At 31.9% G+C, this 60,948-nt stretch overlaps 10 protein-coding genes and 1 pseudogene across 12 annotated transcripts; 3 read left to right on the plus strand and 8 right to left on the minus strand.

The window, feature by feature from the left end:
- The first annotated feature begins 6,133 nt into the window (after positions 1-6,133).
- LOC146941801 (calcium-dependent protein kinase SK5-like) lies at positions 6,134-8,183 on the plus strand. Its single transcript, XM_085755641.1, has 4 exons — positions 6,134-6,692; positions 7,426-7,569; positions 7,676-7,828; positions 7,936-8,183. Exons 1-4 carry the CDS (start codon positions 6,149-6,151, stop codon positions 8,010-8,012), a joined length of 918 nt encoding a protein of 305 aa, XP_085611767.1. The 5' UTR covers positions 6,134-6,148; the 3' UTR covers positions 8,013-8,183.
- Positions 8,184-16,090: 7,907 nt separating this feature from the next.
- Positions 16,091-20,978, plus strand: LOC146941802 (calcium-dependent protein kinase SK5-like). Its single transcript, XM_085755639.1, has 7 exons — positions 16,091-16,749; positions 17,682-17,825; positions 17,957-18,109; positions 18,218-18,333; positions 19,854-20,021; positions 20,140-20,364; positions 20,718-20,978. Exons 1-7 carry the CDS (start codon positions 16,200-16,202, stop codon positions 20,847-20,849), a joined length of 1,488 nt encoding a protein of 495 aa, XP_085611765.1. The 5' UTR covers positions 16,091-16,199; the 3' UTR covers positions 20,850-20,978.
- A 3,610-nt stretch (positions 20,979-24,588) lies between these two features.
- LOC146941803 (calcium-dependent protein kinase SK5-like) lies at positions 24,589-28,693 on the plus strand. Of its 2 annotated transcripts, XM_085755643.1 has the most exons (8): positions 24,589-25,147; positions 25,365-25,511; positions 26,111-26,254; positions 26,386-26,538; positions 26,648-26,763; positions 27,685-27,852; positions 27,970-28,194; positions 28,361-28,693. In XM_085755643.1, exons 1-8 carry the CDS (start codon positions 24,589-24,591, stop codon positions 28,490-28,492), a joined length of 1,644 nt encoding a protein of 547 aa, XP_085611769.1. In that variant the 3' UTR covers positions 28,493-28,693. The 2 variants fall into 2 exon arrangements, with proteins under 2 accessions (XP_085611769.1, XP_085611768.1); XM_085755642.1 differs by lacking the exon at positions 25,365-25,511.
- A 432-nt stretch (positions 28,694-29,125) lies between these two features.
- Positions 29,126-31,393, minus strand: LOC146941804 (uncharacterized). Its single transcript, XM_085755644.1, has 2 exons — positions 30,688-31,393; positions 29,126-29,464 (listed from the first exon to the last, which is right to left on the minus strand). Exons 1-2 carry the CDS (start codon positions 31,006-31,008, stop codon positions 29,321-29,323), a joined length of 465 nt encoding a protein of 154 aa, XP_085611770.1. The 5' UTR covers positions 31,009-31,393; the 3' UTR covers positions 29,126-29,320.
- Positions 31,394-32,258: 865 nt separating this feature from the next.
- On the minus strand, positions 32,259-33,389 carry LOC146941805 (uncharacterized). The gene is made up of 3 exons (XM_085758023.1): positions 33,078-33,389; positions 32,841-32,969; positions 32,259-32,601 (listed from the first exon to the last, which is right to left on the minus strand). Exons 1-3 carry the CDS (start codon positions 33,363-33,365, stop codon positions 32,458-32,460), a joined length of 561 nt encoding a protein of 186 aa, XP_085614149.1. The 5' UTR covers positions 33,366-33,389; the 3' UTR covers positions 32,259-32,457.
- A 2,019-nt stretch (positions 33,390-35,408) lies between these two features.
- LOC146941806 (uncharacterized) lies at positions 35,409-39,249 on the minus strand. Its single transcript, XM_085755645.1, has 3 exons — positions 36,260-39,249; positions 36,031-36,177; positions 35,409-35,757 (listed from the first exon to the last, which is right to left on the minus strand). Exons 1-3 carry the CDS (start codon positions 36,458-36,460, stop codon positions 35,614-35,616), a joined length of 492 nt encoding a protein of 163 aa, XP_085611771.1. The 5' UTR covers positions 36,461-39,249; the 3' UTR covers positions 35,409-35,613.
- A 137-nt stretch (positions 39,250-39,386) lies between these two features.
- LOC146941807 (uncharacterized) lies at positions 39,387-41,029 on the minus strand. The gene is made up of 3 exons (XM_085755646.1): positions 40,698-41,029; positions 40,450-40,596; positions 39,387-39,748 (listed from the first exon to the last, which is right to left on the minus strand). The coding sequence occupies exons 1-3, from the start codon at positions 40,902-40,904 to the stop codon at positions 39,605-39,607; spliced, it is 498 nt and encodes a 165-aa protein (XP_085611772.1). The 5' UTR covers positions 40,905-41,029; the 3' UTR covers positions 39,387-39,604.
- Positions 41,030-43,753: 2,724 nt separating this feature from the next.
- On the minus strand, positions 43,754-44,751 carry LOC146941808 (uncharacterized; annotated as a pseudogene). The gene is made up of 2 exons (XR_015032493.1): positions 44,216-44,751; positions 43,754-44,142 (listed from the first exon to the last, which is right to left on the minus strand). The product of XR_015032493.1 is annotated as an uncharacterized LOC146941808 (transcript).
- Positions 44,752-46,274: 1,523 nt separating this feature from the next.
- LOC146941809 (uncharacterized) lies at positions 46,275-49,833 on the minus strand. Its single transcript, XM_085749986.1, has 4 exons — positions 49,126-49,833; positions 48,896-49,032; positions 46,911-46,917; positions 46,275-46,508 (listed from the first exon to the last, which is right to left on the minus strand). Exons 1-4 carry the CDS (start codon positions 49,315-49,317, stop codon positions 46,347-46,349), a joined length of 498 nt encoding a protein of 165 aa, XP_085606112.1. The 5' UTR covers positions 49,318-49,833; the 3' UTR covers positions 46,275-46,346.
- Positions 49,834-50,237: 404 nt separating this feature from the next.
- Positions 50,238-52,075, minus strand: LOC146941810 (uncharacterized). The gene is made up of 3 exons (XM_085755647.1): positions 51,694-52,075; positions 51,460-51,606; positions 50,238-50,619 (listed from the first exon to the last, which is right to left on the minus strand). Exons 1-3 carry the CDS (start codon positions 51,883-51,885, stop codon positions 50,476-50,478), a joined length of 483 nt encoding a protein of 160 aa, XP_085611773.1. The 5' UTR covers positions 51,886-52,075; the 3' UTR covers positions 50,238-50,475.
- A 2,759-nt stretch (positions 52,076-54,834) lies between these two features.
- LOC146941811 (uncharacterized) lies at positions 54,835-59,024 on the minus strand. Its single transcript, XM_085755648.1, has 3 exons — positions 58,755-59,024; positions 58,487-58,633; positions 54,835-55,238 (listed from the first exon to the last, which is right to left on the minus strand). The coding sequence occupies exons 1-3, from the start codon at positions 58,938-58,940 to the stop codon at positions 55,101-55,103; spliced, it is 471 nt and encodes a 156-aa protein (XP_085611774.1). The 5' UTR covers positions 58,941-59,024; the 3' UTR covers positions 54,835-55,100.
- Positions 59,025-60,948: the final 1,924 nt, after the last annotated feature.

Raw genomic sequence — 60,948 nt, forward strand, 5'->3', positions numbered from 1 at the left:
GAAGGTTCCAACCTCCAAATCCATCTATCCTCCCTCAGAACCTGTAAATTAACGCTTTGGAGTAAAAGCATAAGCTCCCCGATTTCTTCCTCCTCCCAAGCAAACAACCTACGCCTCCAAGCCCAAGCCCCCCCTTCAGCTCCCCACCCTAAAGTTAATTAATTCCACCATTGTTTAACGGTACATAATCTTTGTCGGAGAACCACTAGGACACACAAGAAATTTCCTTTATCACCATTACTAATACAATAATATTTCTTTTTCTAACTTCTGTCATTTTTGTGTGCCTAAATCTAAAATATTTGCGGTTATGACCATACAAGTCTTTCTCCTAACCACATGTGTATTTTTGTAATGAAACTTCTTAAAGAGGGTAAGGATACACATGTAAAAGAACATATGGGCTCAACGACATTGATTGGTGGATGAATATATGAGATCAATGTGGGGTGAGAAACCAGCGAAAGATGGCAGGAGACGACCATCCGAAAATATGCATCAAGTTTGATTTAAAATTTTAGATTATATAATCTGAATTGTGTCAAACGTCCCATCAGACCAATTTCAAAGAGTGATTGTAGTCCATACGTCGACACAGTTCAAATTATATAATCTAAACATGTAAAATGCATGTTTAATTTATGTAATTTGGAATGTGTTAACATATAGACTGGACTGTTTGTGACCGTGAATGCACATTTTTGATAAGTTTAGGCCGATTTTGCAACACAAATGAAACATAACATATTATTGGCACTTCTGTAAAAAAACATATTATTGGCGCACATCAAATGATGATGATGATAATAATAATAATAATAATAATATTTTTTACAAGAAATAATATATATATATATATATATATATATATATATATATGTGTGTGCGTGTGTTATACTTTTTTTTTTGAACAAGCCAAAATGGAATATATTATATTACCAAAGGTGATTCATCTCGCACAAGATGTGCAAAAGAGAACACCCAACATAAACAGAGTTTAGTTACAGTCTTACTTCAAAAGATAAAACAAATAACAGAAGAACATAAACAAAAAGCTACACCAGCACACCCATGCATAATAAAGGATGTTGTCCCCAGTCATTATAACTGAAGGCAAAGCTGGGCATATTTGCCTTAAGCCAATTAAAAGACATAATCTTGACCATTTCTGCTAAACGATCCGAAGTCAATAACTTTTGCTGAAAAATCCTGTTATTTCTTTCCTTCCATATAACCCAAACACAAGCATGCCAGATTAATGTCATAAAAGAATGAGTAGACCTCGACAAACCTGCCAACTGACCAAATTGCTGAAAGTGGTCGCCTATTGTAGCTGGAGCAACAAAAGAAATGCCTACCCATCGATAAACATAGTGCCACACTGAACCGAAGACTTCACATTGAAGAATGAGATGAGCTGCAGTCTCAGCACAGCCGCACCCCCCAATGCAAAAAGTGCCATCCTGATGAATAATTCCCCGACGAAGAAGGTTATCTCGAGTTGGAAGTCGTTGACGAAGGAGCCTCCAAGTAAACACAGAGACCTTAAGAGGGACTTGCCTTTGCCACACAGCGTCGAACCTACCCCGTTCTATGGAGTTAACATATGTTGTAATATACTGATATGTCCCCTTGACGGAGTAACCGGCAACGGTATCAAGTAGCCACCGCCATCTGTCTGGAGCACTGTCCTGCAAAACAATATCATGCAGCAAGAAAGAACAATTTGTAACAGACTCCTCCTCCCAAGCCAAAAGGCGCCTCCTCCACTCCCAGGCACCGCCCCCGTCCATCCAACCCCTACTCTCCATCTCCTTCACCGTCACCCACTTGTCAACGGCTAAATCAAATAATCGAGGGAATTGCACCCTTAAGGGCACTCCTCCCACCCAGTTATCAGTCCAAAAAAAAGTCCTATCACCACCGCCTACCACCCTACGCACATTATCACCAAACCAGTCCCCTACACCTAAACCGACACCCTGACGAATGTCAGTCATCATCCGCCACCACACCGAACTCTCCCTACCCCCATCCTTCAACCGCCCACCCTCCTCCCCGTACCTAGCTTTTAAGACCTGGTACCATAAACCCTCCTTATCAACCAACATACGCCAACACCATTTACCAAGCAAAGCAATATTAAATTCTCTTAGTCTTCTGACACCTAAACCTCCCACCTCCTTCGGTAAACAAACAGAATCCCAGTCAACCCACGCAATTTTTCTATAATCCTCACTCCCCCCCAAAAAAATTTTTTAAATAAAGATTCGATAGAAGAAATTATACCTGTGGGGGCCTTGAAGAAGGAAAGAAAGTAAACCGGAAGAGATGATAGGACAGATTTTAGGAGAATCAGGCGACCACCAAACGAGAGAAATTTGCTTTTCCAGTTCGACAATCTGGAGATAATATTGTTCACAATCGGTTTCCAAAAATCCAACCTACGAGGATCCCCTCCGATAGGAAGGCCCAAATACACAAAGGGAAAAGTCCCAACTCGACAATTCAACAAAAGAGATGCCTCATTCAACCAGGTATCAGATACATTCACTCCAGTCAGTAAACTTTTTTGGAAATTCACCTTAAGACCAGACAAGTGTTCGAAAATCACTAGCACAGCCCGTATAGATCGCACATTCGCCCAACATTTTTTGCCAATAATCAAAGTGTCGTCAGCAAATTGTAAATGAGAAAGACTTAGTTCAGTACCTTGACCCACGGTGCGTGTGTTATACTTATTTAGCTTATCTAACCCTAGCGGAAAGATGGGCAACCGTATCTGTCTGTTCACTCTTTTTACTATGCTAACGTGTGTGTATATTTTATTATGTTTGTTGTATGATTTTGATTACAATTTTTAAATTTTTAAATATTATGTGTATGTGCGTGTGTTATACTTATTTAGCTTATCTAACCCTAGCGGAAAGACGGGCACTACCGTATCTGTCTGTTCACTCTTTTTAATATGCTAACGTGTGTGTATATTTTATTATGTTTGTTTGTATGATTTTGATTACAATTTTTAAATTTTTAAATATTAATGGAAATTATTTGTACATCGATTTATCTACAGATTAGTCAAAGCATATAACGAAATTATTTATCAACTCGACTTATTTTGGTTTACCTGTATATAAAAAAACAATAATTTATTGTTTATTCTAATAATAATTAGTAAAATGATAACATAAATGTATAAATGACTTGCTATGTAGAGGAAAAATCTTATGATTGCGATAAAAGAATATCTTTAAAAATTACATTTTTTTTTTGTAAAGTCTTCATCTTCTTGTATTCTTTGATGAGAACTTCTGTTGAATTTTGAGAAACTTCTCTTGATAAAGCTACATATAATTGACCATGGCTGAAATCATATCGTGGAGGATAGATTCTAACATTGAGAACGGTATGCCCTTGTGACTTATTTATGGTAATAGCAAAACTTAGTCTAACAGACAACTGTTGTCTAAGAACAAAAAGAAATCCTAAACTCACATTTGTTTTTAATTTAAGTCTAGATAATAATGCACTTTTTCCAGCGTTGTTTCCTAATAGGATTTCCACATTCAAGATATTCATAAACAATCCACAATATAATAATCGTGTCCCATTACACCGACCATATTTTGGGTCTATGTTTCGCGACAACATTAAAATTCATGTATTCTTTGGTTAAGAAATTTAAATCCTATGAGTTTTTATTTTTTTAATTGATGAATGCATAATTTTTTTTTATCAATGCATGAATGTGAGCTTTTTTTTAGGCGAAAGTCAAAATTTTGGTTATTCATCATCAAATTGTAGAACAACAACATATATGGGAAAAAAAATCTGGGAAAGGATCCATATATGAAATTGAAATCATCAACCTTTGTTCGAAAAAATGGACAAATCTCAATGACCCAAATAGTATGGACCAAAGATTTTTTTAATAATTTTTTGTGTAAAATAAACTAAATAAAAAAATATTAATGATTTCATAATAATTCCAAAATAAACTATTTTTTTGTTTTTTGGGATTATATGATTACAGTGATCGAGAGAACATGAATTCGGGAAAAGAGAAACAAAATTTGTTTTGGCAACTTGATTCAATAATCAAGGTTTTTTCTTTCTTTATAGATTACCCTCTCGTGGGGGCAATTTACCCCTTATGATATCAACCAATCAAATTGTGGTATATGTAGTCAACATTCAAAGTCAAATATATGAGATAATTTTAGTCCTAAGATAATTTTTAGTACTTTTAATTTTTCATTAATTATATTTAGGTGTTCAATCTTAACGAATTTACAATATAGAGCAAATAAGATTAAAAGAAATTCTTTTTATGTTGTCCAATATAGTTTATATTAGAGCGGACTACCTATTTTTAGATTTAACTATTTTCTAATTAATAATTTAAATAATATTATAAAAGGATAAATTAGTATGTACCAAAAAAAAAAGGATAAATTAGTAAATAAAAGAATTTAAATGAAAACCCACTTAGGTTTGTTTGGTGGGATTATATACTAGCGGAAAGATGAACATTCACGTGCATGTCTTTCCGCTCTTTTTAATGTGCTAACACTTGTAAACTATGAGAGATATTATTTTTTTATGAAATTTTGATTTTGATTTAAAATATAGATATACATGTTTATGGGTGTGTTTGTTTTAGCTTTAAAAAAATAGATTTTGTGTTAGAAAAATCTAGAGATTTTTTTGAGATATTTAAGAAAAAAATCTGAAGCTATTTGTGTTTGTTTACTATCTACAAAAAATCACTTTTTAAACAAAAAAGATTTTTAACTAGTTCATGTCTTACCTCCTTATGTTTGAAAAATTTTTTTTTTTTTGAGAAAAGTTAATCCTAATAGCTTTTCATTTTAGAGTCAGTATATATTTTTTTGATAAAATGATTTTTCTAAAAATCCAAAACAAACACTTTTTTTTGAAGGAGGAAGAAATCCTAAACAAACACTTAAAAATGACAAAGTGAATTTTTTTTTAACTAAAAAAATCTAAAACAAACGGGACCTTTAACAAATTCAACAAACCATATTTATCTTTTCTAATGACACCAACAATATATAAAATATAATATAAATTCTTATCTTATCTTTATATATATATATATAGGGTTAATAGGTATTTACCCCTGTAATATAGGTCATTTCCGATTTTCCCCCCTGTAATTTTTTTTTGATTTACCCCCTGTAAAAAAAATTGTTTTGATTTACGCCCCTAATAGGCCAAACAAAAACCGATTTTATTTTTTTTTCAAGAAATTTTCGTTTTTGTTTAGCCTATTAGGGGGTAAATAAAAAAAATTACAGGGGGAAAACCGGAAATGACCTATATTACAGGGGGTACAGACCTATTAACCCATATATATATATATATATATATATATATATAAATATATTAGCAGAACGCTCTTTAAATTGCACAAGCGTTATTTGTCAAAAAAAAAAGTTTTTAAATTACTAACAATATATAGAGATTAGATGTTGGTGAATTTTAAATTATAACAAACCATGTTTATCTTTTTCAATGACACCAATAATACAACAAATATAATATAAATTCTTATTTTTTTAATGACACCAACAATTTTTTTTTTTTTGAGAGGGACACCAACAAAATAATTTTAGGGTGTGTTTGTTTTAAGTTAAATTCGAATGTTTCTGAAAATAAAATAATAGAAATATGCATATGTATGTTTGTTACAAATTTAGTAAATCTTATTCTCGAGTATAAAATATTAGTGGGAATATAAAAACTTTCACAAAGAGAATGGTGAGAATAAATTCACGTGTAACCATCTGTTAACCAAAGTTTACGACAATATTATAATGCTAACGAAACATATTTTTTTTCAAATTTCTTTCAATTTTTTTTTCCAAATATCTAGCAATACATTAGTAAACTTGAAACAAACAACCCTTGTTATAGGGAATTTGTTTTTTTTTTTTTTAGGAATGTTATAAGGAATTTGTTGATATAATTTGAAAAAATCAACCCAAATTTTCATATTATAGATGGTATAAATAACTACTTGCACCAAGTGCAGTCATCAAAACCTTAAAGAGTAGCAAAAGTGAAGTCACACGTCTCCTTTCTTTCTCGCTAATATTTTTATCGGAACACAGCTTCAAGGATGTTGGAATTGAACACCACAGTACCACCACAAAAACCATGGGTTCTCCCTTATTTTACAGAGAAATTCTGTCAAATCTACACGTTAGGTAGACAACTGGGCCAAGGTCAATTCGGCACCACATATGAGTGCACACACAATTCAACAGGTCGAACCTACGCGTGCAAGTCAATCTCAAAGATGAAACTATTACGCATTGAGGATTACGATGATGTTCTGAGAGAGGTTCTAATAATGCAACATTTATCAAAAAGCGAAAACTTTGTGAAAATCCATGGTATCTATGAAGATTTATTTTCTTTTCACTTGGTTATGGAGCTGTGTGAAGGTGGTGAGTTGTTTGATAGGATTGTGAAGAAGGGGCGTTATAGTGAGAGAAAAGCTGCCAAATTGATTAGAAATATAGTTGAGGGTATTGAAGATTGTCATTCTAATGGGGTTATGCATAGAGACCTTAAACCTGATAACCTTGTGTTTGATACTGCTAAAAAAGATGCAACTCTCAAAATTATTGATTTTGGGTTGTCTACTTTTTACAAGCCAGGTTTTTTTTTTTCTTTTTTTTTCTCTCTATGCTTTCTATTTCGATCAAATTCTGTGTGATTGGTAAAATTGATGAATGATGCGATGATGATTCTGCATCTTTTACAAACGAGGGAAATTTTTTTGTTCTAAAGAAATTATTTTAAATTTTGGTGGAGCTATGATTTGAATCTTGTTGTTTTGGTTGTATATCTAGTAATTAGAGTTTGATAAGAGTCAATGAAACCTCAAAGAGTATACACTACACATTTGTTGTAGAGTTCCTAATTGATGGGGTGGTTCAAATTTGGAAATATATCTTTTCTTTCTGTACCATGATTTGGAGCACGAACACAAACCTGAACACGACACTAACATTGACATGGATATTTTTTTTTTTGTTGAGAAAATGACATAATTAATTATAATCGTATCAGCGCGTTGTCGGTGTCGGACATGATACGTCAGACACTGTCCGTGACTCATATAGCACTTGACTAAGGCTTTCTTTGTTAAGAGTCATTTTACTGTGTTCAATCAGCTGAGGCCAAATATATAGTATGCTTGTTGAGGAAATAAATGGAGGGTACTCAAATGGGAAAAGTGCTCAAATTGAACTTTTCGTTAACAATGAAATCTGAAGCTTGTCTTGTATCTACAATTTGATTTTTCACAGTAGTTACTTTCATTCATTGCCATATCAACCAGAAGCCCTTTCATGATATATATACTTAACAAATTGATGTGATTTTCAGGTGAAACATTTAGTCAAGTTGTTGGAACCCCAGGCTATACTGCACCAGAGGTCTTGAACGGGCATTATGGACCTGAAGCAGACATTTGGAGTGCCGGCGTTATTTTGTATTTCTTATTAAGCGGGGTGCCTCCGTTTTGGGGAGGTAAATTATCATTAGTTGATGTAGGCCGTAGGCATGTCACTGTTTTCATTATCTTCATCTTTCACCAGTAATGCTAATATTGTGCTGCAATTTTTTTAACCTACAGAGACCAAGGAGGGGATCAACAAACAGATTTTGCAAGGAAGGCTTGATTTGCAGTCTAAGCCGTGGCCTTCAATTTCAGACGGTGCCAAGGATCTACTTCGAAAAATGCTTGAAAGGAATCCGGAGAAAAGGTTCACAGCTCATCAAGTGCTCAGTAAGTCTAAACTTCCTTATAGAGCAAGTATCTTATTTATATGAATATTTGAATAATTATCACAACGAGGTCGAAAGTTATAGAGCTTATGTGGTTTTTTGTGGCAGGTCACCCATGGATTGTCGACGATAGAAGTAGATCATACAAAAAATTAGGATGGAAGTGGTTTTCCTGTTGTCTATAAGTTCTCTGTATAAGAAAGGATGATATATATCAGACTTCTCATGTTGAGGAAAGTGGATTGAAGATGATAGTTTAGTTCTAAATAGTTTTGATATTGATGTATAGTGTGAAACTTTGTAACACAGGGATAAGTGAATGAAAATAGGGTAAAATATGTTTTTCGTCCCTGTAATTATAGGCCATTTGAATTTTCGTCCCTGAGCTTACTAATCCTCCCATTTCGTCCCTGTAAAAGTTAATCACTTGGAATTTCGTCCCTAGCCCCTTTTAATCACTGCCACGTCAGCAAATTACCAAAATGGCATGGGAAATGACGAAAATACCCCTGACTTATTTTTTTTTCCTTAAAAAAAATTTCAAAATTTTGAAAATTCTTTTTTTAAATTAAAAAAATCTGAAAAAATAATTAAAAATCATAAAAAATTTCGGAAAAAAATGTTAAAATTAAAACTGAAAAAACTGAAATTTTTCGGAGAAAAAATCGTAAAAAAAAATTCGGGAAAAAACTGGGAAAATTTTTTTTGTGAAATTTTTTTTTTTAAATTAAAATATCTGAAAAAACAATTAAAAAACATAAATAATTTCGGAAAAAAAATGTTAAAATTAAAACTGAAAAAACTGAAATTTTTCGGAGAAAAAATCGTAAAAAAAAATCCGGGAAAAAGCTGGGAAAAAAATTTTGAAGGAAAAAAAAACAAAAAAAAATAAGCCAGGGGTATTTTCGTCATTTCCCATGCCATTTTGGTAATTTGCTGACGTGGCAGTGATTAAAAGGGGCGAGGGACGAAATTTCAAGTGATTAACTTTTACAGGGACGAAATGGGAGGATTAGTAAGCTCAGGGACGAAAATTCAAATGGCCTATAATTACAGGGACGAAAAACATATTTTACCCATGAAAATATTATGAATTTTGTACAACCCATTGATTTCTTTAGTATTTTTTAAAGAAAAATTTCTGAAGCCAAAATGGAGTATATCAACTTAACTAAAGAAGTCCTTCAAGCATAAGTTGTGTTAGAATGGACTTAAAGAGAGTTACATAGTTGCAAACAAAGTCTGAAAAGGAAAAAACAACAAGAAAAGAGCATGCTAGTTGACAAATGTTAAGCAATGAAGAAGATTAAGCCTCCAATAACTAAGAGGATTAAAATGCTAGTTACATATTTTATTTTTAACGTGACCTGTTCTAATTTTTTTAAAAAAATAAATTGATTGATTATTATTGTTACTTTCAGCAATTCATAGAATATGTTGTGAATTCGTATCTCAAATCTAAAATGAATAAATTTAGATGTGTGGAGCAAGTATCAATGACAATCAACTACCAAACATTCAAAGCAACAATAATGAACAAAGTGTAAATCATAGTCAAAAGATAAAATGAGCGGAGAGTAGAGGAACAACATCACGATATTTGTCTACCCATTTCTCACTTTCTTTCCATGATCAAGGGAGTTGCAAAAGTGACCAAGAAAGCTTCCAATATTCTTAAGAACATCCCCTAAATTTCTCTCATTTACCTCTTATACACACTCTGACACTCAATGATTTTCAATCACTTGGGTGTTTCCATTTTCTTCCAAGTGTTTCTCACCCATAGAATCTCTCCCCAAAAGGCACAAACTCTTCTCCAAACACGAGCATCACGTGCAAGAGAACAAGAAAACAAAACGTGTGCAGGAGGCGACGCTAACTAGGATGGTAGTTTTCTTTGGATGGAATGCATCCCGGCTTCAATGGTATCATCAATTCTACCTTCATAAGATGATGACTTCATCAATGGCAATCCCGTGAGACATCCCATAAACACAAGAGTAAGAATGTAAGCGCCTGAACATTTGAATAAAATGCTTTCCATTATCAATTGATCAATTGAATGTGTGATCAGTGGAACCTTACATTACCTTTATATAAGAAGAAAAAAAAACGTATACGTACACGTATCTCACAAAAAACAATAAAAACGTACACGCATGAACTTAAGCGATGAAACCTCGATACTAAATATTAGAAAAAACTTGTGACAATGTGAAAGTCATATTTTGAGTTAGATGGTTACTTGATAGTCTACGGGATGTAATGAGAAGAAACGTGCTTAAAAAAAAAAATAGACCAAAATAAACTCAAATCTGGTTTTTCTTACTTCAAAATGAATTGAAACATTGAATTGTAATACAAAAGAGGAACAATAAAAACATACATGCATGAACTTAAGCAATGAAACCTCACAAAAAACATATCTCTCAAAAAATTAAAAACGTATACGTATCTCTAAAAGAAAAGAAAAAACGTACACGTATCTCACAAAAAACAATAAAAACGTCGTACGTCAAATTTCATACACATGTTCATTCGAATTTCAACTGGTATGTAAATGAAGAGTCATAGTTCATGTTGTAAGTTTAATTTCAATGCTAGATATTTTATTGATTATTTGAACCTTAAGTTGTTATTGCCTTCAGATTCCTATCAATCGAATTTGATGTCGGTTGTTCTAAATATATTTAGACAAATAATGTGTAATTAAATTTTGTAAAAGTAAAAAATTAATTTATGTTTGTATCAATTCAATATTATTTTGTAACAATTGGTAAACAATATCTTTATTAAATATTATTTTCAACATGCACACGCGCACGCACGCACGCACACACATATTTATATATATTAAAAAGGTCGCCCACTAACAGAGTTGATTATAGCGAAAGAGGATATACTCTGACAAAGTGACAATAATGCTTCTGCCATTTTGAGAGTACTACCACCTTCCATCTCAACTACACTACTATCTTGGCACTTCTTGCTCTGAGACGATGAAATAGCTGATTGCGAACACGTTATTTCTTAACATAAAGAAGACGTGCATGTCAGTTCTCAGTTTAAATATAACAAAGTGAATGAATGCAATGCAGATAAAATCTAAACTTTAAGAACTTGATGAAAAATTAACAGATAAAATCTAAACCTTAAGAAAGTAAAGAAAATATACCAGACAATCCAGATTGTAACGGCCTTTTAGAACTCGATGTCGAAGACCGAGAGGATAAAAGAATGTCCCAAGAACAAACTCTATTGGGTTTTCCCCCCACAACCTGGCTTGTCCCACGTACACTTAACCTCGATGTTTTTCCATCTTGAATCTGGCCACATTAAGGGATCCAAATCACTGATGCCCACAATAGTACCCATATCGCTGCAGAAAGGTTAAGCATACATCAATTTTTTTACTGCTTCTTAAAAAGATTTTACACACATCAATGACAGTAAAAAGAAGATCCGTATATTATATATCTATGTAACCTTAGCAAAAAAAGATGCTACATTACACACCAAAGTTCAATAGTTCAGAAATTTGATTTACCAGCGCGTATCAAATGCTTTTGTCTCAAACATCATATCATATCTCAATCCAATGGACAATTGAGAGACAAATAAAGCATTGTTGTATGTTGAAAGTGGAACAACAAATTCTGACACGCATGCTCTGCAAATAAGCAGAAACATACATTACACTCAAGAAAAGTATATCCTAATCCAAAAGTTTGTATTTGTTATACTATAAATTAACCTTGGTTAGGCAAGGCTTAGAGCAAATTAAATATACCTTGGATAGTATACAACAGGAAACAGAGTTCGATTAGCAGCAGCAACAAGCGCATCAATGGGCATATTATTAGCAGAAAGGACTGATGATGGCAATGATATACGATGACTATTAGCACGCCTGACCCCAACTAGCAATTGTGATTTCTCATCCCTTGTAACAATTGACATTTCATATCTTCAGTACAAAGAAAGTTTCAAAAGTCTTAACCTAATGGAATGATTTCTCAACTTACCTTAAATAATTTTCACAAAATCTTGATTATATTGTGTAATGGCACATTGGTCAGAGTGGTATTCGATAAAAAAAAAAAATCAAAACAGCCTGAACATCGCATGATTAAACTATTCCCCCCTATTCCTCGTGTACAGGAGACTAGATCCCCATTCAGATTCTGAAATGATACCAACCACCTTGGTGAAAACACTCATGCCTTGCATTTTCGTGAAACATACGTTTAAAGAATGTTTTAGGACAAGCCAAATCCTTATTAATTTTTTCTCTCATAAAACCCTCTAAAATTGATCTATAAGCTACTCGATCAATCTAACTGATTAATTGTACCCCTATTCCCTCAAATCCTAAGAATTAAGTTACCACAAACCATTCTCTCTTACTAACCCAATTGAAAAAGCAAGAAACTTTATGTGGGTCTTTATTGAAATGATTCAAAATCTAAACAACAGTTTCATGGGCCAAAGATGGGTGACATATTTTGAAAGTGATTATGATTCAAATTCTTTACGATTAATTTTAATGATTATTTGACTTTGATGGTTTATAATTGCTTATACAAATTATGATAGCGTGACTTTTTTTTATAAAAAGAGACCGTGTTTTTTTTAATTATTAAATAAATCATTATTTTGTTTAATAAAGACAATATAGCTTCAAGAATGTATGCAACGTCAGTGCCGATGATGGCATTGAAAACTCTATCACTCAACTCCTCTATGCTTTCTATGTGATCTTTGTTTCCCCACTCAAGTTTTTTTGTAGTTAGTTTAGTCAGCAATGGTTGCGCTCTTCACATGCAAGTTGTGACTCCCCACCATTGATAAGGACCTCCAATATTTTTAAATGGCCTTCCCTCACGTGCCCGTCTTTCCGCTCTTTTTATTGTGCTAACATTTAAAAATTATGAACGGTGTTTTTTGATAAAGTTTTAATTTTAATCAAGATTATACAAACAAACATAATAAAATAATCACATGCGTTAGCGCAGTAGAAAAAGCGGACAGACGGGCACAATAGTGTTCGTCTTTCCGCTAGTCAAAATAAAAAATCTATACCTATAAAACACCATCAAAAATCTATACATGTAATTTTTTTAGGGGGTTTATACCTGTAACCAAAATCAAAATATCATAAAAAATAATGTTTGTAATTTATACACATTAGCGTAATAAAAAGAGCAGAAAGACAAACACTCAATAATAGTTTTTTTTAAAATAAATGTTAAAATAAAATTCTAAATTAAAATATGGTTAAATATTATGAAAATTTATGCGTATTTTGTTTAGATATTTATGCTACTTTTAAAAAAAAAAGAATGTCTACGCTACTTAAAACGTCAAAGGAAATATTTAGCGGACAATATCAAATTAATATACGTATTTTGGTGAGATATTTATGCTAAATGGAAAAAAAAATTGATAAATAGTAAAAAAAGTTAAGACAAAATTTACATGGAAGTGACACACATACGTAAAAAACAAAATAAATCTATAATATAAATCCCCTCAAAAAATATAAATCCCCCAAAAAACAAAATAAATATATAATATATTATTTAAATTTGAATTATGATTAAATAAGTAATTTATTAAAAAAATATGTTAAGATAAAATTAGAAAAATTTCAAAATATAGTAATAAGTAGTTTTTTTTTTGGTAGTGGTCGGGGTTTGAACTCCAGACCAATTTTTTTTTTGGTAGTGGTCGGAGTTTGAACTCCGGACCTTTGCATATTTTATGCATTGTCCAACCAACTTAGCTAAACTCACTTTAGTAATAAGTAGTTTGTTGAGATATTTGTGCTACATAAAACATTAGAAATTAAATAAAATATTTAGTGGATGGATCAAATTAATATATGAAGTTTTTTGAGATAGTTTTGTGAAATAAAATATTGGTTTTAAAAATAGAAAAAGTAATGAAAATATTGTGAATGAAATTGTGATATATATACTTTCGATATTCATGACATAGAGGATGCGGTTCCTTTACATCCAAGGAACCCTATTATACAAGTAAGGAAACTACTATAATATTTTCATTACTTGTTTTCCAAACTACACAATGACAACGTAGTAAGAAGGATGATTTGGAAGAACACCGCGTACAACACCAAAACCCACACGGTTCTCCCTTTTGAAACAATGATCTAGTTTGTTTGATAGGATTGTCATTCTCTTGGATTATGCATAAAGATCTTAAACTTAAGAACCTTTTGTTTGATACTGTTGAAGAAGATGATACTCTCAAAATTATTGATTTGATATGATGCTTTTGCATATTATATAATATAAATTGTATAACACATAGACTGAAACTGTTCTGTTTGTGACGGTGAACACACTTGTTTGAGAATTTACGCTGATTTTGCAACACAAACCAAATCATATATTAGTGGCGCACATCAAAATCAAAACAAAGTATAACATATGATAATATTATACATTGTATCCTAGTTGTGACCATGACCAAATGTACAAATTCGAACATAACCAAATATTTAGAAGTCATACTAAATACACAAATATTGATGGGTAGCAGCCTGACCACCCTTAGCACCCCTCTCCTTCGGTGATACACCATTCCTCATTGAGCGTCAACAACGATCTTCTCTAGGACCTATTAAACTAGACCGCCTTATTCCACAAACCAATATGCCGACAGTTATATCCCCGATGCAGTCTAATCGTGGTCCCGTGTCTACCTGCCGCATGTCCCCTCCTCTTCAACAACAATCTCGTTGCCGGCCTCTTGCTTAGGTGGCCTAGGAGGATCTCCGGCATGTTTGAGAATCACATACAAACGTGAAATCCTGAAAGACCACCTCATGTATTTGTATGCCGTCTTGATACCATGCCACATATAAGCTCCCAAGTCATCAACAAAGTACAAGATCAAAGAAGTTTGTATATGCTTCAGAGACATGATGTAGGGTTGTTACATGTGAAGTAGATTGAGTTGGATGTCTAGGAATGGTCTATACAATTTATAGTTATGATCTATTCCATAAGTGCTCTGTAAGGATCTGTGTCAACAAGACTCTTCTTCGGTACAAACATCAAAATTTGTATCTACTAAATATTGCATAAGATAATAGATATTAATAATTTTTTCCTCCAAAAAATATTAATAACTCAACATGCATCTATACAAAAAAAAATTGTTTTTAACATTCAAGTGAATGAAGCTTATTCCCGGTAAAAAATAACCATTTATCATAATGAAAAATTTAAATGAGTTGGATCGTCTCAAAGCTATTTTTTTAAAGGATCAAAGCTATTTTTTTATCAGGTAGTTTAGTGGCTAACACCAACCGTCGCACTACCCATTGTTGCGACTACATCGAAAGAGGAGGTGTTCGAATGAAAGGAAAGAGGCGGCAAGAGAAGGTGTTAGAGATATGTTAGAACACTTGGTTTTAGAGAGATAAGTTGTTAAGAGAGAGTTTGACTCTAAGCTTTATTGAGCACAAAGATAATTACATATTTGATGGATTATTTATTTTATTTTTTTTTACAAAAATGTTTTAAACTTTTATTCAACACTTTATACATAGAGTTAAATTGTAATACATAAATCATAAATGTACTTTATGTCCGACACACATTAATTTTTATTTTTTGTTAGTTGATGTTTGAACCCCAGACCTTGCATTTATCATGCATTGTCACTAACTGAACTAAGCTCACGAGCACTGACACACATTATTAATATACCATTCAACATAACCGATTAAAAATTCTTTAAAAAAAACCGATTAAAAATTAAAATCACAGGTAATTACAGCCAATTATACTAGTTTCTTCACTTCAATAAACATGAGTAGTTTCTTACTAAAAGTAACACCAATTTTTATGATTTTATAACATTATATTAATGATCTCCGTTTCCATTTTCTTCAACAAAACGTGGTAGCAAGTAGTAATAATTCAAAAAGGAAATAAAAAGTACTACACTCCTATCACTAAGAAGAAAATCACGGAATTTTGTTTAATTTCTTTCCCATTTGCAATTTCCATCAAGAAGGAGTAGTAATTACTACACTTCATAAAAATCTTCAACAAAATAGTATACCAGTAAATAGTAAATCACGGAATTTGATTTAATTTGTTTCTGACTTGCAGCAATTTTCAGTAAATTATTGTCATTATTAGATTCCATAATTAGATTCCATAAAAAAAAGAAAAAGAGATTAATATTTTACTATTATTACTTGTGTGATAAGCATATGAACAGTAACGAGTGAAGTCACAAACAAACATTTGACTCTGTCTTTGTCTTTGTCTCTGAGTCTTCTTCTTTCTCTCTTTCTGAACCAAACACCAAACACAGTACAACGTTGAAGAATGTCGAAATCCAACACCACCAACCCAACACCACCAAAACCCACATGGGTTCTCCCTTATGTAACTGAAAATCTTCGTGAAGTTTACACCTTAGGTAGAAAACTGGGTCAAGGTCAATTCGGGATCACATATCACTGCACACACAACTCAACGGGTAGAACCTATGCTTGCAAATCAATCTCAAAGAAGAAGCTTTTATGCAAAGAGGATTATGATGATGTTTGGAGAGAGATTCAGATAATGCACCATTTGTCTGAAAATCCAAATGTTGTGAGGATCCATGGTACTTATGAGGATGCGTTTTCTGTTCATTTGGTTATGGAGCTTTGTGAAGGTGGGGAATTGTTTGATAGGATTGTGCAGAAGGGTCATTATAGTGAGAGACAAGCTGCTAAGTTGATTAGGACTATTGTTGAGGTTGTTGAAGCTTGTCATTCTCTTGGTGTTATGCATAGAGACCTTAAACCTGAGAATTTTTTGTTTGATTCTGTTGATGAAGATGCTCTTCTCAAAACTATTGATTTTGGGTTGTCTGTTTTTTACAAGCCAGGTTTGTATTTTATTTTTTGCTTTCTCTTTTGATCAGATTCAGTGTGATTTGTGAAATGATGAATGGTTTGATAATTTATTGCATCCGGGTCATTGTTCAGATGCGGTGGATTCTTTTATGACGGAGATTTATTGTTCAGAATGAAATGGCTTAGTTGATTTATTTGTGGAACATGATTTCAATCTTGTTGATTTTGGCTGTATGGTTGTGTTTTTGTTTTTAGAGAGAAAGGGATAAGAAGGGGATGCTTTGTTCTGATTCTGATTTCATTGCTCCATTTGCTTGATTCTTTAGTACTTGGAGAGGTTTTTTTTTTTTTTTTTTTTTTTCCAATTGATTATAAATCGGTCCAGGAAATAGATTGATTTTAGGGAGCAATGTGATCTAGGGAAATATTAAAATCAAAGTTTGTTTTTGGTTGTGTATTGGAATTGAAAAGTTTGAGAAAGATGTATATACTAATTGTTATTGCAGGTTAATGGCATGGTTTATTATGGAACCACAAAGAGTATACACACCATTATACACTATGTTTGATAGAGAATTCCTAATTGAACAAGAACATGGGAGAGAGAGAGGGGGGGTGTTCAAATTAGGAAAAAATGGAGATGAAGCCAAAAAGGCGATATTTAATGAAAAAAAATGAACCGGGTGCTCAATGGGAAAAGTGTTGACTAACCTGATTCTGTCCTCTGCAGGTTTGTACGAAGAAATAAACTTTTGGTGTTCTAAATGCTGGAAAATGACTATGCATTCCTGAGTATAATGTGGAACATTCACATCTAAGTTTTAATAGTTTTAAAAGTTTTTCTTTAACAGTATAATGTGGAATATACAATTTGAATTTCCAGTGTCGTTCATTTCATTCACTACCATATCAATCAGAAATGATTGCATTATTTGTATGCTTAACAAACTGATGTGTTTTTCAGGTGAAATCTTTAGTGATGTTGTTGGAAGCCCATACTATGTTGCGCCAGAGGTCTTGCACAAGCATTATGGACCTGAAGCAGACGTGTGGAGTGCTGGCGTTATTTTGTACATCTTATTAAGCGGGGTGCCTCCGTTTTGGGCCGGTATCTATCTTTCATTTATACATCAAATTATCAGCTGTGGATGCAGGCTGTAGTGTAGGCATGTTACCGTTTTCTTCACCTTCATCCTTTTCTCATTGCTAATACTGTTATGCGAATTTTCCCACCTACAGAGACTGACCAAGGGATCTTCAGACAAATTTTCCAAGGAAAGCTTGATTTCCGGTCTGAGCCATGGCCTGGGATTTCAGACAGTGCCAAGGATCTAATTCGAAAAATGCTTGATAGGAACCCAAAAACAAGATTTACAGCTCACCAAGTGCTCTGTAAGTCTAAAATTTCATATATATCAAGTATCTTCTTCGTACGAATACTAGAAAAATTATCGGAATGGGATTGAAAGCTATGGAACTTAAGTGGTTTTTCTGTGTCAGGTCACCCGTGGATTGTGGATGATAACATTGCACCAGATAAACCTCTTGATTCTGCCGTTTTATCTCGCCTGAAGCAGTTCTCTGCAATGAATAAGCTTAAAAAGTTGGCTTTACGTGTAAGCTTCTGCAAACCTTCTTGATTAGGCTTGATGAAATTAGGCTTAATGAAAGAACAATTTAATATCTTAGTAATACAAGATTGTATCTTTTTAGATTGAAAGAGTAAATTATATGCATTTTAGTACAATTTAGGCTAAACTGATAGCGAACTGTTGCTTTCTATTTAACTGATTGTCTTTATGAATTTTGTGTACATTCTCGTTGGCTAGTCTCGTATAAAGGCTTCTTCATTCTAAAGGTTTGCATGGCAGTATTTTTGTTTGTTTTAACAACAGTGATGCTGGAGCATTTAGATGATTTTTTCTTGGTTTTATGAGCAAGATGCCTAGTTGTCTGAAATTGCTGCAGGGAATATCTTGGTTTGGTACATGATTATTGTTCATGCTTGCACCTTATGCTTTAGATCACAAAAAAGATGACCAACCTATACTCACTTTGTAATGAAAGCAATGTGATAATTATTGTGCATATGTTTTTCATGCATGGACTCCGGTTACACTTCAACTTCATAATATTTGGTGCATCCCATTTATTTAATTATATCCATGGGAACATTGCAAAGTTTGAAGAATTTTTTATTTAATTATATCCATGGGAACATTGCAAAGTTTGAAGAATTTTTTATAGTAAATATGACTAGACTTTGAATGGATATGCTGTATTTTTTAAAGACTAAAACATTGAGTGAGAGATAAACTTTTGCTCTAGTCTTAACCACCCTTATCATCAAGGCAAAACCTCAGGTATTATACTTTGCATTAGAATAACAAAATCTATATCATTGAACAGGACATCACACATTCTGTTCTGCTTTTCTCGACACCTGTGATCAATTTGATGAACTTCATGAATGAGTGCCAATTTTGCTTTTATAATGATTATTTTTATTGTTTCAGAATATCTTTTATATCAATTAATTTTTGTCCTTATGCATCCCATCCTTTTTTGTTGGAATAAAAGAGGGCTGGGAGCCCAAAGAAAGAAAATCAAACAACAATCAATCCTTTTAAGTGTTGAAGTGGACAAAACCTGACATTCTTACATTGTGTTTTATGCATTGGCCTTAAAATCAGAAGAGAAGGCATGCATGGGTTTCACTTCTGAAGGAACTTGAACGTCACGTTCTTGCTATTTTTGGTTGTTGCCTCTAGCAAGGAATACCAGGGTCGGAAGCTAATATGGATATAATGTAAAAAAGTTTCTTCACATTGACATTTGTATTTTTTCTGATTAACTTTACCATTGCTGATTTGCTGTGATAATCTTTCAATTGAATCGACATAAATTAGCAATATTATGAATTTTGGTCACTTTCTTGACAACCTTGACCTGAAGTTCAGGCATTATTACGTCTTAGTTTGTGAATATTGGAATTTTACAAGTTTTTAAGCTTAGACTTACCGTTGCTTGTGTCTAGACCTCTATCAGAGGCACAATGTCCTGACTGAGAAGTTAAAAGGGATTCATTTCATAGTCTTTTGTATGTGAACTTCTTCTTATGTATACTTATTCATAGGTTATTGCGGAGAGGCTTTCTGAGGAAGAAATCGGTGGTTTGAAGGAGTTATTCAGGATGCTTGATGCTGATAATAGTGGAACTATAACATTGGAAGAGTTAAAAGAAGGCTTAAAGCGAGTAGGATCTGAACTTATGGAGTCTGAAATCAAGGATCTTATGGATGCAGTAAGATATATAGTTCGTTATTGTTTTAGGTTTTAATCCAGTTTCTTTACTTGTGATGCTTGCCCAAATTATAAATTTGATAATTGGCCAAGCCTTATATTAATCTTGCATGTGACAGGCAGATATTGATAATAACGGGACACTTGACTATGGCGAATTCATTGCTGCTACTGTGCACTTAAATAAGCTGGAGAGAGAGGAAAATCTGTTGTCGGCATTCTCATACTTTGACAAAGATGGTAGTGGTTACATAACCATTGACGAGATTCAAGCAGCTTGTAAAGAGTTTGGCTTAGATGATATCCACATTGATGAAATAGTCAAGGAAATTGATCAGGATAATGTAAGTAAATTTTTTTTTTTGTTGCTATTAAGAGCTTTCTTGTATAGATCATAAGTTTATGCAAAAGTTGTCTTTGAAGATTATGAGTAATGATATTTTGACATCCATTTGATGACAACATTGTTGACAACCTTGTTTTTCTCACTTCTTATTGGTCAAAAACAATGGAGAGATAAAAAGGAAGAGAGAGGATAACAACATCATGTGAGTATGAGAGAGAAAGTTGTCCAAAAGTTGTCAAAAAGTGGTTGTCAAAATATCATTTCTCGAAGATTATACGCCAACATTATCATTACAGTGTAAACTCATTAGTTGCTAACTTGTTTGTTTTTGATGAAAATTTTGTGTTGCAGGATGGACAGATAGATTATGGGGAATTTGCTGCCATGATGAGAAAGGGAAATGGTGGGATTGGAAGGAGAACCATGACAAGCACACTTAATTTCAGAGATGCTCTTGGAATCATAGGCAATGGGTCCAATTAAGTTATTGTACCTTAAATAATTATTTGGTGATACAAATTTTGGAAGTGGCAAAAAAACTTTGGTAACTTTCAACATTATCAGTAGGCCTGACCAAAATTTGTCTTTATTAATAGATGCGTCATTCTAAAATGTTTTCTTTGGTATGAAATTTCCCAAAATGTTTGTCATGAAACGAACCACAACACAAATTGGCGGATTAATTCGAACATTTGTATGGTGTAGAAAAGGACGAGAATAACCATCATGGTGTGTGGTACAAGTCGTAGATACTTGAGTCTCTGGTCATGTGTTTGATCCCTGACTGATGTTTATTGAAAAATATTTGTTGTGAGAGGTCGATCCCTTGAATGAATCTTAGTTTTCTCGAGGGGAGGGAATTAGTTTGTGCAGTTGCGTGCGGGGATACCGTTAATTTAAAAAAAAAAAAACCTATCTTATTTTCCTCATGACATAATGAGATGTTGATAACAAGACATATTTTTTTTATATGTTTGTCATTAGTTGATTTTTGTTTGAGAAGTCATTAAAATATACTTAATTCGATGAAATATGTTTAAAACATTAAAGGTTTGTTTGGTGCGCAAAATATGATTATGATTGAGACATGATAAAATATAAATGAGGATAATTGTATGATTTGATATAGATAGATTAGTAAAAAATTTGATATATATTGGATAAGTTAATGTTTGATGCGCACATGATAACAATTTTTCACCAATGTAATATTTTAAAATTTTATAATTAGTAAAAAATTAAAGTAATAATATAATTTGTTTATCTTGATTGCATTAGAAGCATTCGGAAGTTTATGTAGTATCTTTACATTCGATAGTAGTAATTAATTTTCATTTGAGGTTAATAAATGTTTTTTCAATATGTATTTATTTTAATTTGAGAGGAGGTAAGAATTGAATTGGACATGTTAGAAATTTGATCCAAGGGAGGATCGAGAGGACTTGGAAGAGAATAAAAAAATTTGGGAAAATTATGATAACCTCGCCCTAGTTCTCTCTAAATATAACAGACCGACCTCCCCTCTATTTACTCAAGCATGTTACATCCGTCAAACTGCCGTTAGGAGAAAACACATTTATTTATTCTTTCCAAACCATTTTGCTTTCCCGTTCACAACACATGACTAAACCGAAACCTTTTCATTCTTACATTACTTCCTCATCCCAGACAGTCATCTTCGTCACTTGTCTGTTATTGTTCTCGTTAAATGTTGGTGTTGCTTCTTGTTCAGTTTACGCAGAACCGTTCTCTCCATTTCACGTCACCGTCATTCTTGCCACTCACGACTTCGTTTTCATTGTTCTTGTAGTTGCAGAGAAGGAAGTCAAAGAAAACATGAAACGAAAATGATTACTGAAATGGCATAAACTAAGGCAACGTACCTGCCTTCTATTGTCCCAAAGTGGCTGCAGTCATTCACAGTTTATTTTTTTTTTTGGGTCCAACAGTATTGTAACAGAAAGTTGAAGCAGCATCAGCAGTATTGTATATTGAAATTCCGTTTTTTCAAGTTTCATTAAAAAAAAAATATGTCTTTGTTTTTTGAGTTCAAGGCATGAATGAAAAATTGTCGAAGGCAAAAAAATGAGGATACCCATTGGAGCTAAAATTAATTGTCAGATCAGACAAAAACTGATTTGGGAAGATTTTGTTTTAATTTTAAAATGAGGTGGATCTGTTCAGGGTGTTTTCTGCAGAATTTTAACTGTAGTAGTGATTAGTTCGGTGCAGCTTGGTGTACTCAATAGCATATGGAGGATCTCTAATTTTAGAGCAAATTAGAGATATGTATCTCATGTGAATGAATCTTCCTTGTGTTTGAGCTTTATGTGTACTCTTGGCTTGGTATTTTGAATGTACATTTCAGCGGTTTAACGGAAACACTAACCCAAAGGTATTCATCTATTTAATGAAAACTCTTAAGGGAGGTTAGTGTGCATTTTAAAACTACGAGGGGTGTTTGTTTCATTTAAAGATACTTCAGGGGAGGTTAATGTAATTTTCCCAAAAAATTTAGATTAATCTCAAATTTAAGAAGGTAAAAGATAAAATATTTAGATTAAATTTTTGATCCATAGCCGGTCTTGAATTAATTTTTCCTCGATTAATTGATCCATAGCCGGTCTTGAATTAATTTTTCCTCGATTAAATTTTCCTCGATTAAATTTTTGATCCATAGCCGGTCTTGAATTAATTTTTCCTCTTGGTTTGGTTTTTTTTTTTTTGTGGTGAACGAGGTTTGAACCTCAGACCTTGCATATTATTATGCATTGTCCATACCAACTGAGCTAAGCTCACGACGATGACTCTTGGTTTGGGTTTAAACAGATGATTTCTAATTCTTTATCTTTTAACTTAAATTAGTGGGATTCAAACTTTATTGGACAAAACACAATTTAGATTATAAATGATTATATTTAACTAAATATATGAATTTAATTCCACCAAAAAATAAATATATGAATTTAATTATTTTTTTGAATAAAATTAATTATATATTATGTAAATTACAGAACGACACTTGCAAGATAATAATAGTTGATTTATTAGAAAATTCTATATCCATATTCATATTTTTGTAATTTTTGGTAATAATTTGATACTTAAATATTATAGTTTCAGTTGATTAATTATTTACTTTTTAAATCAATATCAAATTAAGTTTTTTTATATTCATATTTTATTAAATTTAAATTTTTGAATTTTATGCTATAATTTATAGGTAAAAATTAGTAGCCTTTTCATTTTATGATATTAGTTACCCAAGAGCGCTTAGATGAGATGATACAAATTTTTTCTAAGTTGACTAAGGTCATACTCATGATTACGGATCCAACTTTGAGTATGCAATAATGTTAAAACTACTAGGGAGAGCTTGACACCCATTTTTTTTTTTTTTATGGTGGCCGGGGTTCGAACCCCGACCTTGCATATTTTATGCATTGTCCATACCAACTGAGCTAAGCTCACGAGAACAGCTTGACACCCATTTGAATCTTATAAGTAATTTTCCGCAATTACGAGCGGAGGATACTCGATTTACACAAAAAATAACTTATGATGTTGGTTTCTAACTCATATTTAGTATAAAAAATTAAAGAAATAAACTCATATTTAGTATAAAAATTAAAGAAATAAAACAAGTGACACACAAAAAAGATAGGTTCTCCTTCAAAAAAAAAAAAGATAGGTTTCAAAATTAACTGATCATCTAATACTACCACATTAAATATTTTTGATTGAGACAACTCACACATACATGATGTTTTGTTAAAAAATTAATATTACACGTTATTTTTGTTGCCAAATAATTACTTACAGCCAAGCATATAGTTTCTTACTGTAAAACATTCTATTAATTAGCTTCATTCTTGTTTCCATTTTCATCAACAAAAAGCGGTATATACACCAATGTAAAAGGGAAATAAAAAATATATCAGTCTCTTCTAATTAAAAAGGAAATAAAATTACGGAATTTGATTTATTTAGATTATATTAACATTATTACATTCCATAAAAAAGAGACTAACATCAGTCTTACTTTTTTGTCAAAAAAAAAAAAATCAGTCTTACTCTTATTACTTGTAGACCAAGCTAAGCCTATAAATAGTAGCAAGTGAAGTCCAAACACTTGACTCTGTCTTCTTTCTTTAGCGCTTGTTTTTAGGGTTTCTTTCCCGCTTGTTATTTTTCGGAACCAACACACAGTACAACGTGAACAATGTCGAAATCAAACATCCTAAACAACACAACACTAACACCACCGAAAACCACATGGGTTCTCCCTCGTGTAACAAAGAATCTCCATGAAGTTTACACCTTAGGTAAAAAACTGGGTGAAGGTCAATTCGGTGTCACATATCGCTGCACGCACAACACAACAGGTCGAGCCTACGCTTGCAAGTCTATATCAAAGAAGAAACTGTTATGCAAAGAGGATTATGATGATGTTTGGAGAGAGATTCAGATAATGCACCATTTATCTGAACATCCAAATGTTGTGAAGATCCATGAAACTTATGAGGATTCATTTTTTGTTCATTTGGTTATGGAGCTTTGTGAAGGTGGGGAATTGTTTGATAGGATTGTGCAGAAGGGACATTATAGTGAGAGACAAGCTGCTAAGTTGATTAGAACTATTGTTGAGATTGTTGAAGCTTGTCATTCTCTTGGAGTTATGCATAGAGACCTTAAACCTGAGAATTTTCTGTTTGATTCTGTTGATGAAGATGCTATTCTCAAAGCTATTGATTTTGGGCTGTCTGTTTTTTATAAGCCAGGTTTGTTTGTTTTTTTTTTCCTTTCTATTTCTATTTTGATCAGATTCAGTGTGATATGTGAAGTGATGAATGATTTTATGATGTTTTCACATTTGGGGTAATGTTCAGATGCGGTGGTTTTTATCATGATGGAATTTTTTTTTTGTTCAAAATAATTGATTTTGGTGAAATTTTGGGGGACTTGATTTCAATCTGCTTTTTGTTTTGTTTTTCAAAGGTGGCTTTTTTGGGGGGATGATTGTGTCAATCAGATTCTTTAGTACTAGGAGAACGCCTTTGCTAATTGATTATAATAACATGGTTCAGGAAATAGATGGATTTAAGGGAATAATGGGATCTAGGGAAATATTAAAATCAAAGTTCAGTTCATCAATTGGTTATGGTTGTTTATTCAATATCTGTATAGGAATTGATCAATTTGAGAAAGATGTATATAGTCATTGTTATTACAGGTTCATGCCATGGTTTATTATGGAACCTTAAAGAGTATACACACTACTACACTGTGTTTGATATAGAGTTCCCAAATGATGTAGAACACGGGGTGATTCAAATTTGGAATTTTTCTTCCTATGTGAAGATTAGTTTTTCTTGTTTTTTATTGTATTTGATTGAGATGAAGCCAAAAAGGCAATGTTTGATGGGAAAAAAAAAGGACGAGGGTTCTCAGATCGGAAGAGTGCATTGAGTAACCTAATTTTCTATGCAACAAGTTGTCCAAAAACATGAACTTTTGGCATTCTAACGGCCAGAAGTTTGAAGTTTGGAAAATGGCTATACACACACCTTTAAGTATAATATGGAACATTCATATCAAAGTTTTAATAGCTTTAGAAGTTTCTCTTAATAGTATAATAATGTGGAATATACAATTTGAATTTTCACTTTTTGTTACATTCATCACCATATCAACTAGAAATGATTGCATGATGCGCATGCTTAACAAACTGATGTGTTTTTCAGGTGAAATCTTTAGTGATATTTCTGGAAGCCCATACTATGTTGCACCAGAGGTCTTGCACAAGAAGTATGGATCTGAAGCCGACGTGTGGAGTGCTGGTGTTATTCTGTACATCTTGTTAAGCGGGAGGCTTCCGTTTTGTGCTGGTATTTATTTGTCATTTATACATTAAGTTGTCATCTGTGGATGCAGGATGTACTGTAGGCATGCTACTATTATCTTCACCTTCATCCTTTTCTCATTGCTAATACTGTTCTGCAAATTTTCCTGCCTACAGACACCAAAAATGGGATCTTCCGACAGATTTGCCGTGGAAGACTTAATTTCCAGTCTGAGCCATGGCCTGAGATTTCAGACAGCGCCAAGGATCTAATTCGAAAGATGCTTGATAGGAATCCAAGAACAAGGTTTACAGCTCACCAAGTGCTCTGTAAGTCTAAAATTTCATATATAGCAAGTATATTATTTGTACAAATACATGAAAATTTATTCGAATGGGGTTGAAAGCTATGGAACTTGAGTGTTTTTTTCTGTTTCAGGTCACCCATGGATTGTTGATGATAAAATTGCACCAGACAAACCTCTTGACTCGGCTGTTTTATCTCGTCTGAAGCAATTCTCTGCCATGAATAAACTGAAAAAGATGGCTTTACATGTAAGACTACTGTGAACTTTTTTCTTAGGCTTAATGATAGAACAATTTTATATCTTAGTAATACATGATTGTATCTTGTTAGATTGAAAATGTAATTTTTTGCACTTTAGTACAATTTAGGCTAAATTCATGGTGAACTTCTACTTTCTAATTAAGTGGCTGTCAATATGAATTTTGTGCACATTCTCTTTAGCAAGTCTCATAAAAAGGCTTCTTCATTCTAAGGTTAATACAGTTCATGACAGTATCTTTGTTTCTTTCAACAACAATGATGCCAAAGCTTCTAGATTTATTCTTTTCTGTTTTATGTGCAAGATGCGTGATTGTCTGTAAAATTAGCGTGGTTATGTTTTTCATGTATGGAATCTGGTTACACTTCAACCTTGTGATGTTCACTGCAGATGGAGTTTTTAAATATTATATCCATGGGAACATTACAAAGTTAGAATTTTTTTGTAGTAAATATGATTAGACTTTAAATGGATATACTGTATATTTTAAAGGAAAAAACACATGAGTGAAGATAAATTGTTGCTCGAGTCTTAACCACACCATTATCGTCAAGGCAAAACCTCAGGCGTCATACTTGCATTAGAACAAGGAACAGCTATAAAGTTGACAGGAAACCCACATTCTGTTCTGCTTTTCTTGACAGCTGTGATCAATTTGATGAACTTCATGAATATGATTGTTGAGTTTTGCTGTTCTTCGTTTCAGAATATTCTTATATCAATAGTAGAATTAAGTTCACTTTCTTGGCAACCTTGACCTGAACTTCAGGCACGTAAGTCTTAGTTTGTGAATGTTGGAATTTTTTTTCATGTTGTCCTGACTCACAAGTTAAAAGGGATTCATTTCGTTGTGTTATCTATGTCAATTCCTGATACCGTAACCTTTCTTGTTTTGTATACTTATTCCTAGGTTATTGCCAAGAGGCTTAACGAAGAAGAAATCGGTGGTCTGAAAGAATTGTTTAGGATGCTTGACACTGACAATAGTGGAACCATAACATTGGATGAGCTAAAGGAAGGCTTACAGCGAGTAGGATCGGAACTTATGGAGTCTGAAATCAAGGATCTTATGGATGCAGTAAGATAAATAGTTAATTAATGTTTTAGGTTTTAAACCAGTTTTGTTATCTGTGATGCTTTGCGCAAATTCTAAACTTGACAATTGGACAAGGCTTATAAATGTTGCATGTGACAGGCAGACATTGATAATAACGGGACACTCGATTATGGTGAATTCATTGCTGCTACTGTCCACTTAAATAAGCTGGAGCGAGAGGAAAATCTATTGTCAGCATTCTCGTACTTTGATAAGGATGGAAGCGGGTGCATAACCATTGACGAGATACAAGCAGCTTGTAAGGAGTTTGGTTTGGATGATGTTCATATTGATGAAATGGTCAAGGAAGTTGATCAAAATAATGTAAGTATCTTTTTCTTTGTTACTGTTAAGAGCTTGCTTTTATTGGCCATAAGTTTCTGCAAACTGTCTTTCAAGATCATATGCTAACATTAGCATTGTTTTATTGAAGAACTGTAAACCCATTAGTTGCTAACTTCTTTGTTTTTTATGAACATTTGTGCTGCAGGATGGACAAATAGACTATGGAGAGTTTGCTGCCATGATGAGAAAGGGCAATGGAGGGATCGGAAGGCGAACAATGACAAGCACACTCAATTTCAGGGAAGATCTAGAAATCATAGGCAATGGGTCCAATTAAGTTATTGTACCTTAATTATTTGCTGATGAACATTTTGGAAGAGGAAAAAACGTTGGTAACTTTAAACATTATCAGTACTGATTTGGTAGTCTGACAAAAAATTGCCTTTTGTGAATAGACCCATTGTTCTAAAATGTTGTTCCTGACACAAACCAATTCTGACATCTGCATAATTTATAAAAAGGATGAGATTTGCAAGAATGGTCGGTTCCTCACCACATAATGAGATGCTGATGAATAGACAGATTTTTTTTTATATATATTTTTTTCATTAGATGCTATTTGGTTTGATGAAAAAAGTTTGAATTAGAATGAATTAAGAATTGTTATATAGAACCTTCAACGCAAGAGCACATCCATTCCAGGTCCAGCAAATGTGAGTGAGAGGGAATGACATCCAATTGACACAATTATTGTGACAAATGAGTTGTTTAAGCATCTATAGAAATTAATCACCTACTCCGGTATGTTTCTCTACAGATTGTCCTGTAAAAACTACTTTAAAATATTCATAAAAAGGAAATTGATTTAGAATCAAAAAACCAAGAGTGTAGTGTTCATATTCTCCTAACAACTTTTAACAGACACGGAGCTAAAACAAAAGCATTGAGAAAGAAGGGTAAAATAAAGATGTGCATGGCAACAATAACGACACTTATCACATTAATATGAAGAAATTAAAAGGTAACATTCCACATACAGCAAATAAGGGATACTCCAGAAACTTATACAGAAGTGGCATACAAATATATTTGTGAGATATTGATGTTACAAGGTTTACACTATACTAAATTGAGAGTACATTATTTGGTTATGGTTTGGTGATATTCACAATTTACTAGCAGTGGGAAGATATTTTGTATGGCGTCCCTGGGCAAAAACCTTCCCTGTTTTTTTCTTTCTGAACTCAACACTGATTGTTGCAAGGGTCGTCCCTACACGCAGGGCCTTGGCCTCGATCTCAATCTCCTCCTAAAATAACAATTGGAGAAACACAAGTACTAATGTATTGAGATCTTGAATTAAACATTTCTCCTCCTAAAATAACAATTGGAGAAACACAAGTACTAATGTATTGAGATCTTGAATTAAACATTAAAAGCACAAATTGTACAATTTGTACTATAAGCAAAACCAATACCAATCTATGAAGCACATACAACACAAGACTGAAGACACAACACGAACACACTAGCCACAAGTAGTAGTAAATTAAAAAAAAAAGTGATTGAATATGTGTTGGCGTGTATCAATATTTTACATAAATACATGTCAAACATCAGACACACCCATGGTTTTAAATGTAACTGGAAGTGCAACTGCAATCGGTTTTGAATTCTACGCAGCTGAATCACAATCACAATTTTGACCGCATTTTGTCGCAATATAAAGTTTCACAAGGAAACCACAGTTTAAAACTAATAGATACATCTAATGGTATGTTTGGTTCCACTTCTAGAGGGGGCAATAATTGATTCTAGAGGTGTAGAATTGATTCTGACATGTTGAGTTGCTATCAAGTAGAATTGGTTTTGCCTTAGAAATTGATTCTACTTGAAGCTAGAATTTGTAGCTTTTGATTATAGAATTGATTTTTACACACTAATTTAAAGTTCAACTTACATAATTGTATCCAAACCCAAATCATTTCACCTTCAACTTACTTTTATAGTCTGTTATTATTATTTATTTTGCACGGTAGCAATGGTGTAGACGCACGACTACTAGAAGCTGGAAATTCTAGCTTCACATATTCACGGTACAATGGAATGCTAAACGTACATCTAACACTAGAAAAGCTAAACCAAATACGTGCCTGGTCAGAATCAATTTTACATAATCAATTCATTCAAAATCAATTCTTGTCACCACAGTGTATGTTTGGTTCCACTTGTAGAGTGTCAAAATTGATTCTGGAGGGTGTAGAATTGATTCAGACTAGTTTGATTTTTTTTTTTATTCAATAATTCATCTTTGCACACGAATTTATATTTTTACTCATTTTTACACGAATATAGCCAAACACAAATCAATAAACACAAATGAATTCTTGCAACAAGCATACAGAGTAGTAGCTACATGTAGATCGATAGAAAGATAGATAGATAGTAATTGAGCGATATAAATGATATTATATTAATGATAATAAGAGAAAAGAAAAGTAGAATTGAGAATAGAGAGAGGGAGAGGGGTACATGGGCATAGGCAGCATCCAAGTAGGAAACATTGATCTCGACGGAAACGCCAGTGTTCAGACCCAAATATCCAGAGGCTGGAATAGCGGCGGAGCCTACAACATCGACGAGTGCAGCGGTGGCGCCACCGTGTAAGGAATTGCCGGAATTGAGTAAACGAGGAGGTATGTTCATAGAGCAGATTACGCGGCCAGGTTCAATGAGATCGACGCGAAGTGAACTCATAATTAAGGGTTGCAAGAATCCCAGAGGCAATCCATTTACCGTTGACGATGTTTCTCCTCTTTTTTCCAAATATCTCTTCACTGATTCAAGCTCCATTTTCACTTTCTCTCGTTTTAGTTTGTTTTGCTCACACTACCAAACACCTCTCTCTCTCTCTCTCTCTCTCTCTCTCTCTCTATATATATATCACTTCAACTGAATGCTTTCACCTTTCCGCTTTACTCCTCTTCGTATCGACTCATTCCAACCTTTGAATGATTACCCTTTTTTTTTTTTTTTTTAATATTAATTTCATCCCTGTCAATTTAATACCCTTTCCCTTTACATTTATGATTAGGGAAATGTTAACTTGTGCCTTATAACTTGTGCCCTCAAGGCACAAGGGCACAAGTTAAGAAACCAAAGATAGAAATATTTTGTTGGAAATTGCGCATTCAACATTCTAGAAATTTAAAATCTTATCTTTTCAAGACATAATTTATGATTTAATTCCATTTTTAGATTCTTAACTTGTGCCCTTATGGCACAAGTTAACACTACCCTTATGATTACTATGAAATAGCTCTCTTTCAGTTATACATTTTTTTATTGTGTAACATGATTAAATAACTCACTTATTTTGAGATAGTTGGAGTATAATCAATACTAATTAAATAAGGAAATACTAATCAATACGTATGTAAAAAATTCAGTTGAAAGAAGAAAACTCATCTTATGTTTCACATATGTTTTCTGATGAAAAGTAGTTACGATTAAACGGTGGTAGAAACTTCATACCAATATCACGGTAACCCAAAACAAAAAAGTTTAGTGTGGGGGCAATTTAATCATTATTGGACATAAAATTTAGTGTTGATATTGTAACCGTGAGTTTTTTTTTATAAAAATAAAAATAAAAAATCAATATATATATATATATATATATATATATATATATATCATGTCATAATGAGATGTGTTTAAAAACATGATATGATAAATTCTTAAAAAAAATAAATGATAACATTATATTTTCATGTTTGTTATCATATCTACATTAAACATATAATATGATAAGATAAATGTTTATTTTGTTCAGATCATATATTGTCATTATCCAACTATATATTTTATCATCTTCCTACCAATATCATAAAATTTTTTGTTTAAATTCACTTTTAATCTGTAGTTTTAGTTTATATAGTATTTTGGTCTCCATTTTTAATTACCGTAATTTGATTCCTATTTCAAAAATTCAAATATTTTTTCTTTGACAAAATAAAATTCAACATTTGGTTCTTGTGTGAAATAAAAGGCAAAATAGAGAGAAGAAAAAACATGGAAAAGATGAGGTCTATATTGTCGTTGCTTGCGCTATTCGGATGGAATGGAAATGAGGTCATTTTACAGATCTCCAAAGATAGCTTGCAAAGTTTATATATTACAACCTTAAATAGGTCTTGTATCAGAAAATTATATTACATGGAAGTGGAAATATTATTATTGAGAAGAACCAAAAGCACATAAATTATATATCATAGCCTATTATCTCATCTGTTCTCAGTTTCACATTTTACTAGTAATGGAAAGATATGTGGTATGACGTCCTTGAGCAAAAACTTGGCCAGTCTTTTTCTTCCTAAATTCCATGCTTACAACAGCTATAACCTTTCCTACTCGTAGAACCCTTGCTTCTATCTCAATCTCCTCCTATCAAACATAAGCCATATGGAATTAAAAACTAACTATTGTTGTGATATCTTCATTACACAAATCTAATATTTGAAACCAGGAAAAGAATATCATATTGATTATTTAAAATTGATGTAATGAGAAAAGTCGATTACAAATTTATAATGAGACGTTGATCTAGACATACATGGAAGAATTTTAACCAACATAGTGAATAGTAATTAAGAAGAATAGTAGATGAGATGTTAGGTACCAACATGAACATAGGCAGCATCCAAGCACGAGACGTTGATCTCGACAGAAACTCCACCCGTGGGAATTGCAACTCCGCCTACCATATCCACCAGACTAGCAATGACACCACCTTGCAAGTACTTACCTGAATTCTGCGAGTTAATGAATAAAATTAGGTAAATCAAGAAGAACAAAACTAGTGTTATTATATGAGAAAGGGAAGAAGATTGAAGAGAGTATTATATGATATATATACGAACGAGTAAACGTGGAGGTATCTTCATTGAGAAGACAATACAGTCAGGTTGTAAGAGATCCAGGCGCAGGCCATGAGAAATTAGATGTTCCAAAAACATAGGAGGCAATGCATCTACTGTTGATGCTGTTTCTCCCCTTTTCTCCAAGTAATTCTTCACTGATTCCAACTCTGTTCTTTCTTCTGCTTTTCCCATTCTATTTTTGTTCCTTTGTTTAGCACGTTCACTTAGACCATCTAACTTATGTTCATGTTCATAATCAATAATAATTAAAGGACAATAAATGACCATTATTTCACTTTCACTTTTTTTTGGTTAACATTGTTATATATGTACAAAGTTTTCATAACTGGGAAATCACTTGTTCGGCACATAAGAACCATATTTTCTTATGAGGCAAGAGTTATAAAACAAAATGACTATATAAAACAAAAGGACTATATTGAGGGGTGTCGCCCTTCTAATTTGAACCTGAAGTCTGGTGGACCAATCACTTTTGATTCGAGATCGGGAATCAGTTCTTTGGTTCAAGTTCTGTTTTAGGCTTATTTTGGCGTTCTTTTGATGGACTGGAGGTTGAGAGGTGGTGGAAGATGAATGATCTTTAGAATAAGACTCGTTCGAATGTGGCTCAACTATGGTGTTGAGGACTAAGTGTTTTATTTAGAGGGGTGTTTCTTTTGGGATGAATAGTGGCAATGGATGCTTATGAATATCGTTTTTCAGCGATCGTCTGTTTTAGGTGGTGATGTTTATTTTGGTGGGTGTTGAAGGTAGGGCTTGGTTAGGTGTTATGTGTAGGAATGTCTTTTATGGTGTTTATTTCACGTGTTCCGCCTATATACGATGTCTTTAGTTTGTATTCTCTGAATCACCGAGCTTTGTTCGTCTTGAGCATGAATATGGATTTTAAATAAAATTTGTTAAAAAAAACACTCCACTGCGTTGCCCCTTAGGTTTTTAGTTATTTATGATATAAATTGCTCATTTGGTTTGAATAAACAAGGTCAAAATTATATGTTTGAAAAAAATATATGTTATTTTACACAATTAATCATTATAATACGTGGTGTGAGAAAGATAAATTAAAAGAATGGAGGAAAAAAAAAGAGTAAATCGTAAGTGATATATCTTTTTTATACTAAATGTTAATTGTTAAATAGTGTTCCAAATAACCCTCGCGTAACCCACATGGAATTCTAAACTATTTGGCTCAATTAAAAATGCCCAGCGTCTCAAGTATCACAATGAAACGCCTCACATTTGCAAAGGTACGCCCGACGTTTGGTATAGAAGTTCCCCTAATTGTGTTTAGTGTTGATTTTTTCACTTTGCCTTGACTTTTCTCAATAACATTCAGTGACACTCATCTAGATCGAAGAACTTGTTTGGCTTATATCAAAAGATACAACAAGGAAATTTAAAGTATTACAGAGATTTTTAACACAAGGACTTTTCCAAACTCTTAGGGTATGTTTGGGAAGAGGGTTTAGGAGGGGAAGGGAGGGGAGGGCTCACTTTTATTTTTTAAATTACGAACAATGTAAAATGTCTTTTTAAGATAAATTAAGTGTTTTTGAAGTATTATATGATCATTTATCATGTGTTAATTCAATTTTTTAAAAATCATTTTATAATGTCTTTAAATTAAAAAAAGTAATGTAAGTCCTCCCCTCCCTTCTTCTCCTAAACCCTCTTCCCAAACACACCCTTAGTAAAACTCAGCTATAACCCTCTAAAAATCCTAATAAAAGGACTATGGAAAGACAATAAAATATTTGTTATGGCTGGGAGTCATCACATGACAAGACCGAAATTCAATATTGGACCGATTAAACAATCTGATTGGAGAATTCATGGTTAATTTGCTACACAAACTTCATTCACCCTTTCAGAGAACATCTCTTCCAAAAGCTTCTTTTGCAAAGAAGAATGGTTCATTTGTGAAGGAAGAAGACTGACTAATCTTATATAGAGGTAGGACAACACATAAATACAATTGAAATATTAAATTTAAGTAAAGGTATTTTTGTCCAAGAAATATCTCCACCTTCAGACAATATACTATTAGAAGTGATATTGATTTAAAGTGATTTTGTTTAAAAAAAATCTATGTAACAAATAACCTCTTAAACTCTTTCTATTTGAGATTAGTTTCACCACATAATTGAAAAAATGAGTCACAAGATGAAAATTTCAAGATTTTAGAAGCAGCCTCTTCCTGCCACTCAACAAGATCTTAAATTGGCTTCAAAATCTAAAACAAACAAATTCTTAAAAGTAGAGGTGTCCGCAAGTACAAATTGACTCGATTAATATGATGATTCAACTCAATCAGAAGCGTATGATTCAATTTTATTTTAGTCTGGATCGAACCAAAATAACTCAATCAGTTGGCAAGAATGAAATGAATGAAAACAAAAACAAAACCCGATGGAAATTCCCATCCAATCTTTTATAGTTTTCTGAATCATGGACGAAGAGGGAGTTTTCTACCTAAAATATGTCATAAATCCTCTTCTATACTTTATTCTCAGTTTCACATTTTACTGATAAAGGGAATATACTTGGTATGACGCCCCTGAGCAAAAATTTGGCCAGTTTTTTTCTTCCTTAACTCCACGCTTATAACAGCTATAGTCTTTCCTACTCGTAGAACTCTGCCATCGATCTCAATCTCCTCCTATCATCACATAAGCCATAGAGAATTTTAAAAAATAATAATGTTGTGATATCTTCATCACACAAGTCCAATATTTTACCAAGAAAAGAATCTCATATTCCTCAAATTATGTAGTATCGGATATCACTCATTTACTTTGTGTTGGTTAATCAATTATGGTCATTGGTTTGTTACTAAGTGTTGGGAAAATGAAGTAAAAAAAATTGACATTCTCATGTTTCATACGAGTTTTGATAGTAATTAAGAATAGAAAATATATAGATTGATACGAACATCGACATATGCAGCATCCAAGCATGAGACATTGATCTCGACCGAAACTCCTGAACTCCATGAAAATCCCGCAGTGGGAACTGCCATTGCGCCTACCAGATCCACCAAAGTAGTGATGGCACCACCGTGTAAGTAGTTACTTGAATTCTGCAAATAAATGAAAAAGAACAAAATCCATTAATGTTATTATTAGGGAAAGATAAAAAGATGAAAAGAGTAAGATACGAACGAGTAAATGTGGAGGTATCTTCATTGAGAAAACGATGCGGCCAGGTTGTATGAGATCAAGGTGTAAGCCACCTACGACTAGATGTCCCAAAAACTCCCGAGGCAATTCATCGTCTACCATTGATGCTGATTCTTCTCCTTTCTTCTCCAAGTACCTCTTCACTGATTCTAAATCCGTCATCCTTTCTTCTGTTTTCACCATAGTGTTGTTTTTTCCTTTCTTCTTTCTCTCGTTTGTTTAGGGTGTGCACTTTGGTTTTCAGGTTATTTTCATGTTCATATAAAAACAAATTGATTAAAGGGAAAGAAATTATCATTGTTCATAATTAAATTACAATAAATGTTTATTATTTCACTTCCAAATTTCGAAATGGGATTACTATGTATGTAAAGCTTCTTCTAATAATAAAATTAATGGGATATAAAGTTTAGGTCCCCCTAATATGGACCTCTTTTTAAAGGCTCCAAGCATGGTCCTCTCCATTACAACCGGCTATAGCCCGTTTCAAATTTGTTAACTTAGTTTTTTTCTTTTTCATCTGCTCCTTTCCACCGCTTCTTCTCGTGTAGTGCGTCATCTACTCATCTTCGATGTAATCACAGATACAAACACTTTTCAGATTTTGATAACCTGTTTTTTTACTTATTAATTATTATCTCGACTTTTTGTTGCCGAAGCTGTCCTGTATCAGTTAATAGTATACCCTATATTCGCAAGATCAGATTCAAGCACTTAAATATAATCAGATCCAAGCACTTTCCGGATTATGATAACCTAATTTCTGCTAAAAGCTTTGCAAAATTAGATTCAGTGAAAGCTCACAAAACTGATTTAGTACCTTCTATCTTAAATTAAATAAATATGCTATAAACCTCTTCAACCATGTCAAAACAAGATGAAAACTCATTTTAATCCCCTTCAAGCTTTAAAGTTGGAAAAGGCGAAGTAATGACTGGAGTGGAAATAGCGATGCAGAGTAAAAATAGCGTGAATGTAATCTACACATCTTCATAAAAAATGATTTTTCATAAATGTGAATATTAAAGCTTGAATCTCTTGGCATATTTAAAATGTGCATGCGTTAGGATAATGACGAAGGGAGATAGAGACGGTTGTGAAAGGGGTGTTCACTGTTCCACCTATAGGAAGCAAAGGGGCAACTTTTTATTTTATTTTTTATCAGCAGGTTAATTACGGATATGGATTCAGTGCTGTAAAATACAACAGAGCTGTTATTCTAGCCATTGGATAGGTTTGACAAAAGTATAAAAGTATAATGGTACTACCAACCCATATGATCCAATGACTATTATTGAAAACTGTGTGGTTTCATTACAGCAGCACATCCTAGTTCGTTAATTACCTAGTGTAGTAGGTTGAACTAAAAGGTCCATGACTGAACCTTTTTTCAAATGGTGCATATTAGGGGCTCCCATAAAGTTTTTCTTTTAAAAAAAAAACAGATACTATAAAGTCAAACAATCTTCTTAAAAAAGGTAAACAAACAGAAATTTACTAGTAACGGGAACATATTTGGTATAACCCCCCTAGCAAAAATTTGATCAGTCTTTTTCTTCCCAAACTCTGTACTTGAAACAGCTATTGCATATTTGCATGTCAATTTGTAGAACTCTAGCATCGATCTCAAACTCCTCCTACCGTGACATAACCCATATGGATTTTTTTTTTTTTAAATATATTGTGAATCTTTATCACACTAATCAAATATAGGAAACCATGAAAATAATCTCCTATTCCTCAAATTATGCACTAGAATTTGATATCACAAACAAAAGTAATGTATCATGTCAAAAATTGAAAGGAGTAGTATCATTCATTTGATTTTTGTTGGTGAATCAGTTATCATTTATGATCAGTCACCTTCTGTTATGTTAGTCAATGATTATGTTAACTTTCTTAGCTTGGGCAGCTAGTTATTGCACGTATTTGTGTATAAGCTCAATTAAACTAATGCATTTAGAACCTTCATTCTTTCAATCATGTTATGTCTTCACACTCCCTCACTTCAAACTCAACAAATGGTTTTGAAAGAAACATCAGGCATGGTAAGCTATAAAAAAGAGTGTTGTCTTGATATATTAGTTGTTATGTTAATATTTTCTCTTTCTTTGAACCTGAGTCCTTTAATTTCTTCAATTCTTTTAACTCTACCTCAAATCAGTTGAACTACTTAGTCCCCTTAAATTGTTCAATCAACTAATTTCACATTTTACAAATTAATTGAATGATGTAGTAGCAAATGTAATCTGATGTTTATAATAAATAAATCGTGAATGAAATGTTAGGTTGCAAATAAAACAACTAACTAAATAATTGCAATGAGACAAATTAAGTGACAAAGATTCACATCCTTTCACAACTATTTATAATTTATCAACAACGCAACTATGAGAATTATTACACAGACCATTTATGGTATAAGCCATCCTTTCCTTTGTATAAACTATGCTACAATGGGTCCATATGCACGCAACCCTACTACGGGGTTGTTTGTTTCAAGTGATTGTGGAATGATTGATAGTAGGAAGGATAGAAAGTTTATAGAAAAGTGTGATTCCATCCTTTGGTTTGCATGTCAGAGAGAGGAAAGAAAGTACTGTTTGTGGACCCCATTGCTTAAAACCTTTCCACCCCAAATTGGGGAGAAAGTTGGGAGAGAACATTCAATTTAATAAAAAGACCAAATAGCCCTTGTTTACATCACGTTTATGTACTCAATTTTCTTCAATGAAATTGTGAAATAGTAGAGCTTCATATGCGACCACCTTTCCATTTTTTATTTAATATTTATACTACCACTTTATTTAAAAGGACACAATTCTTTTTTTCATTTATATTATATATTTATATAATTGTAATAAAATGTTATATTTTAAATGTGGGGTACTTGTGTCATTTAATAAATATGTGTCATTCTTTCCTTTCACTTTCTTCTCACTTTCACTTATACCAAACAGCCAAGTAATCATCTCACATTCTACTCACTTTCATTCCTTCAACAATCTTTCCTTTTACTTTCTTTCCTTTCACTTTCTTTCGTCATCCAAACAAAGCCTACTGTAAGGATACTCAAAATCAGTTATTTGTGGCTTTGGTCTCAACTAAATGGAACTGAGAAAACCAAACATTGATAAAAGTACAACTCTAATATTTCTCGCAAGAATGATAAGAATGAAAAACAGAAACAAAACCTAATGGAAATCCCAATCCAATTACCTGAGAAATGAATGTTAAATGGAATTGTTTTTTTGAATCATGGTCAAATAGAGGGAGTTTTCTACTTCAAAAGTTTTGTATATCCTCTTCTGTCATTTGTTCTCAGTTTCACATTTTACGGATAAAGGGAATATATTTGGTATGACGCCCCTGAGCAAAAATTTGGCCCGTCTTTTTCTTCCTGAACTCCACGCTTATAACAGCCATAGCCTTCCCTACTCGTAGAACTCTAGCATCAATCTCAATTTCCTCCTACAATTACACAAGTCATAGGGAATTTTTTAAAAAAAACTATCTGTGATATATTCATCACAATTCACACAGATCCAATATAGGAAACCAGGAAAAGAATCTCCTATTCCTCAAATTATGTATTTGATATCACAAATAAAATCAAAGTATCATGTCAAAAGTCGGAAGTAGTATTAATGATTTGATTTCTGTTGGTTAATCAGCTATGATTAGTTACTTTCAGTTATGTTGGTGAATGATTCTGTTAGCTTAGTTGGAATTGGCAGCTATCTATTGTACATACTTGTATATTAAGTTATTAACTTTCAACGAATGACCAATGGATTTAGCACATTCACTCTTTCAATTATGTCTTGTCTTCCCACTCCCTCACTTCAGACTAAATAAGCATAAAAATTGAATGCTTTAGATTTTAAGTTTGGTATGTTGGACTGACTTTTCAAAAAAGAAAAATCAAATTTGTTTATTTAGGGAACTATCCAACTATCGTCAATGCAGTGATGGTCAAAAGGTATGCAAAGACTAATCTCTCAACAAATATTTTTCCTCGCATTGGCTGGAAATCAAATTTTAAGCCAAATAGTTAAGAGATTGAAATATCTATGGTTAGTCATTGTCAGTTGACACACATTATGTTGGTCATCTTTTATTGATATAAATATGCATTCCTTTAAAACAACATAAGATAGATAAATACGAACATTGACATAGGCAGCATCCAAGCATGAGGCATTGATCTCTACGGAAACTCCCGACTCCCACGGAAATCCAGCGGCGGGAATTGCGGCTGCGCCTATCACATCCACCAAAGTAGTGATAGCACCACCGTGCAAGTACTTACCTGAATTCTGCAAATTAATCAATTAATTTAGGTACTAAAAAAAACAATATATCAGGGAAAGAGAAAAAAAAAAAAGAGGAAGATGAAGAGAGTAGGTAGGATACGAACGCGTAAACGTGAGGGTATGTTCATTGAGAAGAGGACACGACCAGGCTGAATGAGATCCAATCGTAGGCCACGCAAGATTAGATCTAAGAAAAATTCTTGAGGAAATCCATCTACTAGCTTTGATGCTTCTCTTTTCTCCTCCAAGTACCTCTTCACCGATTCCAACTCAGTTCTTTCTTCTGTTCTTCCCATTCTATTCTCGTTCATTGCAGCATTGACTTTTTATTTTTTGACAAATGCAGCGTTGACTTTTTAATTGTAAGTGAAACTACAGTAACCGAAAACCAATACAAAAAATAAAAAATCGCACTAAACCGAATAAATTTGACGTAAATGAAAACCGCTCAGATCCAATTTTAGATTGTTTTTTCAAAATAAACAAACTTAACTAAATTACATACATATATATTTTATTACTTTTTTTATTAGTATAATATATTGATTTTATAAAAAAAAAAAAAAAAAAAAAAACTAACTAAAACTAATAAGTTGATATTGAATGTCAGAGCACATCCTTTAATCACATACATTTTTAGGTTAGTATTTTAAAAAGTGTTTGTTTTGTTACAAAAATAAGACTTTATGTTTAGAATAGTTATATTTTATTTACTTTTCAATTGAGTTATAGATGAGGATAATATATGGTAACTTGCTTCAGAAGAAAGCTAGTCACAACATGGCAACTATCAATTCAACTTGCTCCAAATAGCCAATCAAGATACATTCGCATGAAAAGTTGTCCTTCATTGAAAACACAATTAACCAATTTACTTTCTTCTCATTGCATTACAAAATGTGGTATTAGGAATCCTTTCTTTTGTTTAAAGAGGGGTGTCATGGACACTCTCTTCTCTTTCTAATAACATTGTCTCAAACATTTAATTTTTTATTGGATAAAACTCATGTGGATTCAACAATTTAAAAATGAGTTTAACATAAAATGGGAAGACGCACATGACTTCCATCCAATAAGAGAATGAATGATGGGTAGAGTGTTAGAAAAATATTGTTTTTAGTTTTCTCTTGTATAAATTATGTTACAATGGATGCAAATACCCATCACCCAAAGCAACCCGATTTTAAGGATATTCGTGGTTTTGTTATCAACTATATCGAACTGAGAAAAGCAGACATTGACGAAAGTACAACTCTAAGACCATGTTTACTTTATAAGACGTTTTCTATTTTCATTTTTTAAAGCATATGTTCATTTTAACTTGCTAATGAGAAATAGTCTTACTAACAAGTGATCTAACAACATTGTTTAAGGAATCCATAAAAATAAATTTTTGTTTTGAAAATACATGTCAAATATAAAAATCATAAATAGACAATTTTTAATATAAAAATTAACTACTTTTAGATGTTTAGACAGTAGTCCAATGAAAACATGTGTGGCTTAAACGCACTTTTGATCCCCTAACTTTGCCATTGTTGCGATTTTGGCCCCCTATTAAAAAAAATCACTTTCCAGCCCCTTAAGTTTTCCCCCTTTTGCAACCTTCAAGCGCCCCTTGATTTTGACTGGGTCAACGCCTACGTGGCTCCTCGTTGGACGCCACATAGAAAAATTTTGAATTAAAAATAAATGAAAAAGCCACATGTGTATTTTTTTATTTAAAAAAAACAAAAATGAAAATGGAAAAGGAAGGAACACGTGATTCATCATCAACAACCTTCTTCATCTTTCATTCAAACTCAGCAACTTCATCAACATCAACCATCATCATCAATACCCACCATCAAAGAACCCACTATTTTTTTTTTCCATTTATTTATGAGAAGCCTCAAATTTTATCCTCAAACAGTTCCAAGCTTCCCTTTTCAAATCTTATTTTCATTGTAATAGAAAATGAATTTTGCAGGAGAGAACAAAAGAGAACTCCAAGAACCATCTCTTAGATTACAAGCAACAATGTCTGCTAAGCTACACAACACAGATCAATAAAAACAACCACAATAAGTTGTAAAACACAACACAGAAGGTAGTTTGCAATAGTGGATGCCTCCACACTTTAGAGTTCCACGACCTTCTTTGCCTTTGTATCAACAGTGGATGACTCTACACTTTTCTCAATTGCACATCTATTGCAGTTCAAAATCTCAGAGATGAGTATGATAGTTGGAAGCAGTTCCCAAAGCATAGAGCTCAACATCATTATCCATCTTCAAGTGTTTCTGAATTAGAAAGAAACACAACATCAATAATCAGAAATGAAAAAAACGAAAAGAAGAAAAAGCGATTGAATCAAAATCGAAAAAGCGATTGAATCAAAATCAGAAAAAGAGAGATTGAGGTAGAAGAAGAGAGGCTTCTTAGTCTTGGAAACTTGAATACGAAAGAACTTCTTCTCTTTCTCGATCTCGCCGCCATTGATCTTCACATTCTTCATCTCGCCAGTTAAAACTACAATCACGATTCCATTGTTTCTTCGAGATTTCTGTTTCTTTCTCTGAGTGGGAAAATTTTCGCAGTTTCTTATAACTCTCAAATTTCAGAAGCTTCTTTAAGGGTTTCTATGTTTGATTTTGGTAAAATTTTGTAGAAACTCCACCACTAAATTGTTAGATCTGAGTTTATGTTTGATTTTGAGTGTTCTTCCCATTTAATCTATTGTTTGTTTGTGTTTTTGGTGTGGTTGAAGTGACTTTAATATGAGGAGATGGAAGAAGGATAAGGAGATGGAGGTGTTGGGTGAAGAAGATGAACAAGAACATGATGATCTCACGTGCCATTCCTTTTTCCTTTTATTTTTTATTTTTTTAATTCATAAAATACACGCGTGGCATTTTCATTTGTTTTTAATTCAAAATTTTCCTACGTGGCGTCCAACTAGGAGCCACGTAAGTGTTGACTCAGTCAAAATCAAGGGGGGCTTGAAGGTTGCAAAAGGGGGAAACTTAAGGGGCTAAAAAGTGATTTTTTTTAATAGGGGGCCAAAAGTGCGTTTAAGCTAACATGTGTTAGTACTTTCCAATAAGAAAATTACAAGATTGATATATATGAAACACAAACAAAACCTGATAAAAATCCGATCCTATCACCTGAGAAATAATGAATGTTAAATGGAATATTTTATTTGAATCATGGTAGAATAGAGAGTTTTCTACCTCAGAAAGTTCATACATCTTCTACTGTCCTTTGGTCTCAGTTTCACATTTTACTTACAAAGGGAATATATTTGGTATGACGCCCTTGAGCAAAAACTTGTCCAGTCTTTTTCTTCCTGAACTCCACGCTTACAACAGCTACAGCCTTTCCTATTCGTAAAACTCTAGCATCAATCTCAATCTCTTCGTTGACGTAAGCAGCATCAAAGCATGAAATATTGATCTCAATGGAAACTCCAGAATTCCACGGAAATCCAGCTGCTGGAATTGCGGCTGCGCCTACGATATCCACCAGAGTAGTTATAGCACCACCGTGCAAGTATTTACCTGAATTCTGCGAATTAATTAGTTAATATTGGTTTAAAAAACAAAGCAGAAGAAAATGAAGAATAGTGTAGGATACGAACGAGTAAACGTGGAGGTATGTTCATTGAGAAGACGACACATGAGATCCAATTGTAGGCCGCGCAAGGTTAGATGTTCCAAAAACTCCTGAGGCAATTCATCATCTACCGTTGACGATGCTTCTCTTTTCTCGAAATAACTCTTCACTGATTCCAAATCTGTTGAAGCTTCTGCTTTTCCCATTCTGTTTTTTTCGTTTGTTTAGCACCAACCATTGACTTTTACCTTACAGCTTTTTCTTCACCATAAAAAATTGATATAAAGAAGGATAACACTTCACGCTGCCCCCCTCTGTTTGAATAACTTGGTAATCAAGTCAATAAAAGAAATGAACCTAAGACAAGAAGTTAGACCAGTCAGAAAAAGAAGACAAGATATTAAACAGTTTATGCATACTTCTTCCTGTTTGTTTCAAAAGGTGTTCACAAGCAATAGTCAACTTGATCTATTCAACATTCAACCCAATCTAAAGCATTTGATTAAAAAAAAATGTGTGTTTTGTTTCTTTGTACCAAAAATAAAGGAACGATGTAACCCTTTCACCTCACTGCCCTCTCAGTTTGAAGAACATGCTCTCAATATATATTATTAAATTAAATCCAATCTAAGCCAAGTTTGCCTATTTTTTAAAGGGAAGCCAAATTTGTTACATTTTGTTAATTTTTATTTTTTAGAAGCCAAAAATAAAATAAATTATAAAAAGCTTTCATAGCACAAGGCGTGTCAAGAACAAACAATGATTACAAAGAGTTTACAAGATAGAAACCAAATGCCAAAACAATTATACAAGGTGTCTAACAAAATCACAACTCAAAATCAATGAACATCAACGCCTAAATATTGTATTTCGTTGGAAGACGATCATCATAATCAATCAATATTAATAATTTGCTAAAAAAAAAATCAATATTAATAATAGAGAAATAAGTTTCTTTTCTTTTACCGAGTAAACATCATCAAAATTCTACTTCCATGCATCCTCTATATTATCATGAAATACATTATGTTATATTTTTTTTTATACTAATAGGTTAACACTCCCTCTGTTTTGTAATCTTTGAATTTGGTCATTTAAAATTGGGTTAAATATGTTTTTTATCCCGGTAAATATATTAACTTATCATTTAGTTCCTCTAAATATTTTCTTGACTTTTAGTCCCCAAAAGTTTTTCATCTTCACTTTTGGTCTCTCCTTTTAAGTAAACTCATATATAGAATTCATATTTTAACAAAATTTTGTAAAATATTTTATAATATTATAAGAATCTCTCCAAAAAAAAATTAGAATTTTTTAACAAGGCATGAATTAAATATGAATTTTTAAATTTTTGGCGGTTAAAAATTCATGCTTTGTCAAAACAAAATATTTTTTTTGGGAGGAATTTTTACAATATTCTACACATTTCTGCACAATTTCATTAAAAAAATACAAAAACTACACATGAGTTGACTTAAAAACATGGACCAACAGTGATGATTGAAAATTTTGTAAGGACTAAAAGTGGAAGAAAAATTTGTAGATTAATAGGGACCAAAAACACATTTAACCATTTAAAATTTAGACACATTAAAAAATAGCCCTACTCCTTTATTTGGGGCATAAGAACTAAACCAATCAATCCGACGAATCTGAAGAAAAAAAAATTCACACCGAATAAATTTGTTCAATTTTTTCTTATGATTGAGTTCAAAACCTATCATCCGCAATCTTAATCAAACCATTATATTCAATTATTATTTCTTTAATTTGACATTATATTAATTAGTAGTTTATATTAAAAAAATGCTGTGTTTGTGTAATTCTTATACTATTAACAAAAAACTATAATGTGATGCTCTCCCTCATCTTTCGCTCAAGGCAAGTAATTAGAAAGAAAAAATATTATGCCATATGCATGCTTCCAACTTGTTATTAATTAAAACTTTTTTAATTGTTTCAGAATAAATGGTCATTTTGGGTTGTACCTCTTGATCGTAGAGATGGCACAACAGCAATGGAGAGTGAGGCAAATAACTTGCCATCACCCTTTAAACTTCTTTAAAGCATTACTGCCAAGTTATTTCCAAAGGTAAAAAGGATGTAGCAGTGCCAGTGCTATCAGCTTTGCTTCCTTCACAATTATTTGTACATATTCACATTTTACTCTTAAGGGGAAGATATTTTAGGGGAAGAAATTTTGTATGACGCCCTTGAGCAAAAACTTGGCCAGTTTTTTTCTTCCTCAACTCCACGCTTAGAACAGCTACAGCCTTTCCTAGTCTTAGAACCCTGGTGGTATCAATCTCAATCTCCTCCTACCATTGCATAAGCAACGGGGAATTAATTACAAAACTGTTGTTATGATGTCTTCATCACACAATTCTAACAAAAAAAAACCAGTAAAAAAATATCCTATTCCTCCAATTATCAAAATTTAATATCACAACAAAAAAAAAAACAATACATCATGTAAAAAATTGAAAGGAGTAGTACTATTCATTTACTTTCAGATATTTAATCAGTTATTCACTCTGTTATGTCGGCAGCTTATTCATTTACTTTCAGATATTTAAACAGTCATAATTATTCACTCTGTTGTGTCGGCAGCTAGCTACTGTAGATACTTTGTTTGTATACGAAGCTTCAATAAATGACCAATGGTCAGAACTCAAAAGAACCTTCATTTTGGCAATTATGTTGATCTTCACAGTTCACACTTCCTCGCTATCAGATTCAATAAGAAATGGTGAAAAAGCATCATAACAAAGAGTTTGTCTTGGTGTTTTTGTATAAATATGCATTTTCTAAAAACGAAAAAGATATTGAAATTTTCAAACCATCGTTTTCAGCTAACTAGCTTTCACATTATCTCTATTATTATAACTAGTTTAGAGACCCGGCATTGCCCGGGTTAGATATTAAATAAGTTTTATAAGTTTGTATGCACAATACACGTGTCAGTGTATTAGATTGAATTTATTTAAATTTATAATTATAATAATATCATAAAAATAAATATAAATGGTGAGATGAATGTTCAATGCAAGGATAAAAAGTGTAACAAAATCAATAATGAATTAGTCCAAGTGGTAAGAGTTTTGGGTCCCTTTAAACATGCGGTCATGAGTTTGTTTCATGCCCCATGCGTATGAGAGAGAAAAATTGATTGAAAGGGAAGAAAGTAGTTGATATATATATATATATATATATATATATATATATATATATATATATATATATATATATCAAAGTATATGTATGAGAAATAATAAAATGGGTTAATTATGTTTCTAGTCCCTATAAAATAGCGACCTTGTAAGTTTAGTCCCTACTTAATTTTAATAGCATTTTTAGTCCCTATAAAAAAAAAATTTACTTATAATTTTAGTCCCTGCTAAAACAAAGTTTGATTAATTATCCTTAAACTCTTAAATTTTTGAACGATTTTTTTGAGACAAGATTAGAACACTATGAAAGGTTCGTTTACTAAAATTTAGAATTTTCTGACATGAAATGAATTAAATATGAATTTTTTAAAACGACAAAAGTTAAAGATAAAAAGTAATAAAATCTGGATGTAGAAATCAAATTTTGCAATAATTTTTTGCGGACGAACTTTTAGTAATGTTCTAAACATGTCTGCAAAAAATTGTTCAAAAATTTAAGAGTTTAAGCATAAATTAAACAAATTTGAATTGAGTAGGGACTAATACTCAGTGCAGAAAAACAAAATTAGGGACTAAAAATGCTATTAAAATTAAGTAGGGACTAAACTTACAAGGTCGCTATTTTATAGGGACTAGAAACATAATTAACCCTAATAAAATTGGTGTTTGCCAAACCTGAAGAAGGAAAAATGTTAGATGAAAAGAAGGTTTGGGGATTCTGCTTATGCTCAAAATATGTAAATATGTGATTAACGAAAATTTATTTATTTATAGTTAACATTTGCATTAGAATATGCTGCTAAAAGATAACATAATAACTAATCGAACCTTTTTTTATAAAAAAAAAAAACTAATCAAACCTTTTTTTTCCTCAAACATAAAAACTAATTGAATGATATAACGCTAAAAGATTAATAATAACTAAGTGAAGCTTCTTTTCCTAAAAACAAATAAACAAATTGGAGTCTTTTAATCATAAAATAAGTATGTAAACTTTGTTGAAAGTATTATGTGTAGTTTGTTGAGATATTTCTGCTACATAAAATATTAGAAATTCAATAAAAATTTTGAAAGTATTATGTGTAGTTTGTTGAGATATTTCTGCTACATAAAATATTAGAAATTCAATAAAAATTTAAAGAAAATATTGAGTGGATAAAATCAAAATGTTGTTGAGATATTTATGTTAAATAAAATATTGATTTTTAAAAATAGAAAAAATAATAAAAATATTGAGAATGAACGTGGCATAAAAACCTTACTTTATATATATACTATTCATTAGAAATGAAAGTTCATATCTAAATGTCATTCTAATTCAAAGAAAATTGAAAATAGAAATTGAAAATGTTGTTAGAAGGTAAAGACAGTTTCATTAGTCTTTGTGAATTAGCAAATGTGCAATGGACGTGGCTTGACAGCGTAAAATAGTTTTACATTATAATCTAATAAGAAACCATTTATCTGCCATACAACTAATTACAAAAATTGTATGATTAGCGATAATTCAAGAGTGATTAAGCTTTGAAATACACTAGGCAGCATCCAAGCATGAGATATTGATCTCAACGGAAACTCCATTCCACGGAAATCCAGCTGCGGGAATTGCGGCTCCGCCTGCGATATCCACCAGAGTAGTGATAGCACCACCGTGCAAGTACTTACCTGAATTCTGCGAATTAATGAATTAGTTTAGGTCAAATAAACAACAAAATACATCATCAAAAGTGTGAAGAAGAAGAGAAAGATTGAAGAGAGTACGAACGAGTAAACGTGGGGGTATGTTCATTGAGAAGATGACACGACCAGGTTCAATGAGATCCAATCGCAGGGCGCGTAAGATTAGATGTTGCAAAAACTTGGGAGGAAATTCATCATCTACCGTTGATGCTAGTCTTTTCTCCAAGTACTTCTTCACTGATTCCAAATCCGGTATCGTTCCTTCTGTTTTTTCCATTCTATTTCCTTTCCTCTTCCTTCAGTTTTTTTACAATGTAGCTTCTTTTTTTGAAATAGATTATAAAGACCACTTTACTGGCCCTCGCGTGAAGATGCCAAATCCAAGCTAAGCCAAGTTTTTATTAATTGCATTTGGTTAATATTTTAAAGGGATAATAGTCATTTTAGCCCCTTGATAAAAAAAAATAGTCATTTTGGTTAATGGAACGGGTAGTCACAATAGTTTCTCAATATATCAAAATTTCAAAACAATCCTTGATAAGGTTTGATATAGGGACGTTAAAATAAGTAAATACTTCAATAATACAATAACTCTTTTCTTATATGACTAATATGATAATAACTAAATACTTATAGTGATTGATATAATGACAATTAAGTACATTGAGAAAAGTATTAACAAAATATTTTAACACGAGGGACAATTTGGATGTGCATAATCAAGGACTATTTTATCATTTTAATACATTCATTTACTATTGTGGTTATTTGTTACATATTCAGAGACTAAAATGAATATTTGAACAATGTTATGTTACTAAAAAAAACTAATATATCATGGCATCTATTGTTTTGTCTAATAAGTGGATAAACAACGTCCTATATAGTAATCGACGCGTATATTACTAGTTTGTTAAATTTGAATTTGCAATGAAATGAACCTAAAACAATCAGATAAAAGTGCTTATGTTTTTGTTGTTGCCGTTGACAGAACAGTGTTTCTGTTTATTACTCCTCTATCCTTTACTACTTTGTTTCGCAATTTGGTTGTAAAGCCAATTATCTATGTTTACAAAGATTAGAGGAATGATATTTGTACAATTAATTTTGGACAACTCTTGTGACAACTATTTCTCTTTTTATTGGACAAAAACAATGGAGAGAGAAAGAAGATGAGAGAATAAAAACACATGTGAGTATGAGAGAGAGGGTTGTTTCAAAAGTCGTAAAAAAGTAGATGTACAAATATCATTTCTCCAAAGATTAATGTAGCTACACCTCGATGATCTTTTGTCCTTTTGGATACATCGATAACTTGCCAATTGCCATCACCCACCCTTTGAACCTATAGAAAACATTACTGGCCAAGTTCATTTCCAAAGGTCTTGAAAAAACACCTATCAGGTTTGCTTCCTTCACAATTACTTGTATACATTCACATTTTACTGACAAAGGGAAGATATTTGGTATGACGCCCTTGAGCAAAAATTTGGCCCGTCTTTTTCTTTCTGAACTCTACGCTTACAACAGCTATAGCCTTTCCTACTCGTAGAACCTTGTTATCAATCTCAATCTCCTCCTACCATTACATAAGCCATAGGGAATTAAACAAAAAAAGAACTATTTTTGTGATATCTTCATCACACAAATTTAATACAAAAAACAAGGAAAAGAATGTCATATTCCTCTAATGATCAATTTGATATCACAGATGTAAAAAAATTGAAAGGAGTAGTGTTACTCATTCATTTTCTGTTATTTTTAGTGAATGATACATTACTGTTAGCTTAGTGGGGAAGTAAGCTAGTGTAGATACTTTGTATAAGAAGTTTCAATGAATGACTAATGGACTCAGAAGATTCTGTTCAGTCTTCTCACTTCCTCATTCTCATATTCAATTAGCAGTGGTGAAAAACATCATAAAAAAGAGTTTGACTAGGTTTTTTTTAGCATAAATATGCATTCTTTGTTTTCCCTTTATTAGTCTAGACTAAATAAATGGTCGTTTTCTTCGGGTAATACACATTACAAAAGATATCATGAAAGTGTTTGAAAATGCTGAAATTTTCAAAACATTCATTGTTTTAAAAGAAAAATTAGTGTTTAAGGGCATCGTTTATAAAAGAAAGTCTGACACCAATCACCCTGACAAGCCAATGAATATTATTTAGAAACGAAAAAGGGATTGAAATTTTCAAAACATAGATTTCAAGTTTTATTAGTAGTCTTTGTAAAAAATGCATCCTCTCTATGTATAGCTTCACTTTATTTGTGTGAATTAGCATATGTGCTTAATGGACATGTCGTGTCATACAACTAATTACAATGAAAAACCAATTTTAATTGGGACAATTATGTTAATTGAAAATTGTATGATTAACGATAATACAAGAGGGGTTAAGCTATGAAACAAACTAACATTGGCATAAGCAGCATCGAAGCATGAGACATTGATGTCGAGGGAAACTCCAGTATCCATCGGAAATCCAGCGGCAGGAATTGCAATTGCTCCTACCACATCCACCAGAGTAACAATGGCACCAACGTGCAAGTGCTTACCTGAATTCTGCGTGTTAATTAAATAATTAAGGTCAAAATAACAACAAAATCCATCATCAAAAGCAAGAAGAAGAAGATTGAGGAGAGTACGAACGAGTAAACGTGGAGGTATGTTCATTGAGAAAACGACACGGCCAGGCTCAATGAGATCCAATCGTAGGCCACGCACGATGAAAGGTTCCAGAAACTTGGGAGGAAATTCGTCATCTACCGTTGATGTTTCTCTTTTCTCCAAATACCTCTTCACTGATTCTAAATCCATAATCGTTCCTTCTCTTTTTTCCATTCTTCTTCCTTCACTTTTTCCCCAATCTTTACTATCTTCGATTCATCTTCATAATTATATCATGACAATGGATTTTTTTTTATTTATTATTTCAATTTCATTTTTGAAATAGAATGAGATCTACACAAAAATAAAGAAGAAAGATAATAAAGAAGGATAACACTTCACTTTACTGCCCCTCGCGTGGTCCAACTATATATATCAAATCCAAGCTAAGCCAAGTTTTTTTATACTCCATCCGTTTCAAAATAAATGTCGTTTTAGCCAAAAAAATTGTTTTAAAATGAATGTTACTTTCAGTTTTCAATGCAATAATAACTTTTTCTTTTCAATTGTACCCTTCAATTAATACTATGTTACACTACTTCCAAAGTATTATTTTTTCTTTATTTTGAAACAAAAAACACATTGTTTAAAGTATTAACCAAATACATTTAATAAATGAACTTTTTATTATTATATTCCCCCGTTTTAAAATGAGTGTCGCTTTAGGCAATTGCACACAGATTAATGAATGGAATAGAGTAGTCAAATGTCATAGCAATTTTACCAAATTATCCTAATCAATTTTACCAGATTAATGATTTGTTTTGTGCACAAGTATTGCATTTGTCCATTCTAAATGGGACCTTCTTTATTATCTTTCTTCTTTGTTTTTGTGTAGATCTCATTCTATTTCAAAAATGAAATTGAAATAATAAATAAAAAAAATCCATTGTCATGATATAATTATGAAGATGAATCGAAGATAGTAAAGATTGGGGAAAAAGTGAAGGAAGAAGAATGGAAAAAAGAGAAGGAACGATTATGGATTTAGAATCAGTGAAGAGGTATTTGGAGAAAAGAGAAACATCAACGGTAGATGACGAATTTCCTCCCAAGTTTCTGGAACCTTTCATCGTGCGTGGCCTACGATTGGATCTCATTGAGCCTGGCCGTGTCGTTTTCTCAATGAACATACCTCCACGTTTACTCGTTCGTACTCTCCTCAATGAAAAACAAATCAATAGTTAGTTGATTAGGATAATTTGGTAAAATTGCTATGACATTTGACTACTCTATTCCATTCATTAATTTGTGTGCAATTGCCTAAAGCGACACTCATTTTAAAACGGGGGAATATAATAATAAAAAGTTCATTTATTAAATGTATTTGGTTAATACTTTAAACAATGTGTTTTTTGTTTCAAAACTAAGATTTTATGGCAACTATTGTTTAAGTCTAATAAGATAAGATAACATGAATGGTTACGGACGTACTAAGCAGAAACCAAACGCCAAAACAAATATACAAGGTGCCTATGACAAAATTACAACTCAAAATCAATGAACATCAACACCTAAAGATTGTAAACAAAATGTTAACATGCAAGATGTTGTTTGATTTTATTATAGATTGTAAACAAAATGTTAGCATGCAAGGTGCCAAAACAATTATGCAAGATGATTGTAAATAAAATGAATATTTTTAAGATATCAATTTTTTTATGATTTTATTAAAGATATTAATGGTCAAAATTGTGTGTTGTCACGTGTGCAGTAGTGATTGCGATGTGTATATAAGAGATGGTTAAATATATTTTTAGTCCCTATAAATATGACAACTTTTCGTTTTTATCCCTCTAAAAAATTTCTTCCAATTTTAGTCCCCCCAAAAAAAATTATCTTCATTTTCGGTCCCTCCTTTAAAGTAAACTCGTATGTAAAATTCATATTTTTGAATAAAATTTTGCAGAAAAATTTATAATATTATAAGAATATTTCGAGAAAAAATAGAATTTTTTAACAAAACATAAATTAAATATAAATTTTACAAAATTGTACACATTTCTGCATAATTTTATTAGAATATACAAAAATTTACTAAAAAAATAGGGACCATAAATAGTGATTGAAAATTTTATAGAAACTAAAAGTTGAAGAAAATTTTTAGAGGGACTAAAACAAGAAGTTCCTATATTTATAAGAACTAAAAACATATTTAACCCTATAAGAATCGAAGGGAATAACAGAGAAATAAACTTCTTTGACCTAGTAAACGTCATCAAAACTCTATTATACTTATCTTTTTTTAATCAAAACTTCTTTGTACAATATATTTTTAATCAAAATTTGATTAAAAATATTTTGATTTTGTTGAAAATTATAGGTATAGATATTTTGTACAATATATTGTAACAAATTATACTTATCTTTTTTTTAATTCTACCAACAATATAGCTAATATGATATAGATTCTTATCTCTTTTTTTTTATGAAAAGAGTAATATATACGCGTTTTATCGCTCGGCTAAATGAATTAAGTTAGATTCTTATCTTGATACCAACAATATAGTAAATATAATATAATTTGTTTATCTTTTTTAATGACACCAACAATATATTTATATGCAATTTTGTTTAAATGTATATTTGGAAGTGTAAAAATCAGTCCAAAATCATGTAATTAGTATAGATAATGTTATATTAACAAAATGTTGTGTTCGTGTAATTTTTAAGAATTTTACATTATCTTTTATTTAGCTTATTTATTTTTTATTCGGTTTCGTGCCCACACGTGGGTTTGCTGGATTGTCCGTGGTAGTGATTGTTTAGAGCTGTGTTCTTTTTAATACCACTTATGTGCTAATTTGTTGTATCCCAGTTACGGGTTGTTTTTGTGGTTTACTGGGTCAGATATATGCTCCCCAGTCTTGTACTTCATGATCTTTCTTATTTTAATATATTTTCTATTTTGGCTTAAAAAAAATATATTATTTCTTAATTTTTTGAAGAGGAAGAACCAAAAAGAATTTCCCTAAAAAAAACTAGAATTTGATGTGCTCCCTCATATCTTCATCTTGTGTTGCTGCCACATCTCATTATTTCTAAATCAACAACAACCTTCTATTTCTTTCCTCCATCCAATCATTTTTTGTTGCTCAAGGCAAGTAAGTAGAAAGAAAAAAATTATTGCATTCATGCTTCCAACATATATTATTAATTAAAACATCATGAATTGTTTCAGAGTGAATGGTCATTTTGAGCTGTACCTCTTGGTCGTAGAGATGGGACAAGAACAAGTGAGAGTCAGGCAAATAACTTGCCATCACCCACCCTTTGAACCTCTAGAAAACATTACTGCAAAGTTCATTTCCAAAGGTCTTGAAAGAAAATAACGGAATGTAGCAGTGCTATCAGGTTTGCTTCCTTCACAATTATTTATACATACATATTCACATTTTACTCCTAAAGGGAAGATATTTTGTAAGACGCCCTTGAGCACAAACTTGGTCTGTCTTTTTCTTCCTCAACTCCACGCTTACTACGGCCTTTCCTACTCGTAGAACCCTAGCATCAATCTCAATCTCCTCCTACCATTGCATAAACAAAACTGTTGTTATTATATCTCCCATCACCCAAATCTAATACAAAAAAACCAGTAAAAGAATATCCTATTCCTCTAATTATCAATTTAATATCACAAACAAAAAATACATCATGTAAAACATTGAAAGGAGTAGTATTAATTATTCATTTACTTTCGGATATTTAATCAGTTATAATTATTCTCTCTGTTATGTGGGCAGCTAGCTACTGTGGATACTTTGTACATGAATTCTCAATAAATGACCAATGGACTCAGAAGAACCTTCATTCTGGCAATTATGTTCATCTTCACACTTCCTCACTATCAGATTCAATAAGCAGTGGTGAAAAAAACATCATAACAAAGAGTTTGTCTTGGTGTTTTTGTATAAATATGCATTTTCTAGAAACGAAAAAGATATTGAAATTTTCAAACCATCGTTTTCAGTTTTTCTAGAAATGTATTTATCCTCTCTAACTATCTTTCATATTATCTATGATATTTTGACATCTATTTGGTGACAACTTTGTTGACAACCTTGTTTTTCTGGCTTCTTATTGGTCAAAAACAATGGATAGAGAAAAAGGAAGAGAGAGGATAACAATATCATGTGAGTATGAGAGAGAAAGTTGTCCAAAAGTTGTCAAAAAAATAGTTGTCAAAATATCATTTCTCATAATTATAATGAAAAAGGAAAATTCATAACTAAATGTCATTCTAATTCAAACTAAAAATTGAAAATAGAAATTTTAAATGTTGTTAGAAAGTAAAGATATTTTCATTATTCTTTGTGAAATATCATATGTGCTTAATGAAGATGCATTGACAATGTAAAATAGTTTTATAATATAGTTTTATAATATTATCTAATAAGAACTCATTTATCTCATGTCATGCAACTAAGTACTACAATAAAAACTAGGGTCTTAATATTTGTTAAATAGGACAATAACATAAATTAATATTTTACTTCCTCCGTCCTAAATTATAAGACGTTTTAGACATTTCACACATATTAAGAAATATTAATTTTGTATGGGAACAAGATATTATGTGTTGTTTTACAAAATTGTTCTTAATAAATAATATGAGATTGATAAATTAAAAAATTGAAAGAAATGAGAGTAATAAGGTCATTTTTTGACCTAGAATCACCTCTCTGCATCTTTTTTCTCATTTTTTCCGTCTATTTTTTCATTTCTTTCAGTCTAAATAAGTGATTTCCACATATATCAAGTGTTTTTTTTTTGTGATTTCGTTGTCTGAATGCAGCGTTGTGTTGTTTTTTGTTTTGTGCAGCATTGTTTAATTTCGCGTCTTGTTACGGTGTTCGTTTGGTTCTTATTGAAAGATCAGCTTCAGTCAATCACAGATGCAATCAATGATTTTGGACGTCAACGTTGCAAATTCGAGAGCATAGGTATTCTGGTTCATATTGCCGCTGTATGCTATTAACTGGGGTCCGTGAGTTTGTTCGCTTTCACCCTTCAAGTTTTTAGCTATGTTGTTGATTCTGATGTATTCTATCAATTTGAATGATTGAACATCGTTTTCTTTTTATCAACAATAAAAAAATTGTTAAGGGTATAATAAAAAAAGGCTAAAGTGCAACTTTGGCCCCCTATCTTTCAAAAAGTTGCGATTTTGGCCCCCTAAGTTTGAAAACTACAATTTTGGTCCCCTATCTTTTAGCCCCTTTGCATATTTAGTCCTTTTGGTCAATTTTGACCAAGTCAACGCATACGTGGCATGCCACGTGTGTAATTAATTAATTAAAAAAAATAAAAAATCGAAAAAAATCAATTTTTAAATAAAATAAATGAAAAATATATTAAAAAATTCTGGAAAAATGAAAAAATAAAAAATAGCAATTTTCCAGATTTTAAATTAAATAAATGAAAAAAATCCAGAAAATCAATTTTTAAATTAAATAAATGAAAAAAATAATAATAAAAAATAATGAAAAAATTCGAAAAAAATAATGTCAAATTTTCCAGATTTTTTAAAAATTTTGAAAAAAATACGGAAATTTTTTTAAAAAATCTGGAAAATTTGTCATTATTTTTTTCAAATATTTTTTTCGAAATTATTTTTTCAAATTTTTTCCAAAATCTTTTACAGAATTTTCTAATGTTGAAAATTTGACATTCTAAAGGCGCAAGGAAACGAAAAAAGTATACACAAAAATACCGACGAGAATACAACTTGGCCACAAATTTGGTACATATTTCTTCTTTAGGAAAATGAATGTTTCCATGACATTACTTTTTCGAATAAGTGATTCTTGGAATTGTCCATGAATTTTTTTTCGATTTTTTAATCATTTTTATTAATATTTTTATATTTCAAGAATTTATTTCATTTTTTTGTAATATTTTTTCGTTTTTTTAATTTTTTTATTTTTTCATTATTTTTCATTTTTCCAGAATTTAAATATTTTTCCATTATTTTTATTAATATTTTTCGAATAAGGGATTCTTGGAATTTTCCGTGAATTTTTGTGAATTTTTTTTCGTTTTTTAATCATTTTTATTAATATTTTTATTTTTCAAGAATTTATTTCATTTTTTTTTGTAATATTTTTTTGTTTTTAAAATTTTTTATTTTTTCATTTTTTTGTAATATTTTTTCATTATTTTTTTCGTTTTTTAAAAAATCTGGAAAATTTGACATTATTTTTTCAAATTTTTTCATTATTTTTTAATTTTTTATTATTATTTTTTTCATTTATTTAATTTAAAAATTGATTTTCTGGATTTTTTTTCATTTATTTAATTTAAAATTTTCCAAATTTTTATATTTTTTTATTTTTTATTATTTTTCATTTTTTCAGAATTTTTTTATTATTTTTTTCATTTATTTAATTTAAAAATTGATTTTTCGATTTTTTATTTTTTTAATTAATTAATTACACACGTGGCATGCCACGTATGCGTTGACTTGGTCAAAATTGACCAAAAGGACCAAATATGCAAAGGGGCTAAAACATAAGGGACCAAAATTGTAGTTTTCAAACTTAGGGGGCCAAAATCGCAACTTTTTGAAAGATAGGGGGATAAAGTTGCACTTTAGCCTAAAAAAAATTAACATTAATGATATTGCAAAGGGACTTATAATTTATGACAAAAAAAAAAATTCAAAACAACCTGTAATTTGAATTTGGGAAGGAGGGAGTACGTCTTCAGTATGTTAAACAGGAGAATAACATAAATTAATTGAAAATTGTATGATTAAGCTTTGAAATACACTAACATGGAGATAAGCAGCGTCCAAGCATGAGACATTGATCTCAACGGAAGAACCAGTATCCAACTGAAATCCAGCGGCGGGAATTGCGATTGAACCTACCACATCCACCAGAGTAATGATGGCACCAAGGTGCAAGTACGTACCTGAATTCTGCAAGTTAATTCATTAATAAATTCAGCTCAAAACAACAACAAAATTCATCATAAAAAATATGATGATGAAGAAGAAGAAGAAGAAGAAGAAGAATAAGAAGATTGAAGAGAGTACGAACGAGTAAACGTGGGGGTATGTTCATTGAGAAAACGACACGGCCAGGCTCAATGAGATCCAAGCGTAAGCCACCCAAGATTAGATGTTCCAGAAACTTCGGAGGAAATTTATCATCATCTACCTTTAACGACGCTTCTCCTTTCTCCTCCAAGTACCTCTTCACTGATTCCAAATCTGTTTTTTCCATTCTGTTTCCTTTCTTCTTCCTTCACTCCTTTTCCGAATGTTTAATATCTTCAATTCATCTTCATAATAATATCAAGACAATATGGGTTTTGTTTGGTAAAAATAGCACATAACTGATAAGTTATAACTGATAAGCTGATAGTTTATAACTGAAGATTGATAGTTAATAGTTTATGACTAATGACTGATAACTGATAAGTTAATCCAAACGTTTGATAAAATTAACGGTTCAACTAGCTTATTAATATAAAACGACATAAAAGAACATTTTTAATTCTAATATAATTATTAACTTATTATTTTTTGCTCTTTAAAAAAAATATTACTTTTTTGTTGAAGTTTTATTTTAAATTTATTCCATTTCAGTTTTTATACTTTACCAAAAATATTCAAGTATAATTTTTTCTTTTAAAAAAATAAAGTATAAATTTTATTTTTAAATAAAAATGGTTTCAAGAAAAGAAAAATTAAAAACAAATCGTGACATACCATGGAAAACATTGAAACGTAGAACCATATGGAACAAAACATTTATAATATTGAAAACGTGCGTATAAATTGGTCCCGTCAGAAAATTGGTCCATTATGGACCACATTTTTCAATGGTTATATTAGAGCATTCCTCCCAAAGTTACCATGGTCTACATGTATTCAATTTAACTTTATCTCTTGGTGCCAGTCTTGAACTGTGTAGTGTGTACCTCAAAGGTGAAGTGTGACCTTACAACCATTTGGCTTCACATGAAACTTCACAATTTAACTTTGGGAGATCAGTCACTTTAGTCCATGAATAAGAAGAAAGTCGTCATTTTAATCCCTGAATGCAGATAAATTGCAAAATAGTCCTTGAATGTAGACTCTGTTAGTCAATTCAGTCCCTGAATGCAGACTCCGTCAGTCAATTTAGTCCCTGAATGTAAACTCCGTTAGTCACTTTAGTCCCTGAAATTGACCAACAGAGTCTACATTCAAGGACTGTTTTGCAATTTCTCTGCATTCAGGGACTAAAGTGACTACTCTTTTCCCATTCAGGGACTAAAGTTACTAATTCCCCTTTAACTTTATCTCAAAACATTATACTCACTCTCTCTATTAAATGAAAAATGATACTAGTTGAACAATTATTATTATTTTGTAATAACTTTTTTTGATTTTTATTTTTTTATATTGTTTTGATTCACATTATGTTTTTTTTTTATTGTTTTGATTTCGGTATTAATACATGTTTTCTTTGTAAATTTATGATTGTTTCAAAAGTTTTCTTTCGTTGTTCAAATAAAACATCTCCTATCAAACTAGGGATGATTTTGTTCAATTCACATCATCTTCATCAAGAAAGTCTCATTCATACAATGTGGTCTCTTAAACCCCCAATCCACCATCACATTTAGGCTGACAACACACATCTCAATTCACGAAATGCACTTTACGACCCTGATCTGTGTCCCCCCATAAGAAACCACACTGAATTTTCTCAATCTCATCACAAATAGTTTTGGGCAGCTTGGCATATTGCATATGATAATACAGAACAGAACTAATAACTGACTTGGAGAGAGTAATTCTCCCCGCAAGACTCAAACATTGTTGTTTCCACCCACTGAGTTTATTTTAGATTTCCTGGACAATGTCTTAAAATGCCCTCTAATGGATCTACTAGTAATCAAATTAACCCCAAGGTATCTACCCAAACTAATCACATGGGAGAAACTAGTATGAAGCAAGATATCATCACGAAGCTGATTATCCACATTTTTAGAGAAAACAATGTGTTTTTTTACCATTAATCTTTTGACCTCATGAAGCTTAACATAAGAGATCAAGGCAATGCATAACACAATAAGCTTGCTCAATAGAAGCCTCTGCAAAAAGAAGAATATCGTCAGCCAAAAGAAGATGGGAAATTTAGGGACTATACCTGCCTGCACGCATTGGTTTCCAGTACTCTGCTTCTACCTGGTCAGCTATAATGTGGGAAAGTTTATCCATACAAATGACAAATAAATAAG

Source organism: Medicago sativa, chromosome 3, assembly GCF_051527215.1.
Source record: "Medicago sativa cultivar Bolivia chromosome 3, Bolivia_mono, whole genome shotgun sequence".
NCBI lineage: Eukaryota > Viridiplantae > Streptophyta > Magnoliopsida > Fabales > Fabaceae > Medicago > Medicago sativa.

What these genes read in the sequence shown, in the direction of transcription:
- LOC146941801 (XM_085755641.1), top strand. Translation starts at nt 6,149, where the DNA reads ATGTTGGAATTGAACACCACAGTACCACCACAAAAACCATGGGTTCTC. An exon ending in GGTGCCTCCGTTTTGGGGAG is followed by an intron (nt 7,570 to 7,675) that starts GTAAATTATCAT and finishes TTTAACCTACAG; the next exon opens with AGACCAAGGAGGGGATCAAC. An exon ending in CACAGCTCATCAAGTGCTCA is followed by an intron (nt 7,829 to 7,935) that starts GTAAGTCTAAAC and finishes TTTTTGTGGCAG; the next exon opens with GTCACCCATGGATTGTCGAC.
- LOC146941802 (XM_085755639.1), top strand. Translation starts at nt 16,200, where the DNA reads ATGTCGAAATCCAACACCACCAACCCAACACCACCAAAACCCACATGG. An exon ending in TACAGCTCACCAAGTGCTCT is followed by an intron (nt 18,110 to 18,217) that starts GTAAGTCTAAAA and finishes TTTCTGTGTCAG; the next exon opens with GTCACCCGTGGATTGTGGAT. An exon ending in AGGAAATTGATCAGGATAAT is followed by an intron (nt 20,365 to 20,717) that starts GTAAGTAAATTT and finishes TTTGTGTTGCAG; the next exon opens with GATGGACAGATAGATTATGG.
- LOC146941803 (XM_085755643.1), top strand. Translation starts at nt 24,589, where the DNA reads ATGTCGAAATCAAACATCCTAAACAACACAACACTAACACCACCGAAA. An exon ending in AATATTAAAATCAAAGTTCA is followed by an intron (nt 25,512 to 26,110) that starts GTTCATCAATTG and finishes TGTGTTTTTCAG; the next exon opens with GTGAAATCTTTAGTGATATT. An exon ending in TCAAGGATCTTATGGATGCA is followed by an intron (nt 27,853 to 27,969) that starts GTAAGATAAATA and finishes TGCATGTGACAG; the next exon opens with GCAGACATTGATAATAACGG.
- LOC146941804 (XM_085755644.1), bottom strand. Translation starts at nt 31,008, where the DNA reads ATGGAGCTTGAATCAGTGAAGAGATATTTGGAAAAAAGAGGAGAAACA. An exon ending in TGGATGCTGCCTATGCCCAT is followed by an intron (nt 29,465 to 30,687) that starts GTACCCCTCTCC and finishes TTGTTATTTTAG; the next exon opens with GAGGAGATTGAGATCGAGGC.
- LOC146941805 (XM_085758023.1), bottom strand. Translation starts at nt 33,365, where the DNA reads ATGGTCATTTATTGTCCTTTAATTATTATTGATTATGAACATGAACAT. An exon ending in AGATACCTCCACGTTTACTC is followed by an intron (nt 32,970 to 33,077) that starts GTTCGTATATAT and finishes ATTAACTCGCAG; the next exon opens with AATTCAGGTAAGTACTTGCA. An exon ending in TGGATGCTGCCTATGTTCAT is followed by an intron (nt 32,602 to 32,840) that starts GTTGGTACCTAA and finishes TATGTTTGATAG; the next exon opens with GAGGAGATTGAGATAGAAGC.
- LOC146941806 (XM_085755645.1), bottom strand. Translation starts at nt 36,460, where the DNA reads ATGGTGAAAACAGAAGAAAGGATGACGGATTTAGAATCAGTGAAGAGG. An exon ending in AGATACCTCCACATTTACTC is followed by an intron (nt 36,178 to 36,259) that starts GTTCGTATCTTA and finishes ATTTATTTGCAG; the next exon opens with AATTCAAGTAACTACTTACA. An exon ending in TGGATGCTGCATATGTCGAT is followed by an intron (nt 35,758 to 36,030) that starts GTTCGTATCAAT and finishes ATGTGATGATAG; the next exon opens with GAGGAGATTGAGATCGATGG.
- LOC146941807 (XM_085755646.1), bottom strand. Translation starts at nt 40,904, where the DNA reads ATGAACGAGAATAGAATGGGAAGAACAGAAGAAAGAACTGAGTTGGAA. An exon ending in ACATACCCTCACGTTTACGC is followed by an intron (nt 40,597 to 40,697) that starts GTTCGTATCCTA and finishes ATTAATTTGCAG; the next exon opens with AATTCAGGTAAGTACTTGCA. An exon ending in TGGATGCTGCCTATGTCAAT is followed by an intron (nt 39,749 to 40,449) that starts GTTCGTATTTAT and finishes GTGTAATTGTAG; the next exon opens with GAGGAAATTGAGATTGATGC.
- LOC146941809 (XM_085749986.1), bottom strand. Translation starts at nt 49,317, where the DNA reads ATGGAAAAAACAGAAGGAACGATACCGGATTTGGAATCAGTGAAGAAG. An exon ending in ACATACCCCCACGTTTACTC is followed by an intron (nt 49,033 to 49,125) that starts GTTCGTACTCTC and finishes ATTAATTCGCAG; the next exon opens with AATTCAGGTAAGTACTTGCA.
- LOC146941810 (XM_085755647.1), bottom strand. Translation starts at nt 51,885, where the DNA reads ATGGAAAAAAGAGAAGGAACGATTATGGATTTAGAATCAGTGAAGAGG. An exon ending in ACATACCTCCACGTTTACTC is followed by an intron (nt 51,607 to 51,693) that starts GTTCGTACTCTC and finishes ATTAACACGCAG; the next exon opens with AATTCAGGTAAGCACTTGCA. An exon ending in TCGATGCTGCTTATGCCAAT is followed by an intron (nt 50,620 to 51,459) that starts GTTAGTTTGTTT and finishes ATGTAATGGTAG; the next exon opens with GAGGAGATTGAGATTGATAA.
- LOC146941811 (XM_085755648.1), bottom strand. Translation starts at nt 58,940, where the DNA reads ATGGAAAAAACAGATTTGGAATCAGTGAAGAGGTACTTGGAGGAGAAA. An exon ending in ACATACCCCCACGTTTACTC is followed by an intron (nt 58,634 to 58,754) that starts GTTCGTACTCTC and finishes ATTAACTTGCAG; the next exon opens with AATTCAGGTACGTACTTGCA. An exon ending in TGGACGCTGCTTATCTCCAT is followed by an intron (nt 55,239 to 58,486) that starts GTTAGTGTATTT and finishes ATGCAATGGTAG; the next exon opens with GAGGAGATTGAGATTGATGC.